General features: G+C 45.8%; 1 protein-coding gene and 1 long non-coding RNA gene across 8 annotated transcripts; one reads left to right on the forward strand and one right to left on the reverse strand.

Moving 5' to 3' along the window:
* Positions 1–26,648: 26,648 nt before the first annotated feature.
* Positions 26,649–44,037, reverse strand: Stmn4 (stathmin 4). Of its 5 annotated transcripts, XM_059273430.1 has the most exons (8): positions 43,914–44,037; positions 33,741–33,831; positions 32,544–32,639; positions 31,870–31,950; positions 31,302–31,510; positions 30,333–30,524; positions 29,636–29,688; positions 26,649–27,256 (listed from the first exon to the last, which is right to left on the reverse strand). In XM_059273430.1, exons 2-7 carry the CDS (start codon positions 33,751–33,753, stop codon positions 29,668–29,670), a joined length of 612 nt encoding a protein of 203 aa, XP_059129413.1. In that variant the 5' UTR covers positions 33,754–33,831; positions 43,914–44,037; the 3' UTR covers positions 26,649–27,256; positions 29,636–29,667. The 5 variants fall into 5 exon arrangements, with proteins under 5 accessions (XP_059129413.1, XP_059129415.1, XP_059129412.1 ...); XM_059273432.1 differs by lacking the exon at positions 31,870–31,950 and having other exon boundaries at positions 43,914–44,036; XM_059273429.1 differs by lacking the exon at positions 29,636–29,688 and having other exon boundaries at positions 43,914–44,036.
* Positions 31,547–38,220, forward strand: LOC131919288 (uncharacterized). 3 transcript variants are annotated; one of them, XR_009381212.1, is made up of 4 exons: positions 31,547–31,679; positions 31,950–32,139; positions 36,060–36,218; positions 37,312–38,220. It is a non-coding gene; the product is annotated as an uncharacterized LOC131919288 (long non-coding RNA). The 3 variants fall into 3 exon arrangements; XR_009381210.1 differs by having other exon boundaries at positions 36,064–36,218; XR_009381211.1 differs by lacking the exons at positions 36,060–36,218; positions 37,312–38,220 and adding an exon at positions 32,572–32,944.
* Positions 44,038–72,089: the final 28,052 nt, after the last annotated feature.

The raw sequence follows: 72,089 nt of genomic DNA on the forward strand, positions 1-72,089 counted from the left end.
CATTGGATGAGTCTAAAAAAATCAGTGACTTTGAATTTAAAGTCGTTCATACTAATGTTTCCTATTTAGATGTGATAATTTTCCTACACTCTTTACTTCTCATACTGGACCACTTCCTATACTAAAAATGTTGCTTTCAAACACTGTAAGCATAAGTGTTTCTTTACGTTTTTCTCCTATGAACAGTATTTAATATTATTCCTTTCTCTGTGTCTCTTTATTACATACCTCACTACAAATGGACACTCTTAATACCTAGTTTGAAAGTCACTTAAATAATCCTTTTCCGTGTGTGATTTAGTTCCTGATAGCATTCATTTTTAAATTGTTTTCTTGGGTTCTTTATTTTGCAGATAGTTTTTAAGTTTGCAATATATTTGTAGTCTTTTGAACCTAAAAACTACACTTAAAAAGACAGATTCGGCCGGGCAGTGGTGGCGCACGCCTTTAATCCCAGCACTTGGGAGGCAGAGCTAGGTGGATCTCTGTGAGTTCGAGGCCAGCCTGGACTACCAAGTGAGTTCCAGGAAAGGCGCAAAGCTACACAGAGAAACCCTTTCTCGAAAAAAAAAAAAAAAAAAAAAAAAAAAAAAAAAAAAAAAGAAAGAAAGAAAGAAAAGAAAAAAGACAGATTCAATGCTATTTTGTCCTGGATTCCCTCCTACAGGTGTTCTCAGTTCACCTGCAGGCTTTCTTAGTTTTCAGTTTCTCGTTTTAGTGTTTCTTTCTCATTTACTGTGAGGTGGTTTACTTGTACCCCCCAGTACCTCTGTGTTGATGGGTGACCCCAGTTGGTGCTCCTGGGGTGTGATTGAGGGTATCTTGAGGGCTCTAACTGATGACTTCGTACTTGAACGGGCTGTTGGGAAATGGGGACCAGTAAGAGGAAGCCAATGCTAGAAATACTCCTCAGAAGTAAACCTAGTTCCTGGCCTTCTTTGTCTCCTCCTGAGAAACCTTCTCCGCCCCCTATTCCCACCACCATTGTGGTCTGCATTCCCACAGACTCACGGCGATGGAGCTGCCGTCTGACGGCTCTGAAACTGAGGACTGAAAGGAGACTTGGTCCTTCCTGAAGTCACTTTCTTGGATATTTTGTCACAGGGACAAAAAGTAGCTTATCCAACAAATGAATATATGTTTGTGTCTTTCTTCTTTTCTCACTCAAAAGATAGACTAGATATGTGATTCTTTACCTTATTTCTTTCCTCCGTGAATCTTAGACAATACTTTATATTTGTTTATAGAAAGTGTCTTCATTCTTTTCTATAATTGTGTAGTTTCTCCCTTCTGACTGTGTCGTGTTTGGAAGGCTGAATCATTTGTTTCCATCTTCTGATGTTACTAATATCAATACAGTGTGCAACCTTGTACACTGATTATTTCACAGCTTTGCACATATCCTTGGGATGTACTCTTGGAAGTGGATTTGTGAGTCAACTAAACAGCAGGTATGATGCTTCCCTAGATCCTGCCAAAGTCCCCTCCCCCAGAGCTCATTACTACAATGTCAGACTGCTTATGCCCTAAAGCTTACAGGAGGCCTTGTTGAAAACATTTGGGTTTTTCATGTCTTCTAGATTGGAAGACTTGATGTGTTTTCATTATTTCTTTCCTTTTCTTTTTTGTTTGTTTGTTTTTAAGCCTTACCTATCACTGGCTGGCCTTAGCCTGAAGATGTAGCTAATGATCAACTTAAACTTCTACCATCCTGCCTCCACCTCCCCAGAGGTGGCATTACAGGAGTGTACCCTATACCTGACTGAGGCAACCTAGGCCTTCCTGCACGCTAGACAAGCACTCTGGCAACTAAGCTACATCCCAACACTGCCTGTCCTTTCCTTCCTACAAACACGATTGGATACTCTTTATGTCCTTATGCTAAATGCCTTTTTTCTGTGACTTCTATGTATAGCTTCTGAAGTTTTCTGGAAGTTCTCTTGAAAAAGTCTAATGGACATTGCACTTAGCTCCCAGAAATATGTGGACAACTCATTTCCTTCCTTGTACTTTTCTGCTGCGCTACCCAAAAAGGACCAAAGATAAGCATGTTCAAACTGCACAGCTGTCGCCAAAACCCAAACATCTGTGCTATAAAATGTCTGTTCCATGAAGCCCCAGTCTCTTGGAAGCTCTAAGAAGGGAATATTGCAATTACCTCGATAAGAAGTTAAGGAAATTATCTTGTAGAAAGATTAAATAATGCATCCAAGATTGCACAGCTAGTCGAAGATGGAGCCAAGACTCCGCCCACTTCCACCTTGTGTGAAATCCCACACTGCTCATTACTAGTCATCGCCTGTGTTTTCTGCTTCATTACTATTTTAAACTTCATTTGATAGCCTCAATGCTTTTTATACTTTTTAAGTCATGTGACACTTCAATTCTCCAGCTACATTGTAGGCTCTACTAGGAACTATTTTATACAAACTGTAATCACACCTTACTATTCTGTCTCTCTCAGTCTATATATAAATGACCATTTGTGTGTATGCATAACTAGGGTATGGCATGTGTATAAAGTGATGAACAGAACAAATAGCTTTTGAATTGTAGGGCTGAACTCAGTCAGAGAAGTGCTTGTCATGTAAACATAAGGACCTGAATTCAATCCCCAGAGTCCATGTAAAAAAGCTGAGCGTGATGGCTGGTGGTTGTAATCCCAGAGCTGAGGAGCTAGAGTTAGGTGGATTCATGAGAATCTGTGGCCAACCAGCCTTGTTTAGTTCCATATAACAGTTCATCATTGAAGGCAGTGAGGGCAGGAACTCACACAGGGCAAGAACCTGGAGACAGGAGCTGACGCAGAGGCCATGGGACAGTGCTGTTTACTGGCTTGTTCCTTATAGCTTGCTCAGCCTGCTTTCTTTAGAACCCAGGACCGCAGCCCAGGGATGGTACTCCCATAGTGGTCTGGACCTCCTCCATCAATAAGTAATTAGGAAGTGTTCTACAGGCTTGCCTACAGCCTGATCTTATGGATGCATCTTCTCAGTTGAGGTTCCCTCCTCTATGATGACTATGCCTTTTGTGAAGTTGATATAAAACTAGCCAGCACATCGCTAGATCCACTAGATTGAGTGACACTTTAAGAAACTCCACTAATTTTGAGCAGGTGTAATAAAGTCCATGGCAAAGTGAACCAATAAATGCTGTGATCTCAGTCTGGTGCATATGAGCTAATGGAGAGGGTTTCATGGTGTGCGATGGCATCGAAGAGGAGAGAGAGTGAGAATGCTGTTCCCAACACTGAGTTGAGTCAAGAAGAAAGGGGTTAAGGGCATGACTGAGGTGAAAGTGTGTGAAGAGAGGCAAAGTGGAAGTCACTATAATCCAGAACTATGGTGATATTTTATTTGTATTAAAATGTTATTTGTATGTTAATAAATAAAGTTGCCCGGGGGTCAGAGCTATTAGCAAGCCATAGGAAAGCAGGGCAGTGGTGGTATATGCTTATAATCCCAGCACTTGGTAGGCAGAGCTGGGTAAGTCTCTGTGTGTTCAGGGATACAGCCATTATTGGATACACATGCCTTTAATCTCAATACCAAGCATGGAAAACCTGGAGGCCTATACAGACAGGCCGTGACGAGGTGGTCATGTGGTTGGGTTTACAACCAATGAGAAGGCAGAACAGCAACACTATATAAAGACTTTAACACAGGGGTAGTGAGTTCGGAGAGGTAGGACCACTGCAGGAGGAAGGGTAAGGTTTTAACTCTTAGCTCTGACCTCTTGGCTTTCTTCTTTGCATTGGTTCTGTGTTTCTTATTTAATAAGAAGGTTGATTACATCTACACAGAACCATATGTGGTACATACACACAACCATGTCCGAAGACAAACTTTGGTTTATAGACGTATTTAGATTATCAGAAGGGAAGAAAGACTATCACTGGCAGGCTGTAACTGAGAGACTGTCACAGGGAGACTGTGACTAGGAGGTTGTAACTGGAATACTGTATCTGGGAGACTGTGACTGACTGGGATACTGTAGCTGGGAGATGGTAAGTGGGAGGTTGTTCCCGGAATGTGAAAGGCTGTAACTGGGAGACTATGAATGAAGGGTTGTAATGAGGAGGCTGTAACTGGGAGACTCTAACTGGGAGATTGTAAATGAGAGGTTATAACTGAGAAACTGACTGGGAGACTTTAACTGAGTGACTGGACCTGGGAAACTGTGACTGGGAGACAATGACTGGAAGGTTGTAACTGGGAGACTGTAAATGAGAGGTCCCAATTGTGAGGCTGACTGGGAGCCTGTGACTGGGAGGTTATAGTGGGAGTCGTGACAGGGAGACTATAACCTGGAGACTACGGCTGAGAGACTGTAGTGTGGAGACGGTAACTGGGAGGCTGTAACTGAGTTTGAATCTCTCATTTAGCAGGATGTGACACCCATAAGATACCATTTGGCTCCATTTCAACAGTTAATGAACAATTTTTGGGAAATTAAAACCAAATAGGTAAATTCTATCAGAAATAATTTGAACTATAGTTTTGTTTAAAACGTTTTTCACATGTGATGACATTCGATGTCAGAAGTCAATGACCATGTAGCAGTCACACTTCCAAGATAAACTAAAGGAGCAAAGGAATAGCATTTTAACTATTCAATGTTCAATTTGGTGTGTATAGCCCTGGTCAGACCAAGAAGCCTGCCTTCAACGAGGGAAGGTCTCCTTCACCCTGAGCAGATACCATGGGCGCTGGCATCTTATTTCCTGGTGTTCTCCCCCTTGTCCCCTCTATTCCAAGAATATTGAACTGAAGCTTCTGGAAACACCTGAGGATGCATGACTAAGTCTATGGCAAACTGAAGCAAGGAGTGCTCTGGTCCCAATTTGCTGCATGGAGGACAGGAGAAGGGGGTAGCACTCAGGGGACAGCATCAAAACAGGAAAGGATAGCCATCCAGGATCTTATCTCGGGGACTTCGAACTTAGTCGTCCTTTTCCTGGCATGCTGTTCCCCGAGATGACTATAATCCTGTCTCTATTGGTGAAATTATTAAGGCCACTCCACGTAGTTAAAAGGAGATTTATTTAATGGCGTAACTTACAAATTAAGGGATAGATAGGTCGCGGGGTCTGGGGAAGGTGTATCACAGTCCAGCGGTGTTCTCTGGAGCTCTGCTTGGCCCACCTCCACTGTCCAGGGTCTAGGACCGGAGAGAGCATTCGCCCATCCAGATCTCGGGTACCCAGGCGCCTCCCTTGGCCCCGCCTTGTAGGCGTGACATTTGCCGAAGCCTCAATGGGGGTCGGAACTTCCAGATCAAAGCTGTAATGGCTACCCACTACATGTCTCCTTTGCCTCCTTCAGATCTGTCACAACCAGGGAGGCTTCTTCCAGCTTCTCCACTCACTGTACCTTCTCCCTGGTAACCGGCCTCCATTTCTTGCCTGATGGTGATTTTTTTAAAATCTAGTCTTTGAAAATGTCATATGTATATACAATGTATCTTGACCATGTCTACCCTGTTCCCTCCCTCTAGTACCCCCTAGGCTGCCCCCTTAATACCTTTTCCTCCCAACTTCACACCTCATTTTTTATTTTATTTTTATTTATGTTTATGTCGGGGGAGGGGTATGTGAATGCATGCCATGTGCATGTGGGTATCACCAAGGGAAGAAGAGGACATCAGATTCTCGGGGGCTGGAGTTACAAGTGGTTATGAATTGCCTGGTATAGGTCCTGGGAACTGAACTCAGGTCCTCTGGAAGAGCAGCAAGTGCTCTTAACCACTGAGCCATCTCTCCAACCCACTCACGTACTCTTTCTCAAGTACTGATTTTTTTTAAGCCGTGATCTCATCTAACACACTACATGTTTTAGTGTGTGTGTGTGTGTGTGTGTGTGTGTGTGTGTGTGTGTCTTATTTATTGTCTACCTTACTTCATTGGAATGCAATTCCAAGTCTAGAGGCAGCAAGATTATTTCAGTCTGTGTTGCTAAGAGAATAATTGTATCAAGTTCCTGATGCCTCCTAGTACCTCAATGAAGTCTCTGAAGTGGACATGTGAGTGGATGAGTCAACTCAATTATGTTGGAAACACAAAGAAAAGTTTACAGAAAAATAATACAATGAGGGCTGAAGAGATGGTTCATTGTTTAAGAGCATGTACTACTCTTACAGAGGATCTAAACTGAGTTCCAGTATCCATATAACGTCCTGTGACTTAAACTCCAGGGCATCTGACTCCCTTTTCTTGCCTCACAGAGACACACAAGCACACACAAGCACACATAAATAAACATAAAAATAAATCTTAAAAATAATAGAATGATAAATTTAATATAACTAGAAGTAGAAACTAAAAAAATTCAGTGGGTAATATTATTGGTAAAACTGACTCAAAAGCTATGGCACATATCAAACCATTCAATTTAGTGTTGTGGTTAGTCAACCAGGGAAGAGTTATAGCATCCAGTCATATGGTAGACCACAGAAATATTCAATTGTATTGTACTGAATGTATAAAATGTTCAATTCAATACAATTGTATTGAGTGTATAAAATTATTGTATTGTAGTGAATGTATAAAATATTCAATGCATTCAAAGAGTTTTACACTCTTATATTAACGATATTAAAACTATGGCAGTTAATGTTATAATCCAAAAGGAAACCAATAACCAAGAGCTAAGTAAAAATATCTTCCCACAAATAAATTATGAGACCAAAACTGCAGCTCTAAGTTATTAACAAAATTTGGTGTGGTGGTCAACGCTTGTAATCCCAGACTGCCACAGGAAGACCTCAGTTCAGAAAAAAAAGAAGAAGCAAATAAATAAATAATAAACACTGAGGATATGAAGGGTCAAAACTGATCAGTCGAGAACAAATAAACACAAAAGGGAAAGTGAATGCTTTTTTTTTTTTGCCATTAGTAAGCAAAGAAGAAGGATCATAGGAAAGGACCTGAGTCCTTGGTACAGAGCGTAGAGTCAGCAACAAGAGTCAGCAAAGGGAGCTGACATGGACAGCTTCAAGGAGACTGTTCCTGTCTAAGGAGATGGAGATAAATCCAAGCTCTTCGAAAACAGAACGCAGAAGGAAATTTCTAACATGTCTACTGGAAAGAGAAAGTAAAAACTACAATGACACCATGGTTCTGAAACCAAAGAAGAGAAGGTGGCTCCATTCCCAGTCACAAGTTATCTCGAAATGCTCACTGCGAGAGGACACTTGCTGAGGATTTCCCGGCACACACCTGGCTTCCATTGCAGGTCAGATGAAATGTGCAGGAGAAAGTCAGTTGGGGCAGGTGTTGGAGGACAGCAAAGCCACCAGGGCGAAGGGGGAAGGGAGACAGGGAGCGAAAGGTGATAGAAGTTGGGTGACATTAGCTTTAGATCACCATGCAAGCCTGAAAAGAGCAGGCTAGACGGGTGGGAAGGAGCAGGGCAGCTGTCACCAGCCCTGTGCATCTCAGGGCCTGGGCCATCTCAGCACCTCCGTCAGGGTCCCTACTAAGAGTCAGAGCACAGGAGCTGGACCAGTTCTCTGTCCTCCTAGGACATCTGTGGGACACACTGTTTCCTGTAGACATGCTGCAAAAGTGACTGTCTAACATTGTATTTATTCGTTTCAGGGACCTGGAATGTGGTGGTTTCATTGCCTATGACAAATATGTCTACATATTTCTTAATCACATGACCAACATCACACTTAATGCTGAAACATTGGAGTGCTCCCATGAAGCATGAGTCAAGAGCAGATGACACTTTCATGACTCTTGTCTGGGATTTGTGTAAAGTATTAGCTAGTGCACTATGAAAAAGGAGCCGGTATAGTGGTACATGCCTGAATCCCAGCTCTTGGGAGGCTGAGGCAGGGGGATTGCCATGAGTTCAAGACCTTCTTGGGCTACATTATGAGTATGATGCTACTATGAGGTACAGGGTGAAATAGAAAAAGAGGGAAATAGAAGAGGAGGATGGGGAGGGAGGGAAGGGAGGAGAGAGAAGAGTGATGTGTAAATACAAGAACAGGGAACAAAATGTCATTATTTATAAATTGCGTGATTGTCTAACTGGAAATATCAAGATATTTTACCAAATTAACTAAACATATTTATGAATAAGTTAGAGTTTATGACAATTACAAAATATAAAATTTTCCAAAGTGTTAGAATTGCATGATTGTCTAACTGGAAATATCAACATCTCTTACCAAATTAACTAAACATATTTATGAATACGTTAGAGTTTATGACAATTACAAAATATAAAATTTTCCAAAGTATTAGAAACAAGCTACAAATTAATAATTACAAAAAATACATAATATTCCAGTACACTAGAAAAGTATTAATGAAAACTATTTGAAGAACCAGAAAGCTTTATTGGGCTATTGAAAGCAGACTTGAATAACCAGAGAAAACCAAGCTGTGTCTAGATAAAATTATTCCACGTGCCAAGACTTCAGTTTCTCCCAACCTGATTTATTTTATCCAATTTCAACAAACTATGGAAAATCATTTCCAAAGTTTTTTTTAATCCTCTGGAAGAAAAACTTTAGGAGTTAGCTATAATAAATTTGAGCCAGAGAAAAAACATTTGAGACTATTCTATTTTCGTTTAAAACATAAAAGTGGTACCTACTAAAATAGCAGTAGAAGAAGGGTTAGAAATATAGATTAATGGAACAGAAAGGCAATCCAAGAACAGGACTGTAGAACAAAGACACATCGTGTGTTAGAGACACGTCAGACAGCTCAGTGTGGGAAGAACTGAGTACTCCACTTCAGTATGAGGGCTGGCAAGACGGCTCAGTGTGTAAGAGTGCTTGCAGTAAAAGCCAGGGGGCCTGGGCTCAAACATGAGTGCCCACAGAAAAGCCAGGCGTGGCTGCCCGTACTGCAGTCCCAGCACTGTGGGTCAGGGGTGAAGACAGGCAGATGCCAGAGGCTGCCTATTTGGTCAGCCTAACTGCAGCAGGGCCTTCAGGGAGAGACCCTGTCTCAAAATAAAAAGGAGAGTACAACCAACCAACATCCTTCCACCCGATGACCTTCGCATGCAGATGTATGGCACATCTGTATATTCACACACACACAGGAAAGAAAGAGTATAAAAACTACTAGTTACAGTGATGTTGCACACCTTTAATCCCAGCACTTGGGAGGCAGAGGCAGGTGGATCTCTATGAGTTCGAGGCCAGCCTGGTCTACAGAACAAGTTCCAGGACAGCCAAGGGCTACATAGAGAAATCCTGTCTTGAAAAACCAAAACAAATAAACAAAACACAACTAGTCAGAAATAACTCAAAATCAATTGCCTACTTCAAGCCATGCATCCAAATTAATATCCCACAGATTATCTCCACATACAATAATTAAATGTAAGGCAGGAACAGCATGCAAAAGAATTAGAAGAAAGACTCGATAAGTACTAGGCAATTTTGTGGAAGCAGGAAACTTTCCCAATTGTATATCAAAGACGAAGACCTTAAAGGGAGGTGGCAATCAACCCCACTCTGTAAGAATGTTAAATATCTGTGCCCCGAAACCACTAAGAAATAGGGAAAATTGGGGGACAAGCCTTCAAATCTACTCCAAAGGCTACAACTTCACAGAATTAAGAGAAAGAGCAAAATAATAACAGAGAACTAAGCCCAGAGCCTAATAAACAAGGAAGATTAACAGAAAACCCTCATGGGAAGAGATGTGATGCAAAAATTGCATGTAACGTACTTAACATTGTAGTAATGACAAACGTGAATAAAACCAATGGAATTTAGTTCCTGGAATTTTTGTTTTAAAAAGTGATAGCTCCCGAGGTGGTGAGGAAAGGCAAGGAGTTTTTGTTCCGCACTGGCGTGAACACCAAGAAGATTACAGAAAGAGGAACAAAGAGGATAAAGAGAAGACAGGGACGACCGGCGTGCCTCCCAGGCACGCCAGGGACTTTGTGCCCACTACAGACTGAATCCCCTCTGATCCTGTAAGGAAGGGTCTGTGAGCGCCCACTTTACTGCAGTGGCAGCCGCAGACAAAAAAAGCAATAGCTATGCGGCTGCTGTTTGCCTAAAGCCCAGCGGTGACCAGGAGGGAGTGGACGGCAAACTCTTGAGAAATCCAGTGGTCGTTTGGGAAATGGTGACTGAATGCTTAACCCTGGGCTGGGAAACATGGAAGATTTTAGAAGTGTGCTGACTCTTGGGAACTTGAAGAAAAGAGGAATGGCGAGAAGCCACCCGTGACAATAACCCAATAGGCCCTGAATACCCAGAGACCACGACTGAACTCTCAAAGTCCCTGAGCTGGAACAGGGTCACTGCCAGCAATGTGTTTGGGTAGAAGGGAGGAGCAATCTAAGTATACGAAGAGAGAACCTCCTTTCCCAGAGACCAAAGGAGCTGGCCATCCCAAACTGAGACCAGAAAGTGGAAGCACACAGACAGATAACAGATGCAGTGGTTTATTTGATCAGTATTTAACTGCTGCTGACAACAGGACCTGGATCCCTTCTTACAGAAGGAGCCATGTGAGTGTGAGCAGTGCGCATGATTAGGGGCTGAGACTAAGGACTTCAGAGTCACAGAGAACTGCTTAGGACAAGAGATACCAGAATACCACACATGGCCAACTTACCATCTGGATCCTCAAATTCTGTCAGATTTCAGTGAACTTGCAACAACTAACCAAATATACACGATCCCAGATGTCTTCCTGATTCATGTTGGGAGCTGCTTGTATAAAAGCTGAAATCTATGTCTAAAGCATTGGTTCTCAGCTTGTGAGTCTCGACCTCTTAGCATCGAACAACCCTTTTGCCGGGGTCGCCTAGGATCATCTATGTATCAGATATTTACATTATGATTGATAGCAGTAGCAAAAGTACAGTTATGATATAGCAACAAAATAATTTTACGATTGGGGGTCACCACAACATGAGGAACTGTATTCAGCGGTCACAGCATTAGGAAGATTGAGAATCACTAATCTAAAGGAATGTGTGTTATAAAACAAAAAGAAAGTGTTATCCTATGACTAACAAGTCAGATAAACTGTTGAAATAGCTGAATATGTAGGTCATTGATTCTCAAGTGGGTTGGTAATTAAAGCCATTAAGTTGATCCACTAAGTATTAAAAAGAGTAGTGCATTGATTATCAATGAAGTCATGGGTAATGAAAAGATCCTAAATAGAGGGCAATTGCCAGCTTTTAAAATAACTGGAGGCTTGATCGAAAGAAACCCGCGAGTGTAAAATTGACTGAAGGGGTTTTAAGAAAATGTGGATAAATGCCAATATAAGTTCAGCCCACACAATAGAAGCCGGACGCGTTGGTAACTGATAAGTGCTTGGAAAAGAGCAGGTGTGGCAGCATTTATTGTCAACTTGACAATCTAAAGTCACCTGCCAGATAGACCTTTGGGCAATGCTGTGGGAGATCATCTTAATTGTATAAGTGAAGTAGGAAGACACGCCCACTGTGTGTGTGTGTGGGGGGGGGCCGGTTCAGTCCCTGACTGAAATCTAGGACTGTGTAGGAACAGAGAAAGGATGCTGAGTATGCATGTCTGCATGTGTACATGCGTGCATTCGTTCATTACTCTCTGCTTTGGACTGTTACTACTAACATGACTAGTGATCTCAAGCTCCTCCTCCTGACTTCGCTGCTGGGATGGACTGTGATCTGGAGGTTCGAACTAAAACAGACCCCTACTGCCTTAAGTCGCTTTGACGGGATGTCTTATCACAGCAACAGGAAAAGTAACCAACACAGATGGTAACTAGGACAGCGGTCGTTGTGGAAACCTGTGACCGGGCTGGACAGAAGGCCAGGGACCCCTCCCCTTTGACTAGCTTTATGTACCTTCCACAGAAGAAACAAACTACCTCCTGATCCTGCTCTCCTCCTCTTCCTTCTCTTCTTCCTCTTCCTTCTCCTCTTTCTCTAGTTCTTCCTCCTCTGTCTTCTTTTGGGAGAATTTGACTCTTCTACAGATATTGATATCTCTGTCTGACTTTGGATTTGGACAAACCTAGATTCAAAAAGTTTCCCTTAGCCAGGCAGTGGTGGTGCACGCCTTTAATCCCAGCACTCTGGAGGCAGAAGCAGGTGAATCTTTGTGAGTTCAAGGCCAGCCAAGTCTACAGAGTGAGTTCCAGGACAGGCTCCAAAGCTACCCCCCCCCCAAAAAAAGTTTCCCTTATACCCTCCAAGTTGTCCAATATGAGGCAAGGCTCCTCTAGCCTTCGTTCCTTCATGAAACAGGGTCAGTAAAACCCACTTTAAGGCTTTAGGTTCAAGCTTGATCAAGGATTTAACAAACAGCAAAATAGCTCAGAAGGCGTTGGGCACTTAGTGAGTGTTACCTGTCCTTTATATGTCCTGGCTTCTCTCGGTGTCCCTAGCAATCCAATAATGACCTTCTAGAGTGTGAGGGTGAGGCAGGTCACAGAGAAAGACTTCAACACTTGGAGGGGGTCTAACGTAATTCAGACTCAATACACTGTCTGAACATAGCCAGGGCCTTGGCTGGCTGTGTTCCTAGAGCTGTTGGCAGTGGCTGCCCTAGAGGACCAGGGCAATTCTTCTTTCCATAGTTTGAGAGGGCCAGACCTCTTTCCTTGTGACACTTATGAGACCTCTCGTTCCACAGTGAAATGCTGGTGAGTATGAATCCCCTGGGAGAGAGAGAGTATGCATGAGCAAATACTCAGTGCTTATTTTTGTTAAAAAAAAATCTGCTTTTAATAAGTTCTATTTTATGATCAATCACAAAATGATTATTCACAAGAGAAGGGGGTATGTCTGCAAATAAAACAAAACAAAACAAAAAACAAAAAGCAACCCATTAGCAGCAGATTGAATTTAAAGCATCAGAGACAACATTTAAAGAAACAGTGAGTGGAGGCAGAGGGACTTCAATCTTTTCTGTTTCCTAAATGTGATGATATTTCTGTACTAAGCTACCAATGACTTACTAGTGCTGTCATGCCTCGGGTGTGGCCTCATTTCCCCAATAAAAGTTATGGATGAAGATATTAGCAAAGAATAATTTCAATCGTTGATATCTGTGGATAGGTAGTTCAATTTGGAACCATTTCTTAGGAGTTCATAAATAGCCATTAAGACCCATTGAGTCTCAGCCTCTACATACTAGCTTAACAGAGCTCAGCACCTTGTTGAAGACACCTATATAACATGAGGTTACAGCTAAGCCTACACTTAATGAGTATCTATTAATGTCTTGGGGACAAGGTGAGGAATAATTAATTACCTAGGAGTTAGTGAATAGTCCATTTAAATGGGTTCCCAAGGCAAATGAGCACGTGAAGGTGAAACAGGACTTCCATAGGCTTGCAGATTGCGTGCACTGTGAATCTCCGAGAGCATGAGCGTGCAATATTTCCCGGGATTGTTAGATGAATGGAGCCTTTCTTCTCAGAGAATTTTAATGAAAACCATATTGAGAAATGTGGGGAATGGAGATAAAACATACAAAAAATGGAAACAAATCAATGTGAAATAAGATTAAATATGGTTTATTTATGTGCATACAGATATATGCATATGTGTGTTTTCTCTCAACAGCATGATGCTTTTACCCCATAAATTGCAGCAGCAGTAGAATAATCCTCCTAATGCAGGTTGCACCATCCTCGGTTGTTTGCATGACCTCACTATGCCAGCCATTACCATCAAAAGAAGCAACCCGATAGCACGTTGGCATCGGTGCTTGCAAAGCTATAAACATCTCAAGACCCCTCGTCACCATGGCAACCTTATCCCTAATTACCGACTGTAACAGCGATGTGGTTGCTGAAGCCTCTTTTGTGCAAAGCTGTCCTGTAGAATTTATGCTGTGGTTCCCAGAATAAAAGCAGCACTAGCACCACCTGCTGGTTATATCACTGTACTGCACAAGCTCCCGGCGGACTCTCAGGCCCAAAGCCAAAGTCAAGAAACCGCAGCGCCAGCAAGGAACAATCCTAAATTCCAGAAAAGGAGAGCGAGGGGAGAGGGAGCGGGGGCTGACTATGTGGAATTGCATGAAAATTAACTTCCATTCTTATCTTAATAAAATAAGGGTCCTAAAAACAGTGAGAAATCTTCAAGAAAACACCAGTGTGTTTGGTCTTAAGAAATGGAATTGAGTCTGTGTGGAGTCCTGACAAAGACTTGCTTTAAATGCATTAAACACTGTTGGCTTGCTTTGAGGTGAATATTTAGGAGCTGTGTGTGGGACCTATACCTGCAATCCTTGCACTTGGGAGGCTGAGATTGGTAACTTACATTGGAGACCAGCCTGGGCTATATGAGTTCCAGATAAGCCTGTGATAGGTTTTCAAATGATAAAATGAGTGTTTAGAAAACTGGTTAAGTGTGACTATAAAATATGAAGATACACCACACTGTCATAGACCAGTTTAAGGAGATTAGAAGTCACAGCCCAGAGCCCAGAACCCTCCTGGTGGGTGTGCCCATAAACTCCCTTGGATGAAGTTCTGTCATCTATAGCAAAAGGATACTATTAACACATCATATATTCTGTTTATTTCTTTTTTTAATTATTTTTCTTCTGTTTCCTCTGTAGTAAAAAGCATTTCTGAGTTGGTGTTATTTATTAGCTAAAATCTTATTTTTCTATATTTGATTCTTACGCGTGTCAGAACTCTGGTATACGTTTTCTTTTCCTTCAGTGCTCCCTAACACCAGCATCCCCTCAGCCCAGGTTGTGTCTTCTTTCTTGTCGTCTTTTGTCTGTGATTCGATCCGCGGCTTCTCGAATTCACACAGTGACACCATTGACAGTGCTGTTCCTTTTTATGCTAATGACCATTTCTCACAGCAGCAGCGTGCATTCCTGAGCAACTGGGTGTCTCAGGAACCTTTCTTTCGTGCTCTGATCTTTCTTCACAATTCTTATTGGGTTTGGGGGTTGTTAGTTTGGAAGTTCAGGGGGACAAGGTCTCACTCTGTAGACCTTGTGATCTATCCTCTGGCCCTAGCCTTCTGGGTGCTGGGATTACAGAGGCACAAGGCTGCATCAGGCTTCTGGGATCACAGACAGACAGACTGACAGGCAGACTGATGGACAGACAGACAGACAGACACACAGAGAGAGAGAGAGAACACAGTAGCATCAGGCCTCTGTGCAGGTCTCCCCCTTTCTACACATCCCTGAACAAGGACAGTTTTTGTGCCCTGAGGTGGAAAACTCTCTTTCAACCCTTTCAGTGCCCTTGATTGTCTGGATGGGCTTCAGAGGCCATCACTGCAAAGCCAATGACATCAGTGAGCACGACCACCCATGGATCCCATCGATGCACACGGCCTGGGTGACAGAAAATGGGAGGGAGGGGATGCACAAGAGAAAAGAACACTGGAGTAACCCTAGGAGCAAACCCTCCTGAGGCAGTCATCTGTGTGATGCAGCGGCACATCCTCCTGCAGATCCCGTGCTGGTGTAAAGGATAGCATCCCAGAAGGCTGCCTGGGGCCCTGTACTTGCTTCTGATAGGTTGTTCGTCTTATTTCATTTGTTACTAAAACCCCAGGAGCTTTCTGGCTCAATCTTTCTTAAGCTGAGAGAATTCATACCAATCTTTAGGCCTCAGTGAAGTGAAGGACACTTGGAGATCCCAGTGCGGAGCCATCTAGGAACCTTGAAAGGAACACAAGAAAAAGGCACAGCCCGTGAAGTTTCTTGTGAGAAGGAAATATGGCCTTCCTTTGCCTTTTTTTATTAGTTTAGTTTAATTCAAATAGTTTTTTTTTTGTTTTGGTTTGGTTTTTTTGGGTTAGTATACAAAGTCTCACTATGGGATCCTCAGACTTAAAGATGTGTTAATCCTCATCCAGTTCCCTCCCCAACCCTGTTTCTCGCCCCCTTCCCCCACTCTTTCCCCCCATTTCTTCCCCTCTGCTCTCACCTCCTTTACCCAGTCCCAACCCCCCTCCTTCTCAGCAGTCCCCCTTCCTCTTTCATGATAAATAGATAGATGATCGATAGAGGTAGATGATAGATAGAGATAGATAGATGATCGATAGATAGATGATACATGATAGATAGATAGATAGATGATCGATAGATAGATGATACATGATAGATAGAGATAGATAGATGATAGATAAATAGATAGATGTAAGATAGATAGATAGATAGATAGATAGATAGATAGATACATAGATAGAGATAGGTAGATGATAGATAGAGATAGATGAGAGAGAGAGAGAGAGAGAGAGAGAGAGAGAGAGAGAGAGAGAGAGAGAGAGGGAGGGAGATTCTGTTTCCCTCTTTTTTTTCATCCTCCCTAACTCTCCCTTAATATCTTTCCCCCTCTCATGGTCCCCATTCAAGTTTCATGACCATACACACCCCCTTAAGCTGAGACACGCACATAAAGATTATGAGAGAAAGCGTGAAGTGTTTGTCTCCGGGTCCGAGATACTCCTCCACTTGTGATAATGATGTGCAGCTCCGTCTGTTTCCTGCAAGAGTCATGATTTCATTGTGCATTATCTGACCCTCCCTTGGTGGACATTGGCTGGTTCTATTCCTTGGCTATTGTGAACAGGGCAGTGGTAAACACAGGTGAGCCAGCATCTCTGGTAGAACTTAGAGTCTCTTGGTGATACTGCTTTAGACCACAGAACCTACGAAAAGAGTCTACTGGAGCCATGTGACCTGCCCTGGCCCTGGGGAGATAGGAAGGACAGTGGAGCAACTGTCCCCAAGCTCTTGGGTCACTATGATGATTCACCTGTGAGAATGGACAAACTCTCACCTTAAACAGGATAAGCGTTCATTCTGGGGCCAGATATGAGTGACCACAGCTCCAGGTACAGAGATTTGGGTGACCTTGAACTCCATATTCCAATATTGTGAGGTTTTATGAAGTTTTCAGAATAGCAGGACTAAGAAAGTCATAAATTGAGGTACTTTTTAAACACATTGGTGAAAACATTGGGTGGGTGAGTTCAAGCGAAGCAGGGGAGTCTTTGGTGGTCTAAGATTAATACATTTCAAAGGTTTTATGTGTTAGTTACAAAGATGTTGAGTGAGACACAGAGGTGGGCAAGGAATGGCTATCTCCGAGGCTAAAGATCTCCTAAGAAAATTATTAGTGCCTGGACCTGCAACATATCATGGTCATTGAAATTCTACTCAGTTAATCTGCCTTGTAGAATGTTTGCTGAAGGAAGTGGTGTGTGTGTGTGTGTGTGTGTGTGTGTGTGTGTGTGTGTGTGTGTGTAAGAGGTGGGGGTGAGGGGTGTTCTTCTGCAATTTTCTTTCAAATATGGGGGAGGGGAGAACAGAGGCTACGTGCAGTCACCTCACAGGCCATAATAAGCACTTACATGTCCTCTTCTCCTGAACTTGGTATGAAATGCCATTTTTAAATGATATAATTTCCCTTTGGTTTTTTTATAAAGCATAAATCTCAAATTAAATAAACACCACGTGTAATACTTTTAGAAATTCAATCAAATAAGCCATTTAATATCCATCTCGGCTGACCTATAGAGAAGACACATAAATAGATCAAGAAAAAAGTGCGAAGATCTCATTACCAATAAATTTAGAAGAAATTTTCTCCTTCCCTAAAGCAGGTGAATCCCAGAGACTTAATTAACCTCTCAAAATTCATCTTCTTTCCATTCCTCTGGAACCTTCTTTTTATTAAATTTATTCTTAAATTTCATATATGTGTGCTGTATCTATGTCATTTCTCCCATCCTCTCTCCCCTCCAACCCCTCCTATATCACCCTTCCTCCATCTCAAATCTATGGTCTCCTTTTCTTTATTACACACACACACACACACACACACACACACACACACACACACACGCCTGCATCCACGTCTCTCCTCTTTTCTGCCTCATGCTCATAAAATTCTCTGAGTCCTTTAGCAAAAACCTGAAATGATATCTTCCTACAGAGAAGCCCGTTGATATTGTACTGTTTAAGAGGCTGTGACTATGAGACTGTGTGATGGCCTCAATGATGGACTTTACCATTGATGAAGTCCAAATCCCCTAATCTGATATTCAGGGTCCTTCCAACCAGCCAGCATCCCACCTTTATCTGCCAGCCATACGGTTCTCCGTATTCTACCTGCCCTGCCTACCATCCTCTTCCCTGCCAGCCAGCCAGGAACACTGCCTAGGATCCACACATACCATTGACTTTGCTCCCATTACACATCTCTTGCAAAGCCCCGTTGGCACACCCATCTCGACTTACTGCTGGGCTAGCCTGATGTACTACCCCACTCAAATGTCACCCCAGCCCTGAAGGCTGATGATACCCTCCTCCACGCCCTCTCCAGATAACAATGAAATACGGTGGCACACAGCAGAGGAAGACACAGAGGTTCACCTCTGGCTTTCATTCCCTCATACACATGAATACATACCTGTGCACACCCAGGGACATATTAGAAGCATACACCACACAAAGAAAGAGGAAGGAGGGAAGGAGAGAGAGATCACATCTTTGATTAGCCATGCCCATGCTGACCCCTTCCTGCTGAGCTCTCCCTCTGGACACATCTCCTTCCCTACAGAAGTGACGCATCATCTCTACCAGAAGCCTGTGGTCTTTCCATGCCCTCTCCTGCATCATCTCTACCAGAAGCCTGTGGTCTCTCCACACCCTCTCCTGATCTTACGATGCTACCTGTTCTCACCCTTCCCTCACTCCGTCCCCACTGGACGTTTCGCGTCTCATCCTCCCTGCTCACCTGTGCCTTCTCTGCCCAGCTGCCCAGCTTCTGGTCACAGCCTCTTCCTCCCTGCTACAGTGCTTGACTGCTCTGACCCTCTCTCAGCAGTCACAACATTATTCTACTCTGGCTCCCCTCTCGGCAAGTAGAAAACCCAGGGATCAGCTGTACCTCCTGAGAGCCACTGCAGTGCCCTGTGGTGGCTGGTCTTCGTTGTCAGCTGGAATCGATGCGGGGGACTCACCTCTGGGTATGTCTGAATTTCCAGGACCTGAAGGGAGAAGACCCTTCCCTAGAGTGCGCCACATCGTCTGACTCAGGTATAAAGAGGTTGGAGGAAACTTGCCTGCCTTTACCTCTTGGTGGTGAGGGAGTATGGTGTGGTGGTGGCTGTTCCTGCTACTCCTCTTGTCCTTCACCGACATCAGAGCAGCCCCGATCAAAGCCAACCTAAGAAATCCTCTCATAATATAAACCCATTCTCTTGACTCTGGTCCTCTGGAGGACTGTGACTACTCCATGCCCCATCTATCTTTTAGGGACCACTGTCACATTCCTTATGCCAGGGGGCCTTCTCACCTGTGCACTATGCTGCTGCTGCCTAGAGAACTGTACTTCCTTCCCCTCTCCTCTGTGGCGATATAGGGTGCACCCCAATATATTGTGTACCCTAATAGTGCACCCTAATAAACTTATCTGAGGATCAGGGGGACAGAGCCGGCCACCAGATTAGACACAGAAGCCAGACAGTGGTCACACACACACACACACACACACACACACACACACACACCTTTAATACTATCATTTAGGAGGCTGTGAGTTCAAGGCCACACTGGGAACAGAGCCAGGCGTGGTGGCACACACCTTTAATCCTAGCACTTGAAATCTCATGTCTTTGCTTGGAAAGGACACATGTCTTTAGGAAGTGATGGCAGGGAGCAGAAAGGTATATAAGGCCTGAGGACCAGGAACTAGAGACTTTTAAGCAGTTCAACTGAGACCCTCAGGGGTGAGGACTCAGAGGCTTTCGGTCTGAGGATTCGTGGAAACAGGATCGGCTGAGGAGTTGGCGAGGTGAGGTTGGCTGTGTCTTGTCCTATTCCTCTGATCTCTCAGTTTTCACCCCAGTATCTGGCTCTAGGTTTTTTTTTTTATTGATAAGATCTTTTAAGATTCATGTTCCATCCCTCCCTTTCCTTCCCTCTTCTTCCCCATCCCACTTCCCTCTCAGTTCCACTCCTTCTCCACACAAATATTTTCATTATGCCACTTATTGCAATATTTTAAGACTATTTAATGACCTCATCTCTATTACAAGAAATCTCTACTTCGTGTATGTTTATATCCCCTGGTCCTTGCTCCATACCTAACCCATCATCTCCCTTTAAAATTAAATAATAAACTTTTGAAAGTTCCGCACAGGCTCTACAAGCACCGTCCATTCTTACATTTTTGTAAACATCTTTGAAAAGTCTCTTCTGTTGCTGTACATTTGTGTGCATTGTGTATTTGTAACATACTTAGCATTCTTTGTGTGTCCTGGCACTTTGTTTGTTTGTTTGTTTGTTTGTTTGTTTGTTTGTTTGTTTTTCAAGCCAGGTTTTTTCTGTGTAGCCCTGGCTGTCCTGGAACTCACTTTGTAGACCAGGCTGGTCTTGAACTCAGAGATCCGCCTGTCTCTGCCTCCTCAGTGCTGGGATTAAAGGCGTGTGCCACCACCAAGTTTGCTTTCTAAAGAGTGGCTACATTAACATTCCTTGCACATGTATTCATAACTGTAATATCTTCTCGGTGTATCATCTCCTTTGCCTGTGTGTAGAGATCTTCTTGGTTGCTTCTGACTAGTTTTGAGAAGTTGACTACAACAGAGATGAATATGGCTGGTCCTGCATGTTTGGGAGTTCCATTTGCTTGTAGTATCACTCGTCCACTCTTTCCTTTTCCATCTGCAAGGGCCCCTGCTGGTGGGATGTGCTTCTTGCAGGGAGCAGATCATCCAGTCTTATTCTTCATATAATAAGTAAGACTGTGGCTTCTGACTGGAGAATTAAGACCATTTATATTGAATGATACAATCAAGAGTTCTGTATTAATTCCTCTCATTCTGTTATTTCTCTAATGTTCAACTCTTTCCTAACTTATTTGCATATTAAATGGCTCACATTGAAATATGTCTTTCCCTATGTTTTTGTGGTTGTGTTTCTCTTCCTCCTCTGCTTGGGATTCCTTCATTATCTTCACAGAGTTAGAGTGAACAAATTACTGTGACATTTGGTCATCTTGGAAGATGCCTATTCTTCAGTTCAACTAAAGAACGACTTGGCTGGATCCAGAAATCCAGATGGGCAGTTCTTTTCTTTCAGGGTTTACAATAAGTCCACCCCAACCTCTCCTGACCTTTATAGTTTCTGTACAGAAATCTGCTATTGTTGTGCTGAGACCACCTTTAGAAGTGAGTTGGCATTTTTTTGCAGCTTTCAATAATCTTTCTTCATCATTTACTGTTGCCTTTTTTAACTACAAAATGGCCATACCTGCTTAAGAAAATAAATGTGTCCTGTATCTACACCTGTCCTTAGATTTTGGAAATTTTCTGCTTTTTTTTCACTGAATACATTTTCTACACCTTTAGCATGTACTTTATCACCATCCATTACACCAAAATTATGTCTTTTAATCATGCCCCAGAGGTCTTGCCTGTTCACTTCCTTTTTTCCTTACTTAGTGTGAATGCTCTTATTTATCAACCCTGCCTTTGTGCTTTGACCTCTCTGTCTGTCTAGTCTGATGGGTGTGGCTTCCTCCTGAGTTTTTTTTTTATTTGACTTATTGATATTGAGCTTTCCATTTTGAAGACTTCTGTTGGATTCCTCTTCCAACTATCTCTTTTTCTCACACTTCTTATTCATATCCTATACTGTCTTCCTTAACTCATTTTGGCCAATTTTTTGGGTGTTTTACTGAAGTTCACTAATTTTAAATAATATCTTCTTCTGAGGTGGGCATGGTGATACATGACAGTAATCCTTGCACTCAGGGAGAGGTCACTGCTTCTTACCAGATTATGGATTTGAGGCTAGCCTGGGCTACACAAGGAGAACCTATTAGCTCAGTGATAAAACCCTTGCATAGTAAGCACAGGACCGTGTGTTCCACCCAAAGCTCTACAAATAAAAACATCGTTCTTAAATTCTTTCTACAACCATCAACCCACTTCAATGCCTTTGGAATCAGTTACTGAAAAATTCTGAACTTCGGGAGGAGTCATGCCCCCATGTTTCATGTATCTTGTATGTTCATGTTGGGAAACACATACACTAGATTTCTGGTGGACTGGTATCTCTTCCACTTCTAAAACAAGAGGCATTTTAGAGGCCCGTGTTCTCTTGATGTTGTGTTCTGAGGTCTCATGCTGAGATGTGAATATGTCAAATGCACTCGGACTCCATAGTGTTCTGTCCCTTTGATGTCTTCACTGGTGGTCACTACATTTCGACAATGTGCATTGTATTGGTGCTTGAGTTTCCTGCTCTCCCTGGAGATCTCACAAGAACAGAGGCATGTCTCCCAAATGGAGAAGATGTGCTGTAGTGTGGACTACGCTCTGTCCTTAGTCGTCTGGTCTTGTCCATTATACATAGTGGGAAAGGCTGTGGTCCCTTGAACGTAGGCTATCTACTCCTTTCCATGTTTCTCTCTGTTGTTGCTGTAGGGATGGATGTCCTGGAGTGTGTCTCCACCTCCACTCCTACTCATGCCTACTTGAAGCCTGACTACTGCCTTAGTGCTTTTATCTCCCACACCTTCAGGTTCCAGTATTCAGTGAACTTTGATGAGGGAAGGGTTGTATATTGAGCAAGATATACTGATTCTTAGCTAATCTGTGGGAAAGCTGTTTCTATGTACAACAATTTAGGGTTGGCCCTAGATGACCATCAATGGGTTTCTAATTTGTATTTGGTAGTTGAATGGGATGCTCCTTGGTGTTCGTCTACCATTCTTAGCCTCCATTCATTGAAAGAAAGCGCTGTGTTCTCTCTTTGCTTTAACCCAAATTTCTGCTTCAGAATTTTGGAGTGCTTCCCACAGAAAGCCACTGACTGAGTACCTCAGAACCACATGTCTCTCATAGACTCTTCCACCTGCTCCAGCTCCTCCTGCCACACTTGGCCTGTGGCCACCTTTATTGCAAGAATTGTTTACTGGTGTCCTGGACTCGGAAGATGTCCCATGCTGCACACATCAGTAGTGTGTTCAGTTTTTCCTGTCAGGGTTTGGGGATTGGTGAGGACACAGGCTGTCCTGGAGATGGACTTCAACCTCCTGTAATAATCCAGATCATTTTGTGCATGCGTTCATGTTTGTACAAGTGTGTGCACATGCATGTTGGAGGCCAGTGGTCAATATCAGGCATCTTCCTCCATTGCTCCCCACCTTTTTTTGTTCTTTTTGAGACAGGGTTTCTCTATGTAGCCCTGGCTGTCCTGGAACTCACTCTGTAGACCAGGCTGGCCTTGAACTTACGGAGACCCACCTGCCTCTGCCTCCCAAGTGCTGGAATTAAAGGTGTGTGCCAACAGCGCCTGGCTCCCACCTGACTTTTTGAGATAATCTCAAACTGAACCTGTAACTTCACCAATTTGACTAGACTGGCCAGCCAGCAAGCCTTGGGGATCTTCCTGTCTCCAACTCCCCATCACTTTCCCATGCCCAGCTTTTATGTGGATGCTAGGAATCCAAACTTGGTCTCATGTTTACATACCCAGCAACTGAGCCAGCTCCCAGACTGCCAGCCCCCTCCAATCTTGGTCTTCTACACGGGGCTTAAGAAAAGGGCTACACAAAGGAAGCTGTCACAGAAATCTTTCCTTATACCTGCCTTTCCACCTATCTTTAGGTCACCTTGATATTCCTAATCCCATTCAAGCCAAACACCCACTGCTGAGGACACAAAAATTCATAAGCCTGGTCATATTGAATAGGTGACATTAGCTAACTAATTGTGTGCATATCAAAGTATTCAAAGCCGAGTCAGGGAACATAATATCTGAGCTGAGTTTAAATGGGGCATTTAGGAATCAAGCAAGGAAGAGCAACCCAAGCAAGGGATAGGCATATGGAAGGACAAGACTATAGAATAAAGGACAACTGTCTGAGCCTGGTGAAGGGAGAGAGCAGAGGGAGCTCACTCGTGGCCTTGGGTCCACAGAGGAGGATGAAGATGCTGATGGGGTCAGTTTGTGAGATGAGACCCTCAAGGCTATTCCCTTGTCTCCATTTGCTCAGAGGAAGCTTGATCTGATTGATGTCTTGGCCACCGCCTTCCACTCTGGCATTCATAGCAGCTTCCTGAAGCCCCTAGATCTGCAGCCTGGATAGACTGGCCCTGTCTCCAGGCTCATTCCAAAGCAGCGGCTTTCTAAGGGTTTGATTGTCAGCCTCAGGAAGAAAGGTGTTCTGTGCTATGTCCTGGAAATGGAGCCACAAAATAAAAGAGGACAATTTTCAGGAAAATATACCCCTGTTACTGAAATTCATTTTGGTGTGTTGTTTTTTTTTTTTGTTCTGCTAGGAAGGAGGGGGAAGGGAAGAAGAAAGGAGGGGGGGGGAAACACCAAAAAGCAAAAAAAAAAAAAAGTGAAATACCAAAATACTCTAACAGTGAGACATTAACTGCTTAGAGGCGGACACAGTGATTTAGGACTGCCCTAAATAAAGCCTGACTCCCAAGACCCCTGGCACCTCATCCAAAAGACCAGCCCTAGGAAAGACAAATGAGGTTATAAAAATTACTGCTAATGAGCTTCCCTCCTCTTATCTATTCAAATAGACCCTGAACAGATGGCCCAGGAGAGACAGCCAAGAAACTTCTCTTAACTGCAAGAAAGGATTCCTTCCTACAAGGGTCCCTGACTCACAAGGACCCCTTGCTATAAGGAGTGATTCTTTCCCGAGAATTTGCTCTCTGTGCATCTGTCCACAGTGTTTGCTCTTCATTGAAACTTTTATGTCAATTCTGAGCAGAAAATACTTTTCCCCCATGCCTGTGGTTCTTCATTGCCAGCATGACAGGAGGGGAAAGAGAGAAAAAGAAGACTGAGTGGCACCACAGAGTTGTTCTCACCACCCAGTGAGTCACAACTCAGTCTGAGAAAAACCCTGACTGGGGACTCACAGTCTAGTTTAGGTGCACCAAAAAGCAGTACTGTGGGTAAAAATACAGACTTTGGGAACAAGCTGCAAATCCAAACCCTCTTCTCCCACTTATTATGTGTGGGAATTTGGGCAAACGACTTATCCTTTCCATGCCTCACCTTCTTTGTCTGCATAATGGGATGACAGCAACAACTCTCTCCTACAGCTGGTACAAAGATTGAACGAGGTCATCAACAGGTGAAGGTCTAGAAAACAGGCATCTAATTGGAGCTGCCTAAAAGTATGAGCTCCAAGCAACATCACCATTAGCATCACCATCACCACCACCATCACCACCACCATCATCATCATCACCACCATCACCACCACCACCATCATCATCACCACCACCATCACCACCACCATCATCACCACCATCATCACCATCATCATCACCACCACCATCATTATCATCACCACCATCATCACCACAGCCACCATCATCACCACTACCATCATCACCACCATCATCATCACCACCACCACCATCATCATCACCACCACCACCATCATCACCACCACCACCACCACCACCATCATCATCATCACCACCATCATCACCACAGCCACTATCATCACCACCACCATCATCACCATCACCACCACCACCATCACCACTACCACCATCACCACCACCATCATCACCAACACCACCATCACCAACACCACCATCATCATCACCACTACTATTATCATCAGCACCATCACCACTATAACATTACCATTATCATCATCATCATCACCACCTCCTCCATCATCACCACCATCGTCATCATCACTAGTACCACAACCGCCACCTCCACCATCACCACCACCTTTGATCCTCCAGCTATCCTACCCTATACTGAAGCTCACCTACAGCAGCAGAGAATATTAAGGCAACACTAAAGAGTTTATTTGCAAAGCTTAACAAAACTACTCGGGGTGTAAGGCAAGGTGTCGAGATGCCCTGGGATCTGGTTCATACAGACTCCGCCCCATTTCTGTTTGCAGAAGAGAGTCAGAAGGATCCCCTGCAGCCCCGGTCCAGTGTCCTAGAGAACATGGCCCTTCTGCTTTCTTCTAATAAATAGTACCTTCCCTCACTGGTGTTCTGTGATCTAGAATCCCAAGCCCTTGGTGAGGGTTTCTGCTATGTCTGAACACTGCTTTCCCCCTAAAACTCATATATTAAAACTTGATCCCCCAATAAATAATATCAAGTGGTGGATGGAGCCTTTAGGAGAAGATTGGGTTAGAGGTCTCTCCCCCTCCTGAATGGAATGAATGCCCTTATAAAAGAAGCCGCAGGGAGCCCTTTCACTCTTTTGACACAAGAGGACACAGCAACAAGGCACCACGTATTTTCTTAGAAAGTAGCTTTTCACCAGCCACATTAATCTCAACCTTCCCACCTCAAGAACCATAAGCAGTAAGTTTCTGTTGTTTACAGATTACCCTGTCTAAGGTATTTTGTTATAGCAGCTTACACGGGCTAAAAATTTCCCCCTTACAATGAATCCTTGGGAGTAGACTAGGCTGTCAGTCTGTAGATAGGAAAGGCACCATTTCCTCTCTCATAATTTTGAGGCACTTGGTCACTAAGGGACAGCCCAGTACCTAGCATGAACTAACCCACCTCACTCAGCACATTGGATACTTAGATGGAAAACTTAAAAGACCCCTGCCATCAGATAGGTGGGAAGCCAAATTTCTAGAACATTCTACCCATTTGCAAAGAGCAAATCCAGGAAATAAAGAAACTGGAGACTTGAAGTAAATGTTTCATTGGTCATGATGATCAAAAGATGACAATTAACACACACACACACACACAGACCTTGTACCACCCACTGAAGGGCGGGTCTCACTCCATCCAGATGGGCTTGTCCTGCTGGCCCTGCAGCCATCACCCCACCTGGACTCTGCCCTTCACTCTGAACTTCTGCCTCGGTTCTCGTCTTCTCTCCACTCAGAACCCGGAGGCCGGATGTCCAGGCAGAGCCGTGAAAAGCGGGGGCCTTGGCCCAAGTCTTCAGTCAGTGGACAGTGTCACAATGTCCATGGGCTCATCTCTACCTCTCTTTCCACACTCTCTCCTTCTGACCCCTCTCCCACCCCGTCATTGTTCCCCAGAAACAAATAGGATGGCTTCACTGGTCAATCTTTACATATACAAACACCAAAAGCAGAGGAAACGCCCCTTGGCCACCCCCCTCCCCCCAAACCCCAGTGCTGGGAGAGCAGCCAGCAGCCAAGGCTGCTGGAACCAGGTTGCTGTGGGAGCCTTCCGGCTGTCCTGGAAGCTTCCGTGGCCTCTGGGCTTTACCTGGAGGCCTCTTCCTTCAGCTCCTTGTTCTTCCGCACCTCCTCTGCGTGCTTGTCCTGGGAAGAAAGGGAGGGACAAGGGCGGGTCACACAAGGCCGCCAGGGGAGGCCTGAGGGCAAGAGAAGCAAAGGATGGTGAGCACAGGCAGAGCGGAGCTGTCGACGAAGGCATCCTGAGAGGGGTGGAAGGAGGCAGGTAAGATGCAGGACACAGGTGCGTAAGCCTACAGAGCCCGGGGACCGGTGAGTCCCCACATCCTGTAGGGGATCCACATCACAGTGACTCCACGACACTGTAGGCTCTCTCTACCTCCACTGGTCATTCTGGCACTTGGAATGGTCACTTGACTTAACTAATCATAAGGAGCCACTTGGTACAGCCAGTTTAAGGGGAATGAGAAAAGAATCAGCCCATTGCCAGCATCCCTGACACATCACAGATGCGTTATTTCTCTCCCATCTCTTTAGCGTTGTCTTAAACTGCTAACTGCAGGAGGATTCTCAAGTTACATACTGACGGAGAACTGTCAGGAAATAGTGTTTGGCACCAGACAATGGCCTCCCTTACATGCGTTGGGAGACAGTCTTCATGTGCTTTGCTTCATAACATAATCTAGCCAAAAGACTAATCTACCTTCCCACCCCCAGGCAGCTCTGTGGCCGGCATAATTCACCCAAAAGATAAGATCTGCCTTCCTGACCCCAGCCAGCTGTGTGACCCCAGCCAGCAGTGTGACCTTAACTGACTGTCTTATCTAACCTGGCCTCAAGTTCTTGGATCTTTCCAGTGGGACTAGAATGGGCAGCTGGCTCACTTCCAAAACTCTGTAACAAGTGTCCACTCATGGGACCATGCCACACTTGCCCTCCACATCATTTCAGCTCACTAGACAAATATCTGGGTCCTTGTAGGTCAGAAACATGTGTTTTTCTTATTTCTATTTCCCAGTCCCTATTGTGGTACTCTGCTCTGGTAAACGGTCCTTAATAGGTGCTCAAAGATCCCCCTACCAGATCCTGGTGTTCCCACATCTGGATGACAAATTAACTTAGAATAGACCCACTGAGGCCACCGAGGTTCCTGAGATACAACTTCACCTACAAGTTTATCCCTCCAGAGGCCTTAGAAATTTCCACAGGCTGAAAGCAAGAAGCGATATGTCTGATTCTCACACTCTGGTGTGTATCCCATGACCTGGAGCCCACAGTTCCTCAGACCTTGCCTCTAGAGAGCCAGACAGTAAGTCTGGGCTGGGTTTTCAATGCCTATGAATTCTGGTCATTATCCACACAAGAGCTAGCATAGATAGCGTTGTTAATGTTGAAGATGCTCCCGTCCTTGAAAAGAGATGTGGTGAAAAACCACATACCTAGCTCTCAACCTTGCCTCCTGCCTCCTCCAGCGAGTTATTATGAGTGGGGAATCAAGGTCCCAGACAAAAGATGTCCTCTCAAATGTCTGATCTGGCATCTTGATTCTCAGCATCTACTACAAGTGCACAGCTGTCGTTCCAAATACGACCTTGCCTCCACCTCCACCTCTGTTTCAAGGGAGTTGGTATGCAGAGCCCTAGATTTCTGGCCTCTGCTTGCTTGGTCTCTGACGAACCTCTTGCTGATGAAAAGTTGTGAGACAATGCTAAGCTATTCTCTCTGAGGCAGGCAAGAAAACGGCTACTTGTAGCTGAAAAGTGGCCAAGGCCAGCTCTACTGTGCTGTGTGAATCTTGGCGAATCATTTGACCTCTGGAATGGTTTCCTCATTTGAACTAAGAATGACACCTGTTCTGTTTACCTCCTAGATTTGTGGTGACTGTGCCAGGATAAATTGAAAGTGTTTTATAAACAAACTTTCAAGTGCCCTAATATAATCCATTTTTGTAATTTGTTTTAGGTTGGGTCTGTAAGCCTATAACTCTCCCATCCAAACTCTTGCTTCTTCAAGAATTTGTCTTGAGACTGGGGCTATGGCTCAGTTGGTGGAGTGCCTTACCTCGCAAGCACAAAGCCCTGGGTTCAATCCCCAGAACTCCATAAAACAGACTTGGTGGCACACACCTGTAATCCCTGCACTTGGGAGGTAGGTGCAAAAAGATCAGAATTTCAAGGCTATTCTCAGCTACGTAGTCAGTTTGAAACCAGCCTTGGTTACATGAGACCCAATATCAAAAAGAAAAGGCAATGTTAGGTTTTCCTACAGTGTCTGTCATTAACTGGAGAAGCCCAAAGTCAGATCATGTCCCTCCCCTGAGGCAGAAAAAAGAGTGAGAAGCCTTATGGAATTGAACAGCAGAGCATGGGGCTGCCACCTACTGGCCAGCTCCAGAACCTGGGCAGCTCTCATCCCTGGATGAAGCCATATCTTTCTAGTAACTGTTGCCAAGGGCCTGAGGTTCTAGGTGGGTAGGCGAGAAGGAATAAGGACCACGCTGCTCACCATGGGACGAGGCCACCGATCGGTCCCTGGAGTCACCGCGCAGCAGGCGGCTCCTGGAAATAAAACACAGAGCTAAAGCTTCCCAGGAGCTGCAGGAGAAACTGAGGCAGCCTGGGGCTCAGAGAACGAGGCCAGCATGTCTTCCAAAGAAAGACATAGAGGACCAACCCCAGTCTCTCACACCTCTCATATGCAGGTGACATTTTGGTTATTGACAAAGGCGGACCATTGGAAAAGCTTACTACTCTCTGGCCCTTATCGAGAGCTCTGGGGAGAATCCTCTTTCCTGCTTTACTGGCAACCAAGCTTGTTGTGGCCCTGGCTCAGAGCCATGCTCAAGTTAGCATCTTTCATTAAGCCAAATCTGCCCATTCAAGGATGAAGCCAGAATGTGCAGACATATGTCTCTCCTTAGATGCTTGCATTAGACAGGCTTTCTCTAGAAAAGAAGGGCGCGAGCAAGCTCCTGAGACAGTGAGAAATATCAGTTGCAAAACTCTAGAAAATCCCCCGAGGCCACCCAAAGTATGGTGTGTGCTTCTTGCCTGTGACTTCCCAAATCATACCCTTAGAACGACGAGGACCCTGCCTGATGGAAATATTTCCATTCCTGCAGAGGCAGCTTCCTCCAGAGTGATGCGTAGGTCACGTGTACTTGCCATGGAAGGAGCCTCCTGCCCAATCCAGGACCGCTTACCTTCTCTTGCAGCCGCTCCAACATGGCGGCCAGGTGGGCCTCCCGGTTCTCCTTATTGGACTCCATCTTCTGGGCCAGCTTCTCTTTTGCCATCTTGATGAAGTTGTTGTTTTCCTCAATGGCTTTCTGGATCACCTCTCGCTCGTGCTCTCGTTTCTCTGCTAGGTGCTTCAGGAGCTCCGCTTCCTGGTACTAGGGGAGCACAAGAAAGAGAAAGACCCTTTAGGGTGGATTTCTACCGGAGCGACTTAACAGGGCCACACCCAGATGGGGTCCATCCCTGAACCTGGTCCTCTGGCCCAGAAGCAGGAAGCAATGACACGGGACCCCTGCAAAGCTTTCCATCGTCTTTGACTGTATTAGCCCTTTTCTAAATAGCGTCTAAAGCTTTTTTCTCATTTTCATCATTCATTCTTTCACTCATTCATTCACAAATACTAAGTAATCGTATATTAACTTCAAGGCACTCACAACTCCAGGCACCTGGGAAGGCAGCAAACAGCCTAGTAGAAATAAACGTGCATATTAATAAATAACTGAAACCCAGACCTGCCTGTGATAAATGCCTTGGAAGTAAAGGGACGGACCACAAGAATTCAACGGAGAAAGGTTTTTTTTTTTTTTTTTGGGGGGGGGGTTGTTTGTTTTTTAAAATGAAGAAATGCTCACGATAAAATGGCATCTGAGTTGAGCCATGAGAATGGATGGGAAACAGGAAAGTTGAATAGAAGGCCGGCTCGGAGAGGAATGTGACACCCTGAGCAAACTGTAAGCTCACCCAGTGCACACTCGTGGTCTTGTCTTCAAGTAATGTCTTAGTCTATGCCCAGCACTCAGGAGGTGCGGTCTAAACATTCTCAGGTTCGCTACGCCCTCTTACCCCCTCTCAGGGACACCACCCCTCTCCTCCTTCCTGCTGCTCTCACCGGATGAAAGGAAGAGAGATAAGAAAGACGGGGCTGGGCTAACCTTCCTTCGCTCCTCAGCTGCTTCTAGTTTCTTCTGAATCTCTTCTAAGGATGGGTCTCGCCGTCGGGGGAGGGAGGCGTTAAACTCGGGCACCCCGTCGAAGGAGGGTGGCTTCAGGATGACTTCAAAGGACTGGCCCGAGGTGCACTTGTTCAGCTCGATGACTTCCATGTCGGAGATGACGCACCAGTTCAGGTCCACCGTATCTGCTATAGAGGGCAGAGTTGGGGCTGCTCACCTGCCGAGGAGCGGCCGCGGGCCCCAACGAGCATGCGCACATGCACACAGACACAGGGAAGCTGGGGTCCCAAGGCACACCAATGACTACGGTCTGGTGGATCCTGAACACTGGACCCTAAGGCCAGTGGCTTTGACAGAGTAAGGTTTGAGGATCCCTGGGTCAGGATCCCATGAACTGTGATTTGTGATGGCAGCTGCAGGCAACGCCAGCCGCTGTTGTTCCTCGCTGGTGACAGACATTGGTTCATTTCACCCCGCGCCCGCCCCCAGCCCCTCCTTGCCCTGTCCCTCTGATGGCCTGTGAACCTCTCCCCTGGCTCCCGCCTACCCTCTTCTCTTCTTTCTCTCCAGTGAGCACTGCCTTTCCGCTGGCTTTGACCTTTCCTCCTACACTGTCTCCCACACCAGCCTAAACGGAAAAAACAGTCTCAGGTCATCCACAGGCCCGCCGCTCTCACCGACAGACCGAACCCATCCCTTCCTGGCAATCAGAAATGAAGAGATGACCTGTCTGTCCCCTGACCACTCCTTGTGAGAGCGTGGCCATCCAGTACTCTGTGACAAGGTCTGGGGACTCTGACAGCACCACTGTCACCAGGTAGGAAGTGCTCTTTCCACTTCGGGGCTGTTGGGAACATCACTGGCTGTCCCTAGAAGCCCTGCTCAACACACCAAGTGTTCGTTTTTGCTCTGTGTCATTATGGACAGAATCTCAGAACCTGTGTCTGGCTTGTCCTTGCATCCTCTGGGGGTGTCAATTTATTCGAGGAATGTGCAAAAGGGACCCTAGGAGCAAGTGCTTCAGGAAGGCCCTCTAGACCCCTGGCGGATACCTGGCACTCCAGGCCACATCCCCTGGACTCAGACCCCTCAGGTTCTGGGAAAGAAGACACACTATGACCAGGACAGTTTTACGAGATGGGGGTCAACGGGGGAGGGCACCCACAAACACAGGACACAGAAGCCTCCACCCTTTCCTTTCCGGGCAGAGCTCCCACTTACCTTCATACTTGTGGGATGATTTATTCAGGGGATCGGACAGGAAGCAGGAGCAGAACAGAGACACCAGTGGGAGCTCCTTCATCTTCTCCTTGTAGGCTATGAGAGAGCAAGCCAGTGAAGATGGGCCCACCAGCCCCAGAAGCCAGCGCTTCTGTGAGTTAAGCCAGGCTTTCTGGCTCCAAAGTACCGAAGCCTGGGCCACCTCGGGCTTGAAATTTGACCTTCTAACTCACACAGCTGATCCCATTCTTCTGTCAATACCAAACGCAAAGTACCCTCTAGTAAAGACCCCAGGCACCAGTCCCCACCCTGGTCCCCGATCTCCATCTCCTACTTCCACCCAAGGACAGACCATGGCTGCCTAAAGAATGAAACAGTTAATACAGGGAGCTTCCTTGCTACTCTCCTTGTGGTCCAGGCCCACTCTAGAGGAAGTCAGACTGGGAGTATCCTCAAACCTTCCCAACACAGGAATCAAACCAGGGCAGTGACTGTCCACAGAGCAGAAATGTACCCCTGACACCAGGAGTCTCCCTGGAGGTCACCACAGGTCATCTTGGGGGCCCCTGCCAGCCCTTCCCCCCACCACACCCTGTTTTTTGCACAACATAAAAAACTCCCTCAGTACCAATCCCACAACATGCCAGTGTTCATTTTCTCTTAAAAACCTGAAAGCATGATTTCAACACTATGATAAAGATATTATTAAAAAAATTTAAATAATGCACAAACGAGCAAATGAGAAAGAAGAATTTAGCTGTGATCCCACCCGACATCCAGACGTGACTTTGCCTCTGCCTTGCCAACAGGTCTTTCTAGGCATCTGTAAAAAAGGGCTGAGGAGCTGGTAACATGCTTGCCTTGCAAGTCCAAGTTTTGATTCTCAGCACTCACACGTAAAAGCCACTGGCAGGCAGGAACAAGAAGATCCCTGACATTCACTGGCCGGTCAGTTTAGCCGTATCAACAAACCTCAGGCCAATGAAAGACCCTTTCTAAAAACAACAAGATGAATGGGTACAGAGAAACGGCACCTGAAGTTCTTCTCTAACCCCTACACGCATGTGGACAGACATGTATGGCAGGCACAAATGTGTGTCATACATACACACGCATCTCAGCACACATGAACACACACACACACAGAGAAATGGCTTATGCTATAGTGTTCATCACTGAGTGGGTGCATGTACCTACCTGCGAGGGTCATGTTGGCTGGGATCTGGTGGTTGGGTTGACTGAAAGTCACAGCGAGTGTTTATTGCCAGCTCAGAACACGATCACAACCCTAAGGAAGAGAGAAGAGTTCACATTGACAGACCTTTCTAAGCACCGAGGGAATGTTGGGGATACTGTATCTGCTATGACCTCCAGGCCCTCCCGTCTCTGGCTTTCACTCCCCACTCACCCTCCTCCACATCTGCCCAGGAAGATTCAGTTCACACACCAAGGATCTCTTCACAACTGACTTAAGGCCTTGGAGCATGTAAATATGGGGTCCCTCAACTTCATCCCTCAGGGTGTTTGTCTGTCTCCCTGTGCAGTGTAATAACCTGGCCCAAGGTCAGGGTGAAGGGGAGAGGCAAGTCCTCTGTAGGAATTGCTTGGAAATGTCTATAAATCCGACATCTGTCTGACCTTCTCCAGCCAACTCTGACAGGAATTGAGTAGGAAGAGGGCAGAAGAAGTGAAACCCACTTTGAGATACCTTCCTACTTCCCTGTCCTCCAAGAACTACCTACTAGCTTGGTCTCTTGACTCCACTGAAAATGACCCTGGATCACGAGGGGAGACACACTTAGGCATACCATCATGATAAGTACGTTAGCCCAGAGACATGCATGGGTATGTGAGACCATCTTGGGACTGAAGACAATATAGGAAGAAAGGAAAGGTCAAGAAAGGAGATAAAAAGGTCAAGGAAGGAGCACCTGTGAATACCTGGGAGATGAGAGGGAACGGTGTTCCACTGAGGACCAGCGGTGAATGCTTGGCAAGGAGACTGTTTGGTATTTGGCCACCTTTATGTCACTGTGCCAGTGGAGAGTGATGTGAGCCAAGAGGCTGTCACTACATTCTTTCATCCTCGGGAGACACAGAGGCTTGACATCCCTTTATTTAGAGAGTGAGTGTGTCTCCCCTCTGGGGCCAAGGCCCGTGTAGATGGGAGGTCCTGGGGGAGCAGTGGGTCCAGTTCCAGCCCCAGAACTAGACTAGGGCAGAGTCGATGGCAGGTGCCATCTCACCCTGTCACGCTGCACACCTAAACCTTGCACTCACTGTCTTCATTCTGCACGGACTTGCACTTGTGAAATGGGACAAGCTCTACCCAGCACCCAGAACCCAGGAAACGCCCTTCCTCTGCCCCCTGCATCAAGGTGGCTCTCGCCAGCCATGCAAGTAAGGATATTGCCCCCTGTTTGTCAAGACTCAGAGAGAGTAATCAAGCACAGATTTGAAGCAGCAAAACCCAGCTGCCCTTAGAGGGCTCTGTTCTCCATTTTCGAGCCAAAGACCCTGCCAGAGCTTTCTTCTGCCAGTACAATAGGCCTTTTCTCCATGGTGTCAGGCTGGTCCTGATGGTACCAGTGAATCCCTGAATATGGAGATAGGCCTGGTGCCTGAGGACAAAGTCCTTGATCATGAGAGCAGCATTCATTCAGGTCCACAGCAATTGAAAAATAGATTGACTAGATGAGAAGCATTGGAAAGGGGAGGCAGGGACCTAAGACCCTGGTTAATGAATCAGAAGGGGAGATGGGAACAGGGAGAAGAGGAAGAAAATGCGATGCAGTTGTGTGGGGGCATGTCCTTAGCCTGGACTGGAATGACAAGATCCTACACACATAAAACGCTTTCAACTCTCTCCCAGTTGATCTTTCCACAAACCTAAGTTGTGCCAACAAGGCAGACACCATCATCTTTGCATTCAGGTGGAAAATCTGCAGCTCAGAGATATTAAGATACCTACCTAGGGTCACAAAGCTCTAAAGGGGTCAGCATGGTCCAGACCCAGAGCTTCTGAATTAGAAGTTCCTCTCTAGTGGCCAATGGAAGAGCAAGATGCCTGCACTTGTTCCTCGTGGTCCCAAGGACACAGAAAAAGCCAGTCTAGCCTGGAAGTGGGAGGGAATTTTTTCACATATATACATAAGTTTTTTCCATATGGGAAAATCTGGGCTATGAGTCATGGGAACTAGAGTCTGTTGGAAAGCTAGAGAAGAAAGACCAGGGCAGGGATGGGGAGGTGACAGAGTGGCAAGGAACTTGTCACAGATCTCAGTTCTCTGAGGTTCAAGCTTGCACAGTTAAAACTCACAGTCACAGAACATCCACTTTATTACACACTCACTCCAAGTTTCACAATTGCCTTTTGGAGGGGTAGAAAATCTTTCTCATAAATGAAAGTGTCAAGGCTCAGAAAAATAAGGTGACATTTCTAAGCCCATTTAGTGCCCTGGGTTGGATAAGGAGTGTGCACATACCCTCACATTATGAATATGCTTTTATGTGGAGAAAGGACCATTGCAGGTGTGACTGACACCTTCAAGATGAGAGCATCCCTGACTACCCAAGTGGGGCTTATGAGCGACACCTGTGAGGACAGAAGCAGAGAGCAGAATGAGGCAGCCACAAGCCAAGGAATGCCTAGAGACAGCGAGCTGGAAGATGCAAGTAAGGATTACCCCTGGAGTCTTTTGATAAGTTGATTTTGAACTTGTACCCTCCTGCTATGTGGTTGGGCATGCACCAGCCCCAATAGTCTCAGTACATGACAAACCCATGATTCCTCCATTACATCTCAACAGCTAGTGTGTGCACATGGCCTGATTTATTACTCAATATAATCTGTGTACATGGACCCAGAGCTACAGGGGACCCTTCAAAACTCTCATGCTGACACGTCATTTCTGTTGTAGTCAAGACCCATGAGGCACTCTGAGAAAGGCCACAGCGGATACCACAGGCAACAACAACGCTTTCTGGAGAGCACAGCAATGCAAACCAACTTTAAGCCCCTGGGGGTGGCAATCACAGTAGGGAGCCCGGCTTTCCCCATTATTAGCTTGTGACATCAGTGCTTGGTGGCAGCTAGTCAAATCCACCTCCCCCAGCACTCCGCCTGTGGTGTGGCTCCTGCTCCATAGCTATGGTCATGTCACCGTGTCATAACAACACACAGCCTAGAGGTAGGGACTGCTGGGTGTGCCCACAGCTGCCAGGAAGAGAAGTAGGGAGTGTGCACAGGTCAGAGCACAGAATGCTAGAACTCATGGAGGCAGCAGGAAGGGGCAACAGTGGCCAGCAGAGGGGCGAGGCAGAGCTTACCTATCAGGAAGAGACATTACCCATGACATCAGGCATCTGAGCATCAGAGGTCAGCCCCCAAAGCTAGGCACACCCCAGATCCATCCCAAGCCTCTTCCCATGCTTACTGTTAAGGCAGAGGCCAATCCTAGCCCTTCAGCAGCCCCTAAGGAAGGCAACCAGCACGCTGAGCTCTAACGGCCAATGTGACACAGTCACTTAACAGTTGCTACAGGAATAACAAGGGCTCAGGATGGTGGTTTCTGGGTTCCTGCACAGAGCATGACACAAACTGGTTGGTCAAAAGTAAGAGTCTCCTGACCACCCAGGGCCCAAGCTGCAGGGACTGAGCCAGGGTAGCAAGTGGTGAGAGGACTCAAGTGTCTGCTGTCCAGATCAAGAAGACAGCTTAGCTCAGGTTGGGGGGGGGCATTATATAACATGGGCTCCTTGTGACTAGAACCATGCAGGAGCTTTGGAACTTGGCTGTGCTGGAGTGTGAATTATGCATATTCAAGAACAGAGGGGATTCATTGGGCTGCCTGCAGACTGCCTTGAGTGTCAGAACAGGAAGAGGAAGATGGCGGACAGACACCTCCACACCATTGAAGGGGTTTCTATCGATCTATCTATTCCATTTTCAAGCCATTGACCTCTTTTCACTGAGAACCAAGATAGATGGTGATGCTGAAGGTGACTACATGCTTTGTTCCAGAAGAGTCACAGATATATCTCAACTTAATTTAAGATAATGAGGACATTGAAGTTCAGTGATGTTGAGTAGATTGCACCAAGGCATATAGGTCATAAGGTGCTGAGCTGGGAGTTGAGTCGGTGTCTGTTTCATGGGAAATCTTCTGTCTTTAGAATCTACCATTATGGCCAAGAGGTGTGTCTGGTGGTACCAACTTAGGGACAAGATTAGGAGGGGTGATTGGAAGCCATGGCCAGGTTCAAAGTATTGGGAACCTGCCTTGATCGAGTCACACTCCGGAGTCACACCCAGCACTGTTGTCCCATTTATAAACTGATCCTCACACAGTGCCAGCATCTAAGTGGCTGTGTATGGAAACACAGCTGCACTAGCATATTTAATAGAATAAATCTGTGAGTGATATGCACCCAAGCAACCAGGCCACCAAGACAATCAGACATAGCAAATGAAACAAATTAAGTGAGTGTGATTGATGGTGAAGAGGCAGAGTCAAGGCTGTGGACTGGAGAGGAACCTTCTAGCTGGAAGAGAGAAGAAAAAAATAGCTGAATTGGAAAGATGGAGCCCTTCACATGATATCAGAAAACAGGTAGACAGGCAATCATAGGGCTGATAGCTCCTCATAAGGAGCGTATGAGACCTCCCAGTGACACCTAGATGTTTGGTGAGAAGCCAGGTCATCCCAAGATACTGTATTGCACTTGACTACCCACCCTTGCTCTGCCCAAGATGTCAATGCTGTGCTCACTGGGGACAAGGGATCCTGAGGTTACACTGTTATTGGTAGAGGAAGAACCAGAATATGGTCCTGGGTTCCAGTGTGTGAGCCTTTCTCCTTTGTCCTGGGCCCCTTTCCCCTTCTGGAATGGGACAACATCCCACATCGGGGTCTGCAGAGATGCCCTCAAAATAGAAATGGGTTCCTAGAAGCGATGCTGTTGTAGGAGATTGTGGAAGGACCAAGGCTCTAGGCTTTCTGAGATCAGTTAGTGACCTGGAACCACAGGAGTGTGCTGAGTGCTCCAGAGAGACATGGCCACTTACCCTATGTATGTCCAACCCTGGAATGTCTCAAACTGCCCACACAGTGGGCAGAGCAGACAAGTATTTTGTCTCTGTGAGAAATGTCCAGCTATTGCTACTGGACTGTTTAGAAACCCACGTGGACTATTTCTGAGGGATCAGCAGTTAATGCGTGTCCAAGTGGTTTAAATAGAGCTGTCTCTGGCAAGGGTTCTAGAAGACAAATATAGGGATTCTGGCGCAGATTCAAGATGGGAACTTCGTGGGCGTGGATGTAATGAATTCTAGCCTGGCTCTTCTAACCACAAGAGTGCAGAAAGAGGCCGTCCCGGGCTGACACTATTCTATGTCCTGATGCCATGTGCTGGCTGCCCTGGTAACTTCACTGTCACACTTCTTCACTTTGGGCTGAAATCATGGTCCCACAGAGGAATAGTCTTGTGTATTTCCTGCCATCTCAAGTCTCTGATTGGCAGTTTGTGTTTTATCTGTATTTAAAAATCAAAAGGAGATAATTTATTTTTTCATGAATGTGGTTTTTGTTCTTTCCACACTATTTATTGAATATTGAATGCTATGCCAAGCCCTTTCTTAGGTATTGGAACAGCCACAGATAGTTTGGTGCTGGAAGGAAACTGAGTGGTTAGGGCCTCTGGGAGTTCTGCTGGGGCTCTTCCAGCCTCAGGCAGATCCTTGCAGAACCTGTATCCTTAAGGGAGAAAGGTGAGAGAGTACCATGAAGCAGGGACAAGTAGGACATGCGGAGGGGACCTGGTAGACAAAACACAGTGTGAGTGGCTGGCTTCGGAGACTCACTGTTGAATCACCCGATGAGTGCTTCTAAAGGCTCCAGCAGAAAGTGACACCAGGCTCATGGTCAAGAACTCCTCGAGAATGCATAGCAGATATCAGAAGGAAGCTTCAGGTGCACTTCGAGGACATTGCCCTGCTAACAGCAGAACCCTGGAAATCTGAGTCTGCAAAGGCCTCAGAGCTCTAACAGCCATGCTGAGAGGCAAGATGGGGATGGGGAAACCGCAGCCGGAAAACCTACAGCCCCAAATAATGCACTGTGAAGGGACATCGTGGGCTATTTTTATTCCCAGTTCAATACATGCAGAGGAATCGCTGCCAGAAGTCAAGTTCAGGGCAGGAGTTTCCATTCAGGTATGCTAGCTGGAATGCTGGGAGTATGGCCCAGACACAGATAAGGAGTCAAAGACACTTGTGGGCATCTGTGTGTGGAGCAACACTCGTGACCTCATTCCTAACAGCAGCAATGCAGATGTTTAATAGCATGTATAGTATACCACACATATCCCAGTGTGTATGTATGTATACACACACACACACACACACACACACACACACACACACTTATACACAGTGCCACATGGCCTTAACATTACATGTCAGGAACAGAGAATCAATCACTCCTGATGTCTACCACTTAATTCTATCAGCATTTCCTTCTAGGGTTTCTCTCCCCTACCCCTAAGTTTATTATGTAGTTGTAATCATTTCACCCTTCCTGAATCCTTCAGTACAGATACCAGACACCTATTTACAAGATGATCATCTGGTGGAGGGGCGAGGAACAAAGGAACAAGAAAATACCCCTCCCTGTCATTTTTTTAAAAAGCATTTGGGTTTTGTTTTGTTTTGTTTTTTGTTTGTTTATTTCTTTCTTTTAGCATTTACACTCTATTCCTGACAGGAGGAAGGAAGCCATGGAGATATACGTATCCACCCACACACATATGTCCTTTCCACTCTACCCCTATATCCCTCCCACCCTACCCCTACACACGCACATTGCCTCCTTAGCCTCCTCATCCAACAGAGTCAAATCCAGTAACCTCTTCCATCCATTGCAGCTATATGTCCCTCCCACAGGGGCCTAGTGTCTGACCCTCTGGACTGTAGAGGATGAAGATCATTTTTCTGTAGTGGCAGAGAAAATGGACAGACCTGAAGGGGCAGAAGTCTGAACGTGGCTGGCCTGATTTATGGTGACTTCCACAGGAAGGACCTGGCACAGAAGGGTGTGGGACAGAGCACTGGCTTTCCGTGGCTTATCTGGGGACTGGATCTTGAAGTCCTGGCCAAGTGGGACACAAGACAGGATCTTTGTGTTACAGGGGGGAAGTAAAACAAGGTTTTCTTTGGTGATGATCTTGATCATTCAATATCCAGGTGTTTAAAATCAAACACACAGGTAGATTTGAGTTTTCCCCTTCTCTCTATGTGGTTGGCGTGGTACAGAGACCATCCCCTCTCCTTACCATCTCCCAGCTGCTCTGTTTTCCTTGTCCCACATGTCTGCCTTTGCTGTTCAACTGTCTTATTCTCTGTATCTGTCTCTCAGTCTTTGATGCCGGGTTTTGTTTTGCCTTAAACACCAGCAACTAAACCTAGTGCATGGTTGACAGTGCCCCGCCACTGAGCCACATCCCTACATCTCCATCCTTCTCGTTTAAGCACCAGCCAACCCAGTTCCCTCCTACAAAGCAAATGCGGTTTATGGGGATAGTTAAGAGAGGACAGGTAGCAAGCCTCACTTAGACCTTAGGTACCTCTTCTCTCTCTCTCTTTCTTTTTTTCTCTCTCTCTCTTGCCAAAATGAAATCTAAATATTCATTATATATCCAAACCAAAGTAGAAGACACTCCCACTTCCCAGTCCTCTTCTTTCTTATCTTCAGAAGACACATCCCAAGAGCTTCCTTGGATGTCTAGAACCAGAGACAATGCTGAACTCTCTATACACTATGCCACATTTCTACACCTATATACTTAGAATAAAGCAGAATCTATACAGAGGCACGATTAAAGACCAACAACAGCAATTATAAAAGAAAACAATAATAACATGATATTGGTAAAAGTTATTTCAAACTCCTGAATTGCTTTGTTTTTTCCTGGAAATTCCCATTTAATATTTTTGGATATAATGCATCTTGGGTAGCTGGGACAAAAGAAGGTAAAATCATGACTAAAAAGGCAGTTGTGGTATATCTATTCAACAGTGTACTGGGTGTGCATACTATATGGTCAAACTTCTCTAGTTTTAGGAATCCTTCAGAGCACGTCATGCCCCTGAATAAATGTCCTTTCTGGTTAAACAAGACTGAGATTTCATTGTAACTTTGGGTCACTTAGCTGGTACCTAGGAGCAGGGGCACACAGTCCACAACATGGATGAAAATGGGAGAACAGCATGCCAAGTAAAATAAGCCATTATTTAAAAAAAAAAAAAGTGGTTCCATTGCTAGGGGGCACGTGGCGGAGCCACACTCAGAGGTGAAAAGGAAGGAGTGTTTAATAGGTGCACTGACTCACATCTGCAGGATGAAAATATTCTGGAACATTGCATGGACAACATTGTTGACTTAAAATAATGAAGATAGTCACTTTTGTGTTGATTACATTTTACTACAATTAAATTTTTTAAACTGAAAAAAAAATATTCAGCCTAGTGAATTTTCCATCAATGTGTAGGCTTGGGGCTAGAAGAGACAATCAGAAGTTACTTAGTCCAATGATCATCAACTATTTATTGCCTGGAATCCATAACAAAAGCTAGATTTTATGCCATGAGCCAGCATATGAATGCCAAGACAGAAACATATATGTGTATTTGGATACAACACACACACACACACACACACACACACACACACAAACATATATATATAGAGAGAGAACTAAAAAGGCACAAGAAGCAGTAGCCATTATATGAGGTGTGTTCTGTCTTTTTTCCTACTCTGTTCTGTCTAATTTTATTTTTCAAATATCAGTTACATTCTACAAAATTGATTTCATTATCCAATAGTTGGGTTTCAGCCTGCAGTTCAACAGCCCCCCATCAACTGGATTACCCCCCACCGTAGAGACGTCCAGCATCTCTCTGCTGGGTGGTCATCCAGCTCCCCCTGAATGCCATCAGTGATGGGGATCTCACTTTCCGCAAGGCTGCAGGCTCTGTGATGAACCTTCCTAGCAGATAAAGCTCCCAAATCACTTCCCAGTTGTTCCAGATGTGACTGGGTGGAGCTGGGGAAAAGTAGAAGTCTAGGACCAGGTGGAGGGATCTGGTCAGCTTAGGAAAGGACCGAGAACACAGCTCTATCCACGAGGCAGGGAGCAAGGGGAGCTGGAGGCAAGACCAGGGAACTGGGAGGTCATGGCTGCCTTCTGGTTTCCCTCCACCGCTGTCATTATTTCCACATCTGGTGCATGATCTCATCACCCAAGCACCCACCCGAGGGAGAACTCTCCTCCCCGAGGGGCCCCAGCCTCAGGGGAGACAGATTCCAACACGTTCCATCTCCACCCTTCACCCCTCAGAACTCCAGCAGGCCATTGCCAGGTCATCCCATCAGCTGTCCTCTTGGTGTTGGGACATGGGGTATCCCTGCCTGGGGTCTTCAGACAGGGTGACCTAAGGCTGTCTGACCTAGCCTCTGAGGTGTCCCCCCAAAACTGTCCAGGTTGAGGACAATGAGGCTCTTAGACACCTAACTGTTTTCCTGGGAGAAATAAAACAAAGACAGGGCTGCCACGTGGGGACGCAGCTATCTGCTGGACATCACAGCTCTGGATCCCTGGATGAGGAAAAAGAGGGGGAAAGGATGCTAGAACTCCTGGCTGGGGTGGTGGGCTGAGCGCAAAGGGGGCTGGCTGTGACTGGTCGAGGACCAGCGAACCTGGGTGTGGCTGTCCTGCCAGCTGGTATCCTCTGCCTTAGAGCCAGTTGCGGAGCCAGTTAGAATTAGGTTGACCTCAGGGTGGGGCGGGGCAAGAGAGAGGGGATGATCTCACTGTATCCTTCAGGCCGAGAGAGAAAAAGTAAGACTGCACAGAGCTGGGGAGATAGAAAAGACCGTGCCCCCCCCCCCAAAAAAAAAAAACAAGACCAAGAACGAAAGGAACAGATGAGAACGTCAAAAGCGGAGCTTCTTCAGCTCGAATACGGGGTCCTCAGTCAGAGCAGCCTCCGAGGAAGCTAAGCTCCAACAACCCTTCTTCTCTCAAAAGCTCATTTTTTTTTTTTTCAGTTGCAGAAATAACATGAACCTCCACGACATGTCCCACTCCTCTGGAACAAAAATGATGCCCAGAGCACACCCTCACTCCTCCTCAAGCACCATCATTTTGCCTCACCCTGCTTCTCCCCCAGGATTTGACAAAGTTTAATCGACTGAGTGAACCATGGGCAACACAATAGACACCAAGCCCTTGTCTCTCCCCCTCCCTGCCTGCTGTTGTTTCTTCCTTTTGTTTGAAAAACCCTCCGATTATCCGCCTCTCAGTTCTACTTACCTGCAGTCCGGTTTCCAAAGAGAGCTGTTCTCTTCTCACTCCCTCAATTAGTGGTACCCTAGGCTTCTCTCAACATCAGCACCACTGCTGGGCTCTCGCCATGACATCACCTCCGAGCTCCCTGATTGGCTAACAGTGGGTTGCTTGGCAATTGGACAGTCTCCTCTGGTGGAGCAGGGATTGCCTGAGTGAGTAACTCTTAGCAGGCTGGGGAGTGGAAGATGATGTCAGACAAAGAGCCTGCTTTACCCCCCCCCCCCCCCCCGCTGCCTGTGGGGCTGGGGAAGCAGAGGGGGTGAGCATGGCCAGGAGGCAAGAGAGAGGGTGTGGTACCGCGAGGCGGGGGTGCAGGCACAGTTTGCGAGCTAGGGGAAGGATGAATGGCTTGAAAAATCTTTAGCTCTCCAAATCTGGAGGAGGGAGAATATGGAATCTAGAGGAGCAATAGGAAGAACAGATGAACCCTAAAAATAGCCCCCCGGAGAACTTGATGCCTGTTCCCAGCTCCATCAGAAGAGCTGACACATGTGAAGGGTGGTTTAGATGGCAGGGAAAGGCTGCAGAATTCCCAGGTCCAGGAATTTGAGGATACTGAGGGCTCCGGTCTCACAGGTGTCCCGGGAGAACAGGGTTTCCCTCTGGCCTCCCTCAAAAGCATTGCTCGGTCTCTTCTGCAGAATCTACCTAGTACCACTGTGCCCTGCCAGCCCACTCAGGCAGCCTGAGCCAACCAGAGGGAGCCACAGGTAGGAAATTAAACTGGAGATCATTACACCAGGGCTATTCCTAAACGTGATGGATTCCTGGGGGGCATCAATGGGTCACACTGGTGACGGCTTTCCTCAGGGACTGAGGGGACCCTCTGTACAGATGCATCAGCTGTTCACACACGGCCTGTCAGCTGCAGACAGCAGGCACAGCGGGGAAGAACAAGGGCCCTGTGGAGCAAGACACTCCCTCCAAGTGCCTCTCCCCCTGAAGCCCCTGCTATGCATTCTCTATCCTCGGGTACTACCACCTAGCCTTGCTGCACGCCCTTTTCTTTGAAGGGTGTAGTATTTTGTGATAAAATAAGAAAAATGTAAAATTTACTCTCTTACCTCCTTACAAGGAGACAGTTCGGTGGCACTATACAGCCACCATGTTGCATACAGACTGCCACCACCCATCTTCAGCACCCTTTCATCCCTTCAGCCATAAATCCGCCTTCCTTAACCTGTCTCCTGCACAGCTCAGTAAAGCCGCATGCACCTAGTGTGAGCAAATCATATGACATCTGTCCCCCCTCCCCCGTGGCAGACTTCCTTCGTTCACATGTTTAAATGTCTTTGAGATTCATTCATTTTTAAGGAAGGTTTGTTGAGTACCGAATGGCATTGGGAATCCTCATCCTCTACCACCCCATAGACTGAGAACACACAAATTACCTTGAATCCAGCTCAGACTTGGAGGAGAATTTTTTTTTCTCTTTGCTTGTTGTTGTTTGAGACACAATCTTGTTAGGTAGCCTTGACTGGCCTGAAAAATCACTATGTAGACCAGGCTGGCCTTGAACTCACAGAGCTCCACCTGCCCCTCGCTCCTTTTCATGAGTGTTGGGATTAAAGGAATGCACTGCCATGCCCCGTTTTGACATGAGGTTTTAACAGCAATAGCATTGGTGAGTCAAGTGTTGGCTGCAGCACACAACACGTATGTCATGTGCTCACTGTATAGACTGTCCTGGAGACTAAGCAGAGACTCTGGCCCTGGCATTCACTCCTCACCTGCTCCCCCAACACAGCCAAGACACACAGGTTGGCTTCTCTGTACTCAGCACCCTGTGTTGCTCTGCAAGGGTCCCTTGTGGAACACATCTCCAAACCCCTGACTTTACATCAGGAGGAGAGGTCAACCTTATGCTGCTTGGGAGTGGCTGAGACAGGAGCATGCCTGCCCTTGGGTTTCAGAACACATTTGGTTGTTCTTTCAGGCATTATCCTCAGCAGTGCAGCCAGGGAAGAATGCCATCCTTACTGAAATTCAATAAGAACTGCCACCTGCCACATGGACCCTCAAGTTTCCAGCTCAGACGCAGAGGCGTCCCTTAGCATACCAGACTGGGGTCCAAATTTAAGCAGACCACAAAATGTGCCTACAGTCTTCCCTCCCCCAGTCTGCCCTTTCCAGCCTGAGGAGTCTGGACCTCCACACGCAGATTGGCTAGCTCTTGAAAGAGAGGGAGGGGGAGCAAAGAGAGTGGGTTGCCATGACGATGGCAGCCAATCAGATATCTGCTGCTACTGAAAGAAGGAAAGGTGGTCTGAGTGGCCCTGCCTGTGAGGGAGGGTGGGATGGAGGAAAGGGGAGGATGAAGAGACAGGTCATCACTACCCAAGGCAAAGAGCAGGGGTGGAGGAGGGAGGTGGGCAGAGGGTTGCTCCTTTTCTAGAATCATCTAACTATTGCTTGAGTGACAGGCTATGATGACCACACACACACACACACACACACACACACACACACACACACACACACACACGCAGTCACTCTGTAGCGAATTACCCATATCATTTATAACAAAGACACTTCAAACAGTGCACCTGTTAGGGCGTAAGGCCTCAATCTGAATTTTGAGGCACGAAGAGTGGGAAAATCATGTTAGAAAGAAAGAGAAAGGTATGCCAGGTAGAGCCACTGTCAGGAGTCTCAGTGGATGTCTCCCCACCCCCGAGCTGAGCTGATATAGAATGATAAACAAGGAGAAAGGCTCCATTATTGTAGAAAAAACATACCATGCATCAAGTTCAAAGAAAGCCAAGGCCACAAAAGAAATCAGTGGAGTCAGAGCTAGGAGGTTAGCAGGGTAAGAGTGAGGCAGGAGGCAGGTGGAGAAGGCTGGGTGGAGACTGCTCCTCTCACACTGCTCGGCTGAGAAAGGCAGGATGCAAGAGGCTGTTGCTGTATCTGCCAAGCCAGCTTCAGTGTGAGCCAGAGAGCCAGCAACCGGTGCTCCAGCTGCAGCAGCTGGACCTCAGGCAAAGACTGTGGGGCCCAAGATATGCAGATCTGCACCCTGGTCCCTGCACTGCCACCTGTCGTAGCTCAGACTGTACGTGACAGGACACTCAGCACTCAGATCTCCACCTGCTGCCTGATGGCACCGTGGAGACCCAGGTCATGTATTTCTAACCAGGAATCCCATGACAGGTGCCTCTCAGTGAACTGACTCACAGCCCTTGTTGTAGAAGAAGAGCGCCCAGTCACCTCTGCATGCATGCATCTGGGGTAGTTCTGCTGAAGACCCATAGGACAGTCAACCTCTGGAGCCTCCGTGTAAGCCAGAGAGCTAGCAACCGGTGCTCCAGCTGCAGCAGCTGGACCTCAGGCAATAGGATCAACCCTCAGGAAATAGGATCCTAGCCTGACATGGGAGTTTAATAAATCTGAAAACCTTGTGTCCACTTGGCTCGCACCAGTGCAGTAGCTAGAACTCTACATTGTAAGTGGGTGGTGCTTGTCCTCCTTTGCTTACGACGAGGCTAAGGTCTGAGGGTTTCATTATGCAGACTTGGTTGAACTGAATGTTGTCGGTGAGTTTCTCGGTGTGAATAACAGCATGTACATATGATGTCATTGTTAAATGTGAATGCTTGTCTCACTGGAAGAGTATCTGCTCTGACTCAGCCCTGTGACACTTTAAATTCTCTTTCAGCCAGCAGAGACACAAATAAACTCAGCTCCTTCGCCTTTAAGCCTTTCTGGATGGCGGGAGCCACTGATTTATGCAGACTGTTGGATTCATAAACTAAGAACAGTTCACGTTTATAACAAAAGCAGACTGTGTTTATAAAAGACTGCTCTTTTCAAGGAAGCAAAGACTTGTGTGTCATGGAGAACAGCACCTGGCACAAAGAAAGGCCTCAGAGAATGTCAGATCTTAGTACTGTCCTTACATACAGGGCAGATGACCCATGAATGTTAGGCTTACAAGAAACAGAAACTCACTTCAAACCTGTGAAAAACACACATACACATTTTTGTTAAAACTTAACAGTAAAATATTTTATTATTAAACACACAATCCAACTAGAAAATGGACAGAAACTATGGATATATATATATACTTTTTTAGTGAAAATATACAGACCACCAGTTACTTTTCTGTTGCTAAAAAAGTACCATGACCAAGGCAACGTACAGAAGAAAGGGTTGATTAGGGCTTACAGTTCCAGAGGGATAAGAAAGAGTCCATCATGGCAGAGAACTGTGGCAGCAGGAGCAGTTGAGAGCTCACATCTTGATCACAAACAGGAAGCAGAAAGTGAACTGAGAATGACTTGAGGTTCTGAAACCTCCCTCCCTCCCTCCCTCCATGACACACTTCCTCCATCAAGACCACAGCTCCTAGATTTTCCCAAATAGATTTATTTTATCTTCGTGTGTGTGTGTGTGTGTGTGTGTGTGTGTGTGTGTGTGTGGTGTGTCCACAGGTGTACATGCACACAAGTGAGTGCAGGTGCCCATGGAGGCTGGAAGAAGTTGTTGGATCACCTGGAGCTGGAGTTACAGATAGTTGTGAGAACTAGGATCCTCTGTAAGAATAATAAGTGTTCTTCACTATTGTGCAGTCTCTCTAACACTTCATTATAAACTTATTAAAACAGCTAAGGTTGATGGACACTGTGGTACGTGCCTGCAATCCCAGCATGCAGAAGGCAGAGACAGGAAGATCTTGAGTTTGAGGCTGACCTGGGCTAAATAAAGAGACTCTGTCTCAAAACAAACAAAAAAAATCAAACCAAAACAACTACAAAATAATAATAAATAAGTAAATAATAAATAAATAAATAAATAAATAAATAAATAAATAAAGGCTTTAAAAATACCAAATTCAAGTAAGAATGCAGAGAGACTAGATCTCTTATACTCTGCTGGTGGAAAAGTAAAATGGTACAACTGCTTCAGAATGTTTCTTAACTAAACATACATTAGCCAGAGGTCCGAGCAACTGCACTCTTAGACATTATATCTAGAGGATGGAAAGTCATATTCTTGTACAAGCATGACTTGAAATATTTTTGTATCTTGCAAAATATGAAAATATGCTTGGTGGCTTTCTTTGTAATAGCCTCAAGTGGAAATAAGATGTCCTCCATGAGGTGAATGACTAAACAAACTGTGTGGTAGTCATCCCATGGAACACTACTCAGCAATAAACATGAATAGACTGTCGGGACAACTTGAATGGATCTTTAGGGAATGATTCTGAGTGAGAGAAAAAAAGCCATCTCCAAAGGTCACAAACTCTATGATTCCACTTATAAGACAGTCACAAGATGACAAGATTGCAGAAGTTGGGGAGAGATTGGCAGTTATCAGGGATTGGGAATGGCATCTCGGAAAAATAAATCTTCATGGAATCCAGCAGCCTTGCATCTTTATTGTGGGAATCGTTATGACAGCCATCGCAGACGGTAAAACGGGAAGAACTTAGACCAATGTCAGTTTCTTGGTGTTGACACTGCTAGGGAAACCTACGGTGGAATCGTTGAAAATGAGTGCAGGGAATGTGGGTCTTTCTGTACTTTCTCTGCAAATTCTTCCGAATCTGTATTTCAGAATTAAAAGTTACTAAAGAAAGAGAAAAGAAAGAAGAGGAAAGGAAGGAAATGAGTCAGGACCGTTTCATAGAACCAGCAGAGGGATCCATTCCAGAAATCAGGCAGGAGCTGGGATGTGGCTCAGTGGGTTGAACAGGCATGAGGTCCTGGGAGACGCTCTGAGCGCTGCATACATCGGGCATGTTGGTGGTATGCCTGTAATGCAAGCCAGCACTTGGGAGGTGGAGGCAGGAGAATCAGAAGTTCAAGGTCATCCTTAGCTACATAGGTTGTTTGGAGCCAGCCTGGGCTATATGAGAACCTATCTCAAGGAAGGAAGGAGGGAGGGAAAGGTAGAGGGAAGGAGGGAGGGGGAATGGGAGGGAGGGAGAGAGAGGAGAGAAATAATGGTTCAGCCCCCCCTCCTCTCTCTTCTTCATCCCCTAAGCTGCTGCCACTCTGTCTTCTAGCTGCACCTCATCCTCTCTGCTGCCTAAGAGAGAGCGTCCATTCTTGGCTGTTGTGGCACTGATGTCTTCCGTGTTGGACCACAGAGCGAAAGCCACTCGCTAGCTCTCGGATCCCATTTAAACTCAGGAAAAAGAAATCAACCAGCCCTGCCCAGCCCAGGAGTCCACATCTCCCCCATGGCAGTCTGGCCACCTGTACAGACACACCTGCCCAATTCCTTCATCAGCTCCCCCTGAAGAGGACTGTCGGCTGCTTTTCTGTGGCTGTGACAAAAGACCACAACCAAAGCAACTTACAGGAGAATGAGTTCATCTAGATTTATAATTCCAGAAGGGTGAGAGTCCATCTTGATGGGGAGTCAGAGCAGCAAGCAGTGGGCATGGCAGTGGGAGCAAGGAGCTGAGGGCACACGTCTTGAACTCCCAGCGTAAGAGCTGAGAAGGCAAACTTAAGACTCTCAAAGTCTGCCCCCAGGGGCATGCTTCTTCCAACAAGACAACTCCTAAACCTCCCGAGACAGGGCCACCAACTGGGGCCCAAGTGTTCAAACACCCAAGGCTGTGGGAGTTGGACATTTCTCATTCACGCCACCAGGAGAGGTGATCACGAGTAAAGACCCCTTCTCCTCCAGCCTGGCCCACTGCTTGGGGCCTATCTGCCGCAGAACAGCAGGGAGAGGTCTGGGCATGGCTACAGGGACGACTCGGGAACCTCAAGGCAGCATTGCACAGGTTGTTCCCACTGGAAGTGCCAACCACGTCAGGCTCAACGCTGGAGAGAGCCAAGCACATGGTGATGAATCCCGCTGTACCTGGAACTATTTCCCTGGTTAGCCAGTTACATGATTCAGGGTTAATGCAAGGATATCTCTTTGTCCAGGGTCCTCCCGGCCATCCTGGGAGGACATTGGGGAGTAACTGGGCTGGGTTCAGAAGAGCCTTCTGAGAGGAGCTGGCAACCTCTGGGCTTGGGCCTGCATTTTGCCAGAGGCCTCAGCCTACCTTCTAGGCATTGATGTGAGTCAAAAACAAAACAAAACAAAACAAACAAACGAAAAAACCAACCCTGTTCTCTGGGCTAACCTTTTTCTCATAGCACAATGGCTAGAAAAATCTTAATTGACAGTCCATCAGTTTAACTTAGGGAGACCACCTTAGCGGAAAGGTAGCTCTCCACAGTTGTTTAAGCTGTGTTTTCAGGTCTCAAGTGTTTTGACAGAAGCCGGAGGGCTGGATCCATGTCTGCATAATGCGTTTTGCCCCGGGGCAGCAGTGGAGAAATTCCACGCCAATCTTGTTAGTGATATGGAGCATCCCAAGCTGAGCCTTGAACTGTGTTTCTTGGCTGGGTGGCAGGAGGTATTCCACCCTCATGCAGCACCAAAGGTGAACTGGGGAGCAACTGGGAAGGCACAGGGTTCCCCAGATCCCCTGGCCCTGCCCCTATGTCCTTGTTCCAGTTGCCAGAACCTCACTGTTTCATAAGTGGTGTGCCAAATTTAGTTCTCGATGTAGGTTGCTGCAGGGCGTCACTGCTGCAGCTCAGCCGGTCCTGTGATTAACTTCCAGAGGAGACTCTGAGTGGTCCCCTCATCCTATATCTCCAGCAGGAGAGGCATCAGGAGCAGGCTTGCATAACCGACCTGATTTCCTCATCCACATTAGCCTGTCAGCCTCAGACTGGGTATCTCTCTTGTGCACCTTGCTGGAGCCCCAGGGAGGCTCCAGCAAAACCTGACTTCCCGGACTCAGAAGCAGAGTAGCCTAAGTTCGAAAACTCAGCTGACGCCCATTGCACCAGCTCCCCCCAGCTGCATGTCACTGGCAGCCATCTCCCGTTCCCAGCTTGGTGGAATCCTCTTGTCCCCACACCCCTGACTGGCCAGCTGTGAGGTCACGCACAGCTTGATTTCCTGAGGGCGGGCTGCTTCTTATTCAGAATTCATTTTGCTGTAGGTGAACCAGAAGCTTCTCCTCCCCCGTCCCTTCTTAGTCTCTTGCTGTGTGAGCCCTCCCCATTCTGCATTTACCCCCATTCTGTAACTGTATTTAAAAGGCTATTTCCTTTTATCTCTATGGCGCTCTCTCTCTCTCTCTCTCTCTCTCTCTCTCTCTCTCTCTCTCTCTCTCTCTCTCTCTCTCTCTCTCTCTCTCTCTGCCTTTCAGAACACCCATCCCATGTTTCTTGATGACAGAGTCACAGACTAGCCCTTCTCTATTCCCATTCCAAAATTTCCAGGTGTGAGAATCTGCCCAGCCCAGTTTAGAACAAGTATATGTATGGTGCTCAGGATCTTGGTCACAGGATGTGTGAGTCTGAGAGGATGTGTGTGTGTGTGTGTGTGTGTGTGTGTGTGTGTGTGTGTGTATGTATGTGTGTGTGTGTGTGTGTGTGTGTGTGATGGGTAATAAAGAACTACTGAATTCCCACATGTGTATTCCATCAGGGTTAGCAACTTAGGATAAAACAATACAGTGCTCATTACCAAAATGTCATTGAACAAAAGGCCACTGCAGTGGCACATCACTTGAGGCTAGCTGGACCAAACAGAAGAAAAGAGGTGCACAGGAGAGTAGTGGCTTCAGTGTGTCTGCTGCCTAAAGGAAGAGTTGCCTCTGGCTCACTGCAGAGTCACCAGAGGATGGCATCCTGAGAAATGCCAGAGCTGGCAACTTACATGTGGTTGGAGGTAAGAAGTGACCCCCCCCCCCAGCCATCCATTTCTATGTGTTGTATGCTTCTCTTTGAGGGGAATGTTCTGAAACTCATGAGCTGGAGTAATGTCTGGGGTAATCTTGATACATTTCTTCCTTGGCTTGCTCAGAATCTCAGGGAGACCAGCAGGTGAGAGGCTGACTTGAACCCCTCCCTGGCAGGTGTGCACAACCCAGGGCCCATGAACTATGTGCATCCCAAGATAGCTATGAATGTGGCCCAAGACATTCACAGATGACAACATCACAATGCAATGTCAAAAGGTTGAACACCCCTGCTAGACTAAAGGTTTACAGATAAGGACCCGAAGACTGTGAAAGTAGACTGTAAGTAAGCGTGCAGGAAAAAAATATATACAACCTCTCATAGTGGTTGCTGAAGAGCCACTTCAGTCTTTATCCATCTTCCCGAGCAGTTTAGGGTCTGTCCCTAAGGGATCTTTGAACTTTGTACGGGGGTTGCAGAACCATTTTAGAGCAATGATGATCATCTTAAAGATGCATTTGCTTATGAAAAAACTATTTGTATCCAAAAGCCAAAGGAAACCAGAAATGTCAACATGTAGAAAGCTGATGGCATTTTCATATGCTAGCAAAATAAAGCAGGCATTAACAGAAAACCAAAGACAGGTATGTTAGAGATGTGACGAGAGAAGAGACACGTGATTATGATCCAATGGGACTATGATCAGAAAGGCCATGCATCAGTGTGTCCAGGTTATTTTCCTTTAAAAAATGGAATTGTAGAGTATAATTCCATTTCTGTGAGTGTCTAGGACAGTGGTTCTCAATCTGTGGTCACGTCATCTTTGACACCATTGGAGAACAGATTCATAACAGTAGCAAGATTACAGTTATGAAGTAGCAACAAAAATCATTTTATGGTTGTGCATCACCTGTATTAAAGGATCATAGTGTTAGGAAGGTTGAGAACCACTGGTCTTGGAGATGAAGTTCCATCCGTAGTGATGAGAAGGTCATCAGGGGCCACCAGACTTGGGCAAGAGCTGAATAGTGGCCTGAGAGGGGCAGAAGGGGCAGAAAGGGAAGGAGGGACATTAGGGAAGATGGAAAGTGGGACAAGTCTTGATTGTGGGAGGGAGTATGTGTGTTGACATAATCGTCAAAACTTTCCAAACTCATGAGTAGCCTTCATTATTGATTGATAAACTCTATGATTTTTTTAAAGAATTTTTAAAGATTTATTTATTTATTATGTATACAGTGTTTTGCTTACATGTATGCCTGCACACCAGAAGAGGGCACCAGATCTCACTACAGATGGTTGTGAGCCACCATGTGGTTGCTGGGAATTTAACTCAGGACCTCTGGAAGAACAGCCAGTGCTCTTAACCTCTGGGCCATCTCTCCAGCCTGCTCTATGATTTTGAAATAACCAAGCACTAGGCTACAATGTAGTATGTCTATATTTACATGTCCATATCACTACATACATCTATGTCTAATATTAAAAGGAGAGTATTGCCCCAAAGCAACAAAAGTGTTGGCAGGGACTATCGTATCATCCTGAAATGAGATGTGTACTCTCTTTTCCAGACCAAAGGTAAGCAGTAGCACCTGGGTCACAAGGGAACAAATACACTGTGTGGCTCAGGGGGTTGCGAGGCAAGGGTGAGGCATTGTGGGCCCATGGAAAGAAAGTGCTGAGAACGGAAAGATCAGTGAGGTGGTTACAGACAGGGATACCTGTGGTGTTTAAGGTGAGAGTTGATCTTAAGAGTTCACATCAACAAAATGAATATGGTACCTGAAGGGAGGGATTTGCTAATCAATGGTTATACTTGCCCCCTGATGATATATAGGTATCCATTCACCACACTGAGTGCTTTAAGCTGACACAAATTTATTTATGTATACAACACAAGTATACCTCAACAAAGGGGAGGATGTAACTGCAGTTTTTCTGTGTCCCACCTGGCCCATGGTCAGGACAAATCCCTCTCATCTGCCAGTCCTGCAGTCGCTTGAACCCAAGTAAACACACAGAGGCTTATATTAATTAAAACTGCTCAGCCATTAGCTCAGGATAACTATTGACCAGTTCTTACACTTAAATTAACCCATAATTCTTATTTATGTTTAGCCACATGGCTTGGTACCTTTTCTCAGTTTGCCTTCACATCTTGCTTCCTCTGTGTCTGGCTGACAACTCCTAGCTCAGCCTTCCTGTTCCCAGAATTCTCCTCTTTGCTTATCCTGCCTATTCTATACTTCCTGCCTGGCTACTGGCCAATCAGCATTTTATTTATCAATGAAATCAGGGCAACACACATTCACAGCATACGGAAAGACATCCCCAGCAGAGAATGATAAAAGAGACCATTGACTGTCTTCTGAGTGGAGGAAGGAGCATGGATTCACCAGGTGGTTAGAGAGAGGAAACTCCAGCCTAGAGCAGCTATGTAAGAACTTAGTATTGACAAGATAATGTGTTGGCAAGATCACCTTGTCCCTGAACAAAAGCTCTGGCACACCTCACAGTCTTGCTGGCATTCAAATAGTAGGTGATCTCAGTATCTACAGTTCAATAATCAGTGTGTCCACCCAAGTGTCCATCTGGGCTGGAAGTCACTATTTTCACCCTTTTCAGTCCAGGTGCATTTGGGTATCTAAAGCTGACCTGGAGGTCTTCAGCTTTTTCCACCCTCTCCTCCATTTCCTGACCCTTTATCCCTGCAGTTTCTCTGTGGGAGTTGAGGGGTGAAAGCATTTAGTCTTGTTGATCAGAGTCCTCTGGCAGCACCTGTGCATTATGGGTGTCTATACCAGCTCCTTCATGATGCAAGTCCTCTCCTGTTAGGAACGCCCACCCTTTGGGCAGTGTATAAGACAACTCCAGGATGTATCTCCCAGGCCCTTTTTGATTCTTAGAAGATTCCTTCTCTTCTGAAACAGAATTGTCAATCAAGCACTACATTGGTCCGGCCAGTCTACAGTGACCTCCTAGCTCCAGAAATTACACAGAAGCTACTCTAGGTGGCTTGTTAGTCATGGTGTCAGAGAGAGACCTATTCTTGGTTACCATGCTTATGCATGCTCTGGGAGGCAAGTAGCAGGGGTTTGAGGTATTGGGAGGGAAGGTAGGATTCATAGAATGTCTAAATCATACCTCAGAGAAATCTTCCTTCTGATCCCATTGCCTTTGATTTCCAAGCTCTCATAGAAGAGAGGGGGGTCAGCTGAGAAATGCAAGACAAGGATCTCAGCCCCTGCTATTCATGTCTGAACATCCCCTCACAGACTCACCAGCTGGAGGTGAGATCATAGCAAGTCATGGAACCTTTAAAGATTGGTGCCTAGCTGTGATGGCTGTCCTTGGTTGTCAACTTGACTACCTCTGGAATGAACTACAATCCAGGAATGGAGGGCACAGCTGTGAGAGATTATTTTTGCATGGTATGAAGAGGGTGAATCCACTCCTAGCCTGGACTTTTGAGGTAGGAAGACACACACTTTTGACCCAGACCTTGAGGTGGGAAGATACACCTTTAATCTTGGCCACACCTTCTGCTGGCAGCCTATAGAGGGACATGGAAGAGGAAGCCTTTCCTCTTTGCCTGCTTTCCCTCACTTTGCTAGCAAGTCCATTCCTTCACTGGCATTAGAGCCTACCTCTTCAGGATTCCATCGTATACTGAAGACCAGCCGAGACATCCAGCCTCATGGACGGAGCAACTACTGGTTTCTTGGACTTTCTGTTCACAGCCAGTTGTTGTGGAATAGAATCTTGGTTTAACTGTGTAAAGATGTGTTGCATCTGTTTATGCTGCATTTGTTTAACTATGTAAAAATGTGTTGCTGTTTTACCTTGCCTGCCTAAGGCACCAGATTGGTCTAATAAAAAGCTGAATGGCCAATAGCTAGACAGAGGAAGTGGGGGGGGCTTACTATGGGGGGAATGGGCAGCCAGCCAGACATGGAGGAAGCAGGAAAGCAGGATGGACAGTACGTAGATGAGGTAAATGAGCCTCGGGGCAGCACATAGATGAATAGAAATGGGTTGATTTAAGTTTTTTTTTAAAGCTAACTAGAAACAAGCCTAAGCTAAGGCTGACCACTCATAATTAATAAGCTTCTCTGTCATTTGGAGGCTGGCAGTCCAAGAAAAATCCAGCTACAGCCAGCCATCATTGGATTAGCTGGACTCCAGCTTGTAAGTCATTCCAATAAATCCATATATATATATATATATATATATATATATATATATATATATATATATATATATGGGCCTTTGAAGGTGATATCCAGTCTCTGGTTCCTTTGATACTCTCTGCTTCCTGGTCCAAGATGATGTGAGAGGCCTCTGCTGCAAATCTCCATTTCCATGAATACTGGCATGTCTTTCCCTCCACGATGGATCAAAACCCCCTGAAACCATGAGCCAACGTGTATCTTTCCATCATTTCATTGTTTCCGTCACATATTTTGGGTACAGAAATGCAAAAGTAACTGATACAACCTCTTTAAGTCCCATGCTTCAGGGACCCACTCCTCACTTTGTCAAAGTAGAGGGCTTGGTCGCATTGCCTTTGAATCTCAGCCTGAGACAATTGTGTCCTGATCCCTCTGTGAATTCAGTTCTTTACTGTATCTTGTTGTAGACTGTTATCCTTCATTTTCACAACAAGCCCATTGGGTAGAATGACTATTGTTCTTCTAGGGATGAGGAAACCAAGGATGTTAACTGATTGGCCTGGGTCACCTTGCTCTGTGGCGGGGGTGGGCTGTGGACCAATGCTTTCTGGGTCCAGATCTTTAACTGTCCTGGACTCAGGAGCAGATAGTTTACATAGCCCCACCATCAATGCCAGCCTTCAAGGCTACACAACCAAGATGGGGATGTGTGAACCCCTCTTCCTTTCCCCCTGTTCATCCTTCCTTTTGTCTCCCCCACCCACCCTGAACTTCTACTGTCAAGTCCAGAGCAGAATGTCAACTGTCACAATGTATTTTCCCTATCCTGTCTAAGGACTGTAAGGTCCTCAGAAGCAAGAGGCCACAATGCCTCTAATAGAAACTTTACATCACCTGCCTGTATCTCAGTGCCCAGCAAAAGCTTACAAACCAAGGAATTTTAAAAGTACTACGATGGACATGGTGGTACATGCCTTTAATCTCAGCACTCAGGAGGTACAGGATCTTTATGAATTTAAGGCTAGCCTGGTCTACATAGCATGTTCTAAGACAGCCAGTACTGTCTCAAAAAAAAAAAAAAGTATTAGAAAAAAATACGAAAAACAAATTAACAGAATATACCAGCCCTGAATAGCCGCCCTGGACCCAAGAATGCAGTTATAGAACTCAGTGTGTGGTGTTCTAAGAGTGCTCTGGGATGGCAAGAGAGAAGAGCCAGGATGTGTGGCTCCAGCTGGAAGAAGACAGAGCTGAGCTGGAACATCTCAAGGACCATCACAGGAGCTCTTAAGGGGCCAGGAAGAAGGAAGGGAGCTTCCAGCCCCTGTCACCAACCCTTTTTTCCTTGGACAGGGTATCACAGTAGAGTATAAACTAGGCTGGGGCGTTTGGGTGCCCAGCAGGTTGGTACAGCATGCAGGAATTATCCCAAAAAGAAAAAAACAAAGAGTCACCATGAGAACTCTCAGGAACTGGGCGGGATCTACTCCAGCAAATTACCTTATGGTGCTGTGCTTCAAGTCCTAAGCACCAACGGTTTCCCCTACAGACTGTTGATCCCAGTCTGTTGTGGTTAAATGTCCATTCCCACACAGTCCAGAGGAGACAGGAGGGAGTGTGCGGAGGGAGGGAGGGAGGGAGGGAGGGAGGGAGGGAGGGAGGGAGGGAGTCTGCAGAGGGAGGGAGGGAGGGCTAGCCAACAGTGTCAAAAGGAACAGGACCTTCAAGGTCTCTCTAGGGGGCATTATGAAAACTGCATGATGAGCAAGAATCAGGAAAAGAGACCAGCTGCCTTCCTTCTCTGGTTCCATCTACAGTCACCCCTCAGTTTCCAGAGCGGATTGGTTTGAGAACCCCCAGAGACACCAAAACCCACAATGCCCAAGTCCCTTCGGTAGAGCAGTACAGTGCGTGCACAGAGTTTGAACCCATCTGCCTGTGTAGTTTTAACTATTTTTAGATTACCTCTGATAACTACCCTGTGCTTCCATATCGATTCATTGCAATTGTTTTATTCACTATAGTGGTTGGCTCTTGGGAAGTTGAAGTTTTCATTCTTTGGAATGGTCCTGGAAGTCTGAAAAATATATTTTGGATCCACAGAAGCTTGAATCTGTGGATGTGGGACCCATGGATGCAGAAGACAACTGTACTCCACTGTTTTTGGTTTATAACTTCACTATCATGTTTGATAATGTCTAGGTAGAGAAGCTTGAACCAGAAGGACCTGATGCCATAATGATGTTTCCTCCCAGGGCTGACCTGGGAAGTAGAGCACACACTCTTAGCTCACTGCCTGCTTCCCCAGCCTGTGGGCATGCCCTTTGTCTGAGGAGAGACAGGGGACATTGTCCCTGGGGCAAGAGAATGCAGTTGAATTGGGTATGATTTCATCCTGGGACTCCAAAGGTGCTCTCAGCCCCAAAGGGACACTGTAGGCAGGTACTCCAGGGGCCACAGCAGCTTCAGGTCTGTGGAGTATGCTTTTACCACAGCCTGCCTTCACACAGAGGATGACTTCACTAGGTTAGGGCCTGGGGGAAGAGAAAGAGGGAAATATGTTCCCAAACACACTTGACTGTCCTTTAAAGCCTTCAATGGACCCCCAGCAACTACAGGGAAAAATTCAAACCCCAGGGCCATCCATAGGCACTCCTCTCCCCTCTGTCCCTGACTACTGCCACATACAATCAGACACACTGTGTGATCTGGGCTCTTCAGAGAAACAGGATAGTATGTTACAGACAAGGATGTGGTTGTAGATACGGATAGAACTAAAACTCACTATAAAAATTAGATCATGACAGGCCATGTCAGCCAAAAGAACAGATCAGTGCCTAGACCAATTGCTATTAGAAGCTTTATCCAGAAACTGATGGGAGCAGATGCAGAGACTCACAGCCAAACATTAGGTGGAGCTTGGGGAATCCCTCAAAAGAGTGAGGAGGAAGGATTGTAGGAGCCAGAAGGATTGAGGACACTAGAACATGGCCAACAGAATCAACTGACCAGGGTTCAGCTCATAGGGGCTCACAGAGACTGAAGTGGCAACCAAGGAGCCTGTATGGGTCTGAGCTAGGTCCTCCATATGTTATGGTTGTGTAGCTTGGTATTCTTTTGGGACTCCTAACAGTGGGAGTGTGTGTAGGGGGGCATGTCTCTGACTCTTTTGCCTGCTCTTGGGACCCTTTTCCTCCTAGTGGGTTGCCTCACCCAGTCTTGATATGAGGGGATGTGCCTAGTCTTATTTCATCTTGTTATGCCATGTTCAGCTGATATCCCTGGGAGGCCTGCTCTTTTCAGAAGGGAAACTGAGAAGGAGTGGATCTGGGGGAGAGGGGACAGACTTGGGAGGAGCGGAGGGAGGGGAAACTGCGGCTGGGATGTATTGTATGAGAGAAGAATAAAAAAAAATTAGATCACGAGGTTCTGACAGCTGAGGAGCCCCAGAATCCACAGTCTGCAAGCCAGAGGATCAGTCTGTAGGAAGTCCTGAGAACCAGGAAAGGGGGAGGGGGAGTTGCACTGAGTCAGTATGTAGAATCTAGGGAGCTGTTGCTGTAAATCCTAGGCCTGAGGAAGAAAGGCTCCAGTGTCCACAGACAGGAGAAGATGGACGTCCCAGCTCAAGGAAAGAGAGAGAGGGAGTCCACCCTTGCTCAGCTTTCTGTCCACCTTGGGCTCTCAACACACTGACAAGGACAGGCCTCCTCCACTCGGTCTCTACCAGATGTTCTGCCCACACTATATACTGAACCTACATCTGGTCTGCAGAGTAATCCTGTAGGCTCTCCCAAGATGCCGCAGTATTTCCTGCTGCCCGCGTTCAAGCACACCACCATCCCTCATGCCCAGGTTGACTTCCTCAGCCTCTCTAGCCAGCTCCGGCTCCTCTTTGAATTCCCAGTGCACAATGCCATCTCCCCCGAGACACCCTCTCTAACGCAGTAAACAGCCATCTCATCCGTTTCCCAAAGCACATGAGGGCGACTCTGACAAACAACATGTAAAGGTGGCAGCTTTTAAAATGGGACGCACGGGGGAGTCAGGAGGGTTAAAGCAGCAACGGTGGTGGTGCTTGAGTGTAGAACAGAGTCTGAAGGAGGGAGTGTCACTGTCGTACCCATTTTACACAACTGTCACAGTGGTGTGGCCCAGAACTGGCTTTATAAAATCAGAAGATCAAAGTCGTTCAAATTCTGGTGTTCAGTGACCTGCCCACAAGCAGAAAGCAGGGGCCCGACAAGGAGAAAGTTGCTGAGGTGCCACCAGCCCCAGCTTGTCCCTGATAGGACAGTGGCACACAGAGAAATGACATCCCGGTGTAGAAACAAAACTACTAGCTGTGACTAAAGCTCTGGGTCCCTCCAAATCTCTGCCCACTTTCTGGCTTTTGCACAAATCTTGGGGGGGGGGGGAAGCAGGTGCACATGTGTGTGGGTGCTCATGTGTTTGGAGGCTGGAGGACAAGCTTGAGTATCATTCGTTAAACTTCATCCACCTTGTTTCTTTGAGACAGGGTCTCTCTTTTTTATTCAGAACTTGCTAAGCAGGCTACACAGGTTGGTCAGGGAGCCCCCGGGGTCCATCTTTATCCACCTCCCCAGCACAGGGATATAAGAATATACCACAACTTTTTACATGAATTCTGGAGATTAAACTGGGGTCCTTGTGCATTCAAGGTAAGTACTTTACTTAGCTGTTACTCCAGACTTAGTAACTACTTTTTGGATTTTAAAAGTTTTTTTTTTTTTTTTTTCTGAAGTAAATCCTGAAAATAAACTCAACCTAGTTGCTGATTTTGTTCTGTTTTGTTGTTGTTATTTGTGGTTTGGGGCTTTTTGTTGTTGTTGTTTGTGGTTTTGTTTTTTGGCTTTTTGTTGTTGTTGTTTTCCAAGGCAAGGTTTCTCCGTGTAAGGTTTTCCTGGCTGTCCTGGAACTTGCTCTGTAGACCAGGCTGGCCTCTAACTCAGAGATCCACCTGCCTCTGCCTCCCGAGTGCTGGGAGTAAAGGCGTGGGCCACCACTATCCAGTCCTGGTTGCTGTTTTTAAAAAGTGCAGAATTTTCTTCACTATTTACTGTTTCCATTTGGAACTTGGAGCTACAAATGGAATTAGCTCATCATTATATTTTCTTATGATGACCCTCACAGGAATTGCGCTACAATGCAAGTTGCATGGATCTGGAGAGCATTGTTTATGTTTCCCAAAAAGAGTAAAGACAATAATCCTAAAGCCACAAAGAACATACACACTGCTCAAATTTCTAGAGGGGGAAAAAAGTACAAAGAAAACACTGTACCCAGTAAAGATGGTGGGCAGGGGCGGGGCTTGAGACAAAGACATAGGAGAGTGATGGAAAGAACTGTCCTCACTTTCCTCCTTAAGACAGACAGACAGCTCAGAGGCTCAGAGCACTCATTGCTCTTTCTGAGGACCTGGGTTCAGTTCCTATCACCCACATCACAGCTCACAGCTGTCTGTCACTACAGTTCCGGGGGATCTGATACATCTGGCCTCTACAGGCACCAGACATACATGTGGTGCACATACATGCGTGCAGGCAAAACACTCATACACATAAACATGAATCTTTAAAACTTTTCTGCTAGTCAAAGTGGCATATGTCTATAAATCACAAGTTCAAGGTCAGCCTGGGCAACTTAGATATCATCTCAAAATTACGTGAAAAAAAGAGCTGGCAGTGTAGCTCAGTGGTAGAGCGTTTGTGCTACTATTTGGAAGGTCTTGTACTCCCCTCCTTTCCCTGGACTCCGCCCACTTCCAAACAAGGAAAACAATAAACTAGGTTATAGGCAATGCCACAAAGAAACATGAATAATTACAACAAGCAGAAATTATATAAGACCGAATTCTTTGACTTCAATGAAAACAAAAACTGCTTAACTAGAGATTATAGTCATAAAGAAGAAAAAAAAAAAAAACATGGACCAAAAATAGCCCCTTTCTTAGAAGAAACACCAGCCAGGAATAAAACAGACACAGACGCACAGCAAAATGTGAAAGATCAAAAGAAGCAATACAAACAGAAACTGTAACATAAGTCTGACACAGCATGATGTCACCAGGCTTATCTGCTGTGACAGTTATTACAGATAGGCTAAACCTACTCAACAGAAACAACTCACAGATTTGATTGATTCACACAGGACAGATATTGTGGCTTTATTTGTAATAATAGCAACTATTAGAAATAATTTTCCTCAAAAACAAAGTGACTATATAACCAAGGAAAGGATAAATCCCATACACTGGGATAGCAAACGGCTTCTAAAAAGAATGAATTAGTCATATATGTATTAAGTAAGACATTATCTCTAAGAGACGCTTTTTTATTTAAAGCAAAGCGAAAATATTTATAATCTTTGGTATTTTGTGGATGGCAAAAAAATGATGTGCTTATTTTCAGAATATCTGCTTTACTTAGGGTTTATATTGTTGTGATGAATCACCATGACCATAAACTTGAAGAGGGAAGGGTTTGTTTACTTCCACATCACAGTTTGCTTTAAAGGAAGTCAGGACAGGAACTCAAGACAGAAACCTGGAGGTGGGACCTGATGCAGAGGCCATGGAGGGGTGCTGCTTACTGGCTCGCTGTCATGGCTTGTTCAGCCTGATTTCTTCTAGCACCCAGGACACCAGTCCAGGGGTGGCATCCCCCCCCCACCCCCGGAGTGAGCTGGGCCCGCCCACTTCAATCATCAGTGAAGAAAACCATCACAGGTTTGCTCACAGGCCAGTTTTGAGGGAGCATTTTCTAAATTGGAATTCCCTCTTCCAAAATGACTCTAGCTTGTGTCAACTTGACATAAATTTTTTCAGTACAGGATCTCCGGAAAAAACCCGCAATAAACCAGGAGTAATGGTTGTTATTGTTAGAATAAGTAGCGAAAGACACAGGAGCCAGGGGAACTTCCCACCATCCTCCCTGTGAGTTTTCTCTTTGTGCCCCAGTGAGTATTGCTAATTTAAAATGTTTTGATAAGAAAATCTTCATGGGCTGGAGAGATGGCTCAGAGGTTAAGAGCACTGACTGCTCTCCAGAGGTCCTGAGTTCAATTCCCAGTAACCACATGGTGGCTCACAACCACCTGCAATTAGATCTGGTGCCCTCTTCTGGCCTGCAAAGACACATGCAGGCAGAACACTGTATATACAATAAATAAATAAATCTTTAAAAAAAAAAAAAAAAAAAAAAAGAAAATCTTCATAAATTATTAACTAAAACCTTAATTACTTTAACAAAAAATAATTAAAACTTAAAATTGTAGTATGAAACTAATTGGATTGACTAATAGTCACGTAAGATATTTTAAAAGTGGTCACAGGGTTAACAGCAAGGATGGCTGTGATCCTTTCAATGTCCCAGGGACATGCTACATACACTGTCTGACACAAAGAAAACTAGGAGACACTGTCCAGCTGCCCTGTCACAACACAGGACACTGAAAGAAAAGTCCCAAGGATGAAGACAGCCTAACAGAAATCAAGCCAGCCCCTTAGATACTCGGGAAAATATTCAAGAAAACGCGGTCAGGCTGAAATTAAACCTTGCAAACAGATTACTAAACAACTTACCCCGACTGATTTATAAGTGGGCAAAAAACAAAGACATTATTATAACAAAAAATTATTAAGAGGCAAAAGGTAATAAAGGAAATAAAGAGCTAAAACTTACTCATGGGCTATTATCATACATGAGATTATCAGAGATAATCTCGTTTGGTTAGAATGAAGAATCAGGGGTGCTCATAAATTATACTATTTTGCAAAGCAATCTGTTAACGTGCCTTTTCTTTTCTTTCCTTTCCTTTTTTTTTTTTTTTTTTTTTAATTCCTGGGATCTAACTCAGGACCTATGCTAGGCATGTGCTGAGTTCCCAGCTCACCACAACATGTATTTTTATCTTTGACAAGCTTGTCCTCTAGGGATTTATCCTAAAGGAGTAACTGGGCAGGCATGCTACAGTGCCATGTATGTGCAGCTGTGTTCATTTCAGCCTACTTTATAACACTCAGCCTGGCATTTAAAAAATAAATCATCACGTACACAATTCAATTCTTTGCAGGAAGTAACATGGACGGCATACGTCATATGCTAGAAAATGGGATGTGAACCTATGGATGTCTGTTTTGCATCCACTCACTCCTAGGCATCTAAAAAATAGATGCAAAGGGGATTTCTCACAGTAAATGAAGTCAAGAGGCTGCCAGAAGTATGTGCGCAAAATTCTGTAAAGCATCTGACACTTTGAGTTTAAATACAGGACAAGACAGGCTTAGTACGTTTCGTTGTAGGCTGGGTGTGGAGGTGTACTCTAGTAATCCTGGCTGTTAGAAAGGTGAGTCGCAAAGATTGTGAGTTCTAGGCCAGCGTGAATTACATAGCAAGGCCTTGTCTCAAAAACAAACAGCAACAAAAACCACGAAGTAGAACAAAACGTTTAATAATATTACCCTTGATTATTCTTTCAGTAAGGATACACACACACACACACACACACACACACACACACACACACACACAAAGAAAGAAAAAAAAGAAAACCTACAAAAGCTTGGCACTCTGTTGGACTTCTTTGCGAGAAGAGTTAATTAACTCCTAATTAATTCTCCAGTCTGGGAGGAGCACTGACTTCAGATTGGGTGATAATGACATCATGCCGGTAGCTGTGGCCAATAACGGCGGCCCTGCTCACTAAGCCCGGATCCCTGGGTGAGGCCTTGGGTAGCTGTAAACGTAACGTGGCCGGGCTCCGCTCTGCGGGGATGGACACCCGCCCTGCAGATCTGGTTGTTGTCCACTGTGCCGGGAGAGTTGACGGTGACCAGCGGCGGCCACGCCCCTAGCCCCGCCCCTCTCCCGGCCTCGGGTTCTAGGACCTCAGATCAAGGAGGGGCTTTTCTTCAGTTGGCTCGGCCCCCGGCTGCTGCTTTTGTTTTCCCTCGGGTGGCTCTGGGGCTTGGCGGAGGATCCGCCCCTCTTGTTGGTGTCCAGCCTGTCCCCTCACAGCCCTAAAGCCCAATTGTCTCAAGGCCACTCGCCATCTCCTAATCTCACACTCTTATTTTCAGTTCTGGTTACCTTTTTTCTGGCCCAAAGTGTAATGATTTTTCAACTTAGAACACAATGGCCAAGTTCAGTAGGAGAAAAGGAGAGGAAGCAAAAGCCATGAGTAAACAAGTCTTCCAACAGATCCAGGATATGCATGTCGGGTGATGCCACAGTGAACCTCATCGCTGGGTATGTTTAAAAAAAGTAGATAATTAACTGAATCAAAAAGTGTGTGTCTGAATCAAAAACAAAAAAACAAACAAACAAAAATCCACTATAACTATTTTTGGCAGCACATTGATTACTACTGTATATTTTCTTCAGCCAAATAATCTTGCCTTGTTTCTCCTGCCTTGAAATATTCTTAGTTTTTTTTTTAAGTGGCCCCATAATATTCCAGCACAAGTAATAACTTATCTATTCCCCCTACTCTTGGATATTTCATTATTTTCAAATCTTCCTTGTTTTAAATCTGTAATGCACAAGAATGGATCTTTTCTACATAACTAAATGTTTCCTTTGAATCATAATGAAGTGATCATTTACCTAAAATATTTTGTGGACCTTTTCATGTAATTTCCAGGTAAATTAAAAATCACCTTTTTTGGTTTCAAAACCTCTAAGCATTCGGCATTATGTCTACTTGTTCTGATACGTTGTTTTAAACATTCCAGGAAGGGTTCCTAGTTGCTTTAGAATTTAATTCATCAAGGCATGGTGGGGCTCACCTGTGAGGCTAGCTCCTTAGGAGATTGGCTGAGGGATCTGAAGTTCAAGGCCAGCCTGGGAAATTTATGGAGACTCTGACTCAAAACAAAATTTAAAAAGACAAGGACTCAGGCAGGGTATAGTTTGGGATACAGCCCTCTGCAGTGTGCATGAGACCTGTTCTGTTCTGTTGCTGTGATGAAACACAACCTAGAGCAACGTATAGAAGAGAATTTCTTTTGGCTTATAGTTCCAGGGGGACAGTCCCTAAGGGCTGGAAGGCATGGCACGGAGCTGGAGCCGGAAGCTGGCTCATCATATTCCCCTCACACACAGGAAGCAGAGAGAGAAAACTGGAGCTGGATAAGGCTATAAACCCTCAAAATCTTCCTCCAGCAAGGTCCCACCTCCTAAAGTTTCCACAGGTTTCCCAAACAGCACCACCAACTGGGAACCAAAAGTTAAACACACAAGTCTGGTGGGGGGGGGGGGCATTTTGTATTCAAACCATTACACTAGGCTTAATCTTCAGTAACACACACACACACACACACACACACACACACAAACATTTTTTTAAAGAAAGCTTAAATAAAGATACTGTGATTTTTTTAGTTGCTGTCTTCATATAATCTTAGCTAGATTATATTTTTCTGATAAACATTGCTGATAGAAGGGATGTTGACATTTTCAGGAAAAGCTGGTGGTGGTGATGTCATCCTATGAGCCTTCAGGACACTGAAGTCATCAAGGAAGGTCCCTGGAAATGCTGACAGTAAACTTTAACAATGGGCAGCATTGCACTAAAGACAGTGGACCACAGAAGCCTCACTGTAACCAGAGCTACATCCTAGTGAGAACTGGAGGCCAACAAGGAAACAGCCGTCCATCTTTAAAGGAGAATGACAAAGAATCCCAGGCCATGCGTGTCATCAGAGTACTGCAAATGTAAGATGGGAACAGCTAAGACACTGGCTCCGGGAAAAGCACTGACATCCACAGATGGAAGGCATTTCCCAGTCTGGAGGTAATCTGCTGTCTTCGGGTGACTCTGAAATTCTACACACACACACACACACACACACACACACACACACACACACACACACACACACATTGAGTAAATAAACGGAGTAATTTTAACAATTCCAGGTGATTCAGAACCTTGCCATTCATACTCCTTTTCCTGCTATCTGCCCTCTGCTAAACCAGACCAGTTTGCATTCATCTTCATTCCAGTCACTCCTTCGTAAATAATTTTGTTATTTTTGCAATGCTCTTCTAGATGGCAGAATTTGTTTTGTGACCTACAATTCAAAACGCATGCCCTGGTCTGTTGGAATGTGATAAGCAACTTCAATAATGAATGAGAGAAAAAAAAAAAAGAAATAAAAATGAAAGGAGAGGAAAGATGCCGCTTCTAGGTATGGTGGAGAAGGTTTATTGTACATATCGGGAGAGCGCACCCAGAGGTAGGGACATCTGGGAGAGTCCAGAGTGGACATGGCCCTGAGCCCTGTGAGGAGAGGGGGCAGGAAAGGGAGAGGGCAGAGAGGGAAATCAGATGTAACTGCCAGGAGGTCCAAAGGCACAAAATGCTTGGATTATATATGGAAGAGCAGCCCAGCACCTGAGCTGGAGTTTAGGGTAGGGGGTGAGGTATACAAGCCAGGAGGGTCCTGTCACAGGTAGGGACTGAGGAATTGTAGGGAGAACCTGGCCGCCAGGTCCACTTTGTTGTGTTAAATAGGCACCTCAGCCATTTGTCCCACGGTTGAAACCTGAAAAATATCTGTCATTTTTTAGTTCCAAATTCTTTTTATTTTGTTGTCGCTGTTGTTGAGGATTTTCATTTTCATTTTCTGCTCCCCATTTCCTCCTGTATTTGGTTCCTCTCCCTCCCTCTGGCCACGTTACTGAAGTTGCCCTTGCACATTTCTTCGTTTCTCCTTGTCTTCCGGAGGTCTCTTCTGCAGGGGTCAAGCTGACATCATCTTGCCTGATGTCACTGGTTTCCAATTGTAGCCTTCTGCCCTTTACCCCCTCTGCTCCTGCTTATTGAGGACACCAAAGCTACCTCAGGGTGCTTCGGGGCCTTCTAAGGAGTCACCCAAGGTCTCCCTTATCTGAGGCTTCACTTAGCTGTAGCTAACAGGCATTTTGAGAGGTAGGGGCTAGAACATCAAACAGCTTATATTGTTTTAATTGTCCTAGCTTATTAGTTTTTAGGGAAGGGTAGCCTGTGCCAATGACTGGGCTCTGGGGAGGCAGTCAGTATTGACTCAGCCCTCATATGTGCCATGCCTTGGTTTCTTGTGGGGACGTTGTTCGTGATCCACCTGTCTTCTTTTGGGGGCTCCATACTGCCACAGGCTGTGAGGGCTGGGAGGGTACAGATTCAAAAACACCCCTGCAAAGGGGGTGAGGTGGAGGCTGGCTCCCCAGTCCTGACTCTTTCCTATGTACCTTCATGTTCCTCTGGGTCCCCATTGTTCCTAGACTGTCTGTTCTCCAAACTGAATTATGCAAATACCAGCCAGCCCAGTTTCCATGGAAACCACATCTCCCGAATTCCTCGGCCTGTTCTCTGGCAGAAGAGACCCACCCAAGTGACAACCACACAAACAAGGACAAATGGCAGGGAGGCTTCCCTGTGCCCGAGGGCCATCAGTCTCTGTCAGTACGGAACCATCTTCTTAGCCCTTCTGTGTTGGGGGGCAGGGAGTGGCAGACCACAGCAGGGGAGGCTTTCTTTTGAAACCTGGGAGACTGATCCCAGCACCTCTCATCACTAGCCATGGTCTTTGTCCGATCCAAACAGCCCCACTACCGTAAAGACGTCTCCCTCAGTGGGCCAGTGGGCAGGAGGCAGCATCTGGTGTTACTGTTCAGCCCGTGCACTCATGAACCATTGCAGAAATGACAGCACAATTTGATCCCGTGCGATCACACGAACGTTGTGCAGACTCTCAAGCTCTGCTCCCAGATCTCTGTTCTTTTGCTATGCCTGAAACACCGTATGCAGCCTTTTTCCCTCTGGGCTCAGAACAGAAAATCAAGGCCTCCAGGGAGTAAGTACCACACCCAGGTTCTTGAATCAGCAGTCCCTCCCACAGCAAAGACATCAATTCTGGCTAGTGACAACTATGGACCACAAGGCATTAGCACTGGAAATTACCTGGTAAAAAAATATTACAAGTTGACCTGACATTATGTCTGCAGCCAAGTGAAGTAATGGTAAATTCGACTGCTACATGTGCACCAAACTCTTTAGTGTTATACACCTATACTCGCCTTAAATCTCATAACCAGGGGCTGTGAAAATTGCTTGGTTGATCAAATGCTTGCCACATAGCATGAGGACCTGAATTCAATCTCCAGCACACACATAAAAATCGAGGCTTGAAGCTGGGCAGTGGTGGCGCACACCTTTGATCCCAGCACTTGGGAGGCAGAGCCAAGTAGATCTCTGTGAGTTTGAGGCCAGCCTGGTCTACAGAGGGAGATCCAGGAAAGGTGCAAAGCTACACAGAGAAACCCTGTCTCAAAAATAATAATAATAATAATAATAATAATAATAATAATAATAATAAAAAACGAGGCTTGATGGTGAGCTCCTAATCCCAGTGCCCAGAAGAGAGAGACAGGCCGATTTCTGGGGCTCACTGACCAGCCAGTCTCAACTAATCAGGAAGCCCCAGGTCCCAGTGAGACTTTATCCCCTGAAGCAGGATGGACCACCCCTAAGGGATGGCACTAGAGGTTGCCTTCTGGCCTGCATGGAGCAGCACTTGTGTATGCAGTACACACATGCACGCGTGCGTGCACACACACACACACACACCATCCCACCTCATAATTACCATAAGCACTAGGGGTGGAGGGATGGTCCCTCTTTTTCACTTGATGAAATTGAGGCAAAGAGAAGTCACTCTCCCAAGGTCTGACAGAACCTGAACCCAGGTTGTCCTACCCAATTCCATACCCTATTCTCTGGACTGCTAGACTCCTTTGTCAGGACTGCAATTGAAACATGTTTCTTAAGGTCTCAAGTTTAAAGGGCTTTAGCCTTGTCTTTTTGTTTTAAAACTCTAAGGTATGTTATTTAAGCAAAAAGCATGGAATCTACCAGTTGAACTTCGCATGAAACCAGACAGGACAAGCCTTTCCTACAGAGAAGAAATATTTCCACTTATACAGCATTCTTCATTTTGAGTTTCCTGCTCCTGGTCTGGTTGCTTAGAGATACGCAGCAGGACAATCTGCTCTGAAGTTTCGGTGTGTTTTATGTGCATACAGAACACACTCATCAATAGAGTATGTGCTAGACACAAAATTTCTGGGAAGACTAAGGAGGAAACTGATACTACGGATTGCCTAGGAGAATCACAGTGAGAGACTGTCCTAGCACACTTTGTGCCTTTGGAGTTCCAGCCACACGAGAAGCTTGTGTTTTCTTATTTTGGGGGTGGGGGTGGGGGAGTTGTTTTTTTGGGTTTTTTTGCTTTTTTGTTTTGTTTTGAGACAAGGTTTCTCCAGCGTCCTGGTACTCACTCTAGACCAGGCTGGCTTCAAACTCAGAGATTCTCTTGCCTCTGTCTCCCAAGTGCTGGGAGTACAGGCCTGAGCCACCATCGCCCGGTGCTGTGTTTTCATATGCTGCACACCTGTATATTTAACTTTGGACCCTATTCTTTCACAACTCAACAGCTGCCCCAGTTCCTGAAATGAGAACCTTCTTGAGGCAGTAGGATTTACCCGTACGGCTCCTTCCTCACTAGGCAATGACTCCGCCACTACACTGCATCCACAGGCTTTCTACTGTTTTATTTGGACAGTCTCACTAAGATGCCTGAGCTGGCCCTGAAATTATGATCCTCCTGCCTCAGCCTCTCAAGTAACTGGGACTACAGGCCTATACCTCCAGACTCTGAATGTACCATTGTTAAATTCAAAGGTGGTTGCGGGGGGGGGGGGGGGGGGGGGGGGGGGGGGAGATGTTTTTTTAATGTGCTTCCAACAATGTACATTTCTCAACTTCTCCCTTGTCTCTGGGATTCATTATTGAGAAATCACGATTTCAAAATACAGCATCTGCCACTTTCTGAAGAATTAACTGACATATAAGAAACCTATTCAAGACCTAAGATAGAACACTTGGTATTTTTACTCTAAACCACCTCAATGAGTCCTGTAACAGCCTAGGGCAGATACTGTTATCCTTAGACTCTCGTGGGAAATGCTGCAAAGACCTGGTAGCTTATCCATGACCAGGCTGGCACATGGACCCAGGCTTTGTGTGCTGTTCTCCTTCCCCAAACAAAGGCAGTGTTTTGTTTTTTTGTTTGTTTGTTTTTTTAAAAAAAGACAGACAGGGATTCACTATGCTGTCAAGCCTGGCCTTGAACTCACAGACCTGCCTGCCTCTGCCTCCTGAGTGCTGGGTTTAAAGGTGTACACCAC

This window comes from Peromyscus eremicus, chromosome 9, assembly GCF_949786415.1.
Source record: "Peromyscus eremicus chromosome 9, PerEre_H2_v1, whole genome shotgun sequence".
Classification (NCBI taxonomy): Eukaryota; Metazoa; Chordata; class Mammalia; order Rodentia; family Cricetidae; genus Peromyscus; species Peromyscus eremicus.

Bases quoted from the DNA above. Each gene is read 5' to 3' on its own strand.
- Stmn4 (XM_059273429.1), bottom strand. The intron at 31,511-31,869 runs GTAGGCGGGAGC...TGCCCTCTATAG, and splicing joins GAGAGAAAGAAGAGAAGAGG to CAGATACGGTGGACCTGAAC. The intron at 27,257-30,332 runs GTAAGCGGTCCT...CTTTCTTCCCAG, and splicing joins TGGAGCGGCTGCAAGAGAAG to GACAAGCACGCAGAGGAGGT.